General features: G+C 42.4%; 1 protein-coding gene across 1 annotated transcript; it reads left to right on the forward strand.

Annotated features, from left to right (window-relative positions):
* Window positions 1-1581: 1581 nt before the first annotated feature.
* On the forward strand, window positions 1582-59941 carry adgrf3b (adhesion G protein-coupled receptor F3b). Its single transcript, XM_061924441.2, has 14 exons — window positions 1582-1724; window positions 5375-5503; window positions 8271-8332; window positions 8404-8462; window positions 11684-11808; window positions 12876-13106; window positions 13217-13447; window positions 24959-25099; window positions 25195-25385; window positions 37022-37207; window positions 50850-52133; window positions 53650-53691; window positions 53889-53918; window positions 59845-59941. The coding sequence occupies exons 1-14, from the start codon at window positions 1631-1633 to the stop codon at window positions 59887-59889; spliced, it is 2850 nt and encodes a 949-aa protein (XP_061780425.2). The 5' UTR covers window positions 1582-1630; the 3' UTR covers window positions 59890-59941.
* The last annotated feature ends 12148 nt before the right edge of the window (window positions 59942-72089 follow it).

A 72089-nucleotide genomic window follows, 5' to 3' on the forward strand; every position in this document is an offset into this window, starting at 1 on the left:
TTATTACAGTATTGTCTAGGCTAGACACTAAATTGACTGCAGGTACCACATTTGACCACAATTTGGAGGAACAATATTATTCTGTCGCCACTAAAAGTCGCTGTCATAACTGCCATGTCAAAGTCGTGTACAAACAAGTGAAGTGAAGTGAATTATATTTATATAGCGCTTTTCTCTAGTGACTCAAAGCGCTTTACATAGTGAAACCCAATATCTAAGTTACATTTAAACCAGTGTGGGTGGCACTGGGAGCAGGTGGGTAAAGTGTCTTGCCCAAGGACACAACGGCAGCGACTAGGATGGCGGAAGCGGGAATCGAACCTGCAACCCTCAAATTGCTTGCACGGCCGCTCTACCAATCGAGCTATGCCACCCCAAACAGAGAGAAAGGGCAATCCCCTTTCAAGCAACATCATCAATGATTGGTCAAACGGCCCTCATGTGACGCCATGTTAGATGCCTGTCTGAAGCCGACACTGCACTTCCTCATTATACATTGAAAAGTACAAGCATATATAGTGCAGTGATTACAAACAATACATTGATTATGTAAAATATTTTAAAAAGTAAAAGTAAGGCCAAATATAGGCTAGCGCATCATTTCTGTGTACCGTATTTTTCGGAGAGTAAGTCGCACCGGAGTATAAGTCGCACTTGCCGAAAATGCATAATAAAGAAGGAAAAAAACATATATAAGTCGCACTGGAGTATAAGTCGCATTTTTTGGGGAAATGTATTTGATAAAAGCCAACACCAAGAATAGACATTTGAAAGGCAATTTAAAATAAATAAAGAATAGTGAACAACAGGCTGAATAAGTGTACGTTATATGAGGCATAAATAACCAACTGAGAACGTTCCTGGTATGTTAACGTAACATATTATGGTAAGAGTCATTCAAATAACTATAACATATAGAACATGCTATACGTTTACCAAACAATCTGTCACTCCTAATCGCTAAATCCCATGAAATCTTATACGTCTAGTCTCTTACGTGAATGAGCTAAATAACATTATATGATATTTTACAGTAATGTGTTAATAATTTCACACATAAGTCGCTCCTGAGTATAAGTCGCACCCCCGGCCAAACTATGAAAAAAAACTGCGACTTATAGTCCGGAAAATACGGTAATTGTTCGTCCAAAGTTGATGAGGATTTTGGCAAAAAATAGTTTAATATGTTAATTTCTGCTGGTTGTGTATTTTCTGACGTACATTTGGCTGTTGGGGGCGTGTTAGAGAGCGCAGTGCGTGAAATATGATCGCAAAACTGCCCCAAAATTATACTTTGACGAGATAAAAAGTATGTCTCATTGTAAGTTTATGAGCTGGACTATGTTTAAGAATATATGTAGTCTCGTTAATAGTTTATTTTGTCAGGAAAACTAACGTCAGAACAACTGCATGCATCCGGGCAGAGCCCCACACGTCCTTGGTAGCTAACATGGCGCCTGTTTAGTTGTCCAGACTCTCTCTATACACTCTGCCCAGAGAGAGAGAGAGAGAGAGAGAGAGAGAGAGAGAGAGAGAGTTACTTACTACTATGTGGTGTTTTTTTTTAGAGAAAGTCTACATTGCTGACATTTTGTTGGAAAGTGATGAGAAGTTGCAAACTTTGACCATCATGTCCGTCTTCAATACCACAAGTGACCTGCAAGTAACAAACGTCAATGGAACTTGCCACAAAGTGACGCTTGTGGAAAGTCAACATGTCGCAGGTGCATCACACACACACACACACACACACACACACACACACACACACACACACACACACACACACACACACACACACACACACACACACACTTACAATCATAATTACCATAATACGTACAAACGCACCCATAACTGACTGATTAGATGTGATGGGCAGTAGCAACGCAACAAGTCGTGTTGCTACAATACTAATACTACACACGTTTAGATGATGATGAGGATGATGATGACAATGATTGTGATAGTGATGATAGTGATTTTGATACCTCTGAGTAGATGCAGATCAGTGATAGGTTCTTGGAATTAATTTGTACATCAGTGATTATGATGATGATGATGATGATAGTGATTGTGATGATGATGATTGTGATGATGATGACAGTGATTGTGATGATGATGATGATTGTGATGATGATGATAGTGATTGTGATGATGATGATAGTGATTGTGATGATGATAATAGTGATTGTGATAATAGTGATTGTGATAATGATGATGATGATAGTGATTGTGAGGATGTTAATGATGATAGTGATGATGATGATAGTGATTGTGATGATGATGATGATAGTGATTATGATGATGATGTAAGTGATTGTGATGATGATGGTGATTGTGATGATGTAATGATTATGATTGTGATGATCATGATGATGATGATTGTAATGATGATCATGATTAAGGCTGCAGCTAACGATTATTTTTCTATCGATTAATCTATAGATTATTTTTTTCGATTAATCGGTTAATCTATAGATTATTTTTTCGATTAATCTATAGATTATTTTTCCTTTTACCGATTATTTTTTTAATTTAAAATGAAGATGAAAAAATAAATGTAGGCCAGTTTTTTCAAAAGGCATGGCTTTTATTTACAAAAAAAAAAGTATGGCCACTCAGTCAACATTGACAACAACATGACAAAATATTCTGTAACAATGTAAACATTTAACAAAATTAAAAGTAGCTTATTTGCTTTTAATGTGCAAATATAAAAGTAAACATCCAGTGCAAATCTTAATATTCTGCAATAGTATAAGCATTTCAAAAGTAAAAGTATTGCTTATTTTGCTTTAAAATGTGCAAAAATAAAGATAAACATCCAATTCAAAAAAGTGCAAAACGGAAATATTCTGTAACAACAGTGTAAACATTTCAACAAAAGTAAAAGTATTGCTTATTTGCTAAAATGTGCAAAAATAAAGATAAACATCCAATACAAAAAAGTGCAAAACGAAATATTCTGTAACAACAGTGTAAACATTTCAACAAAAGTAAAACTTTTGCTTATTTTGCTTAATAACACAACAATGATAGTATGATTAAAGTGAAAGTTAATTGTTCGTTTGTACATAGTATACGTAATTGTTAATGTTGTAAAAGGTATTTGCACAACTAATTAACGTTAGCGTTAAAGAGGAGCGCGTCATTGTAAACACTGAACAGGCACGCCAAACGCTCCTCTCAGAGCGAAACAGTGTTTTAGTTTATGAATTTACAACGCAGATACAAATGACACATTCATGTTTTTGTGTAATGATGACAACGTATACTCACGCGGACGATTGACTAGTTGATGGTGATGGCAAGAACGCTGCCGTTGTGCTGCTATGATAGGCCATTTCCGCTCGACACAGTGTGCATACAACAACATTATTAGCAGAGGTGGGTAGAGTAGCCAGAAATTGTACTCAAGTAAGAGTACTGTTACTTTAGAGATTTATTACTCAAGTAAAAGTAAGGAGTAGTCACCCAAATATTTACTTGAGTAAAAGTAAAAAGTATGTTGTGAAAAAACTACTCAAGTACTGAGTAACATACACACACATATCATATATATATATATATATGTATGTGTGTGTGTGTGTGTGTGTGTGTGTGTGTGTATATATATACACACATGTATATATATATATATATATATGTGTGTATATATATACACACACACACACACACACACACACACACATATATATATATATATATATATATATATATATATATATATACATACATTGATATATACAGTATATAATTTATATTTATTTATTTTGCCGTTTTTGTTTACATGTTAAAGGTGTTTTAATGAATATACATGCATGTTTAACATATAGATTCCTTTCTTTCATGAAGACAGGAATATAAGTTGGTGTATTACCTGATTCTGATGACTTGCATTGATTGTAATCAGGAAGTAGTGCTGGTAACGTCCACGTTTTCAAATGGAGGAGAAAAAAAGTTCCTCCTTTCTGTCTAATACCACATGAAAGTGGTTGTTATTTGGCATCGTATTTGTCCACCTTCCATATTCGTTTTTATACCCTTTACAAGAAATATATTGGCGGCAAACTCCGTAGCTTGCTAGCTTGTTTGCGCTGGCTTTCGGAGACTCTTATTTTCAAAGCGCAGGCGCGATGGAGCGGGACTTTTATTGTGAAGACAGGAACTGTGCAGTCAGTCTTTACGGTTGAAATAAAAAAACGGTCTTTTTTCCTTCACACTTTTGATTGATTGATTGGAACTTTTATTAGTAGATTGCACAGTACAGTGCATATTCCGTACAATTGACCACTAAATGGTAACACCCGAAGTTAGCTCGGAGCCAGTCAGGTCATGTGACCCCTGGCTCTGTTTGATTGGTCCAACGTCACCAGTGACTGCATCTGATTGGTGGAACGAAGTGAAACATCACCAGTAAGGCAGGCACTATGAAGGTCTGTCTGACAGACCAAAACAAACAAAGCGTGCATTAACAGATCGATAAAAATTAGTAGCGAGTAACGAGCTGAATGTAGATAAAAGTAGCGGAGTAAAAGTAGCGGAGTAAAAGTAGCGTTTCTTCTTAGGCTGTTTATTGAAATACTCCCACACTTTTGACGACTTTTGGCGTGCTTTTTTCCCCTCGCTCGCACCGCTCGCATCGTCTGCTTTGCGCTCCGCCATGACGGTAGTGTGACGTAAATATGCGACGCGTCGACGAACAAAAACGTCCTCGACGTATTTACGTAACCGATGACGTCGACTATGTCGACGCGTCGTTTCAGCCCTAATCATGATAGGGATTGTGATGATGATGATAGTGATTCTGAGGATGGTGATGATTGTGATGATGATGATGATAGTGATTGTGATTGTGATGATAGTGATTGTGATTGTGATGATGACAATGAGTGTGATGATGATGATGATCATAGTGATTTTGATGATGAGGATGGTAATAGTGATTGTGATGATAATGATGGTTGTGATAATGATGATGATGATAGGGATTGGGATGATGAGGATGGTGATTGGGATGATAATGATGATCGTGATAATGATGATGATGATAGGGATTGGGATGATGATTTGAGTTACATTTAATGGAGAGTAACTAGTAGCTGAATTACATATAATGGAGAGCAACTAGGAGCTCAGTTACATATAATAGAGAGTGACTAGTAGCTGAGTTACATATAATGGAGAGTAATTAGTAGCCTATTTACATTTAATGGAGAGCAACTAGTAGTTGAGTTACATATAATGGAGAGTAACTAGTAACTTAGTTCAATTGAGAGTAACCAGTAGTTTAGTTACTTTTGTACATTGTCACAATGAAAAGAAAGTTGTTGTTGTGTCAAATGGTAACCAAAGTGTATTGTGTTTCTAGTTTGTGGAATTGTTGGCAACACTTCTTGTTGTGTTGGTTGTCATGGCAACCAGAGGATGGATGACAACAACATCACATGCAACAGCGGCTGTGCAACTCTGTGCACACAACGATTGTTGCCTATTGAAGGTGATGTTTATGAATATTTAAAAAAAATCATCTGTTTGCTTGTCACGCCCACAAAGTACAGTAATATCATTTACCAGTATACAAAGTGTTAGAAGTATATAGTACAGGCGTATATAGTGCAGGTGTATATATTACAGGTGTACATATTACAGATGTATAAAGTACAGGTGTATATATTACAGGTGTATATATTACAGGTGTATATAGTACAGGTGTATATAGTACAGGTGTATATATTGCAGGTGTATGTATTGAAGGTAGAAAAGCACTATACAAGTATAACCTATTTAGTACAGGTGTATATAGTACAGCTACTCCAGACGCTCCCATCAAGACTGGTTTTATCAAAACAACGTCAATATCCAACTACTAATCAATTAGAAGAGAGCTGCCCACCTGTCATGGGAGAACCGCCCTAATTGCACTTGCTTGCGACACTTCCAGGAAGCAAAGCAGAACTGCCAGCGAAGGCTCCAAGAAATGCGTAAATTCTGGTTGCAAGACAAAGCAAATGAGATCCAGACCTATGAAGACAGCAGATACCTTCACCGCTTCTATGCGGCAACAAAGGAAATCTTTGGCCCTCGTCATGGAGGTATCAACACCCTCCAGTCTGTCGACGGGGCAACGACCCTTACAGAAGATCAAGTCATCCCCGACTGGTGGAAAGAACACTTGCATGCGCTCCTTAATTGCCCATCTACAGTGGCTGATGACCTGCTTTGTAAGGTTCCCCAACTGCCTGTCAGGGACTGGCTGTCACTCCCTCCCTCCTATATCGAGTTTCAGAAGGCGTTAAGCTGCATAAAGACAAGAAAGACCCCTGGACCAGTCAACATCCCCTTAGAAGTCATCTCTCATGGCCTTGAAGACCAGGCTATTCATGACAATTGTGCGCATGTGAGAGACAAAGGCTGTACCTGCAGACTTGAAGGATCACTACCATCTTTAAGAAGGGTGATCGCTCCCTTTGCGGAAACTACCGCGGCATCTCCCTCCTCAGCATCGCTAGAAAGATGTTGCACGGACAGAGGTCCTTCCGGAATCACAGTCCGGCTATTGGCCATCTCGTCAATCACTGACATGATTTTCTGCACTCGCCTGCTTCAGGAGAAGTCTCGAGAGCAACGACGACCACTCTTTTTAATTTTTTGGGACCTAGAAAAGGCTTTTGATAGCGTACCAAGACCAGCAATGTGGGCCACCTTGAGACATTTTGTCTGCTCTGATCATTTCACAGATCTTGTACAGGCTCTCCACGACGGGATGACTGGCCGCGTCGTGGTCAAGAACACCATCTCTGACTCCTTTCCCATCACCGCTGGACTGAAGCAGGGCTGTGTTCTAGCCCACGCCCTATTTTCACTCTACCTTGGGGCTATAATCCATGAGCCTCCTGACATGGCCTGTGGCATCCAACTTCGCTACCGAATGGATAGAGGATTCTAACACTGGGCGTCTTGCGCGCGCGCTGACTCACAACCTTGGTAACTGTGGGAGCTGCAGTATGCGGACGACAACGCAATAGTTGTGGACACAGTTTCCAACCTCCAGAATACTATTGATCTCTTTGATAGCGCCTACTCTTGCTTTGGTCTCACCCGGGGCCATCCTCCTCCACACACCAGCCATGTACGATTTAGTGGAAAAGTCCTCGAGACTGTGAAAGCTATCCCATAACGTAGAAGTTACCTTGCCAGTGATTGCATTTTGCAGAAAGATATCGACAACAAAATTTGTTCTGCACATTCAGCTTTTCGGGGGCACTCCAAAGGTGTCTTCCTAAACTATAACCTTAGTTTCCATACCAAAATCGTGGTGTTCCGAGTGGTCGTTCTTTCTACCCTTCTGTACGGCTGTGGGTTTTGTATAGGCGGAATGTGAAAAAAACGCTTCTAACAGCAGAAATTTTGTGCAATCCTGAATATCAAATGGCAAGTCTTTGTCACAAATGAGTGTTTCCTTCTCTGAGCCAACCTCCCTAGCATAGAAGTAAAGATGGCATGACACCGCCTCTGCTGGACAGGACATGTCAGAGGACTGCCCACAACCCGAATCCCTCGTCAGATCCTGTTCTCGCAACTTGTATCCGGCACAAGACCCCAGGGAGCCCCCAAACGAAGATTCCGCGACTAACTAAAGGCCACTCTCCTCCGCTGCAAAATTGACCCTGCCACCTGGGAGACCCTTGCGAAGACCGCCCTGAGTGGAAGCATACTATCATTCAAGGAACAGACCGCATGGAAAGTGAAGAACGTTGTGTGCAGAGGCCAAGAGAGAACAACGCAAAGAACGGCTTCTTCTTCCCTGCTCTCCACCCACACTTCCCAGTAATAAGTGTGCCCGTCTCTACCGCTCTGCCTTGGACTTGAGCAGCCACGTCAGACGTCATCACCCCACAGACAGCAATAATTGAGACTCAAATGATCTGTTGAATGATTCCTATCGCTCGGACACGAGCAATTGCCTAGTAGTATATAGTACAGATGTATATAGTACAGGTGTATGTACTACAGGTGTATATATTGTGTATGTAGTATAGCTGTATGTAGTACAGGGGTGTACATAGTACAGGTGTGTATATAGTACAGGTGTATGTAGTACAGGTGTATACTGGATAGTACAGGTGTATATATTACCGTATGTTTACAGTCACCCAGGTGAATACAGGTCCAAATAGTACATTTGTTGAATATTTGTATATTTCACCACTAATGTATTTATTATTTAAGTGGCCTTTCCTGTCAAAACTCTTGCATTACCAAAGTTCACCTGAACATCAAGGCAGAACTCACTGCAACTACTTGGGATTCAAACAAAACTGGACAGGTACCTTTTACTACTCTTATTTTTTTTTGTATTTCAATTCTGCACAATTCTCAATCTTATTATTTTTCAAGGTTCAAACTGCCTTTGGACGCCTCAACGGATTTCAGCACTTCAAAATCACTCCTTTGAGGTAGTAATATTACTATAGAGCATTTATTAATACTATATGTATGTATATATATATATATATATATATATATATATATATATATATATATATATATATATATATATATATGTATATATATATATGTATATGTATGTATGTATGTACAAACCCCGTTTCCATATGAGGAAGGAAATTGTGTTGGATGTAAATATAAACGCAATACAATGATTTGCTAATCATTTTCAACCCATATTCAGTTGAATATGCTACAAAGACAACATATTTGATGTTCAAACTGATAAACATTTTTTGTTGTTGCAAATAATTCTTAACTTTAGAATTTGATGCCAGCAACACGTGACAAAGAAGTTGGGAAAGGTGGCAATAAATACTGATAAAGTTGAGGAATGCTCATCAAACACTTATTTGGAACATCCCACAGGTGAACAGGCAAATTGAGAACAGGTGGGTGCCATGATTGGGTATAAAAGTAGATTCCATGAAATGCTCAGTCATTCACAAACAAGGATGGGGCGAGGGTCACCCCTTTGTCAACAAATGCGTCAGCAAATTGTTGAACAGTTTAAGAAAAACCTTTCTCAACCAGCTTTTGCAAGGAATTTAGGGATGTCACCATTTACGGTCTGTAATATCATCAAAGGGTTCAGAGAATCTGGAGAAATCACTGCACGTAAGCAGCTAAGCCCGTGACCTTCGATCTCTCAGGCTGTACTGCATCAACAAGCGACATCAGTGTGTAAAGGATATCACCACATGGGCTCAGGAACACTTCAGAAACCCACTGTCAGTAACTACAGTTGGTCGCTACATCTGTAAGTGCAAGTTAAAACTCTCCTATGCAAGGCGAAAACCGTTTATCAACAACACCCAGAAACGCCGTCGGCTTCGCTGGGCCTGAGCTCATCTAAGATGGACTGATACAAAGTGGAAAAGTGTTCTGTGGTCTGACGAGTCCACATTTCAAATTGTTTTTGGAAACTGTGGACGTCGTGTCCTCCGCACCAAAGAGGAAAAGAACCATCCGGATTGTTATAGGCGCAAAGTTGAAAAGGCAGCATCTGTGATGGTATGGGGGTGTATTAGTGCCCAAAACATGGGTAACTTGGGGCGGTATAGCTCGGTTGGTAGAGTGGCCGTGCCAGCAACTTGAGGGTTCCAGGTTCGATTCCTGCTTCTGCCATCCTAGTCACTGCCGTTGTGTCCTTGGGCAAGACACTTTACCCACCTGCTCGCATGCCACCCACACTGGTTTAAATGTAACTTAGATATTGGGTTTCACTATGTAAAGCGCTTTGAGTCACTAGAGAAAAGCGCTATATAAATATAATTCACTTCACTTAATTCACTTCACAACTTACACATCTGTGAAGGCGCCATTAATGCTGAAAGGTACATACAGGTTTTGGAGCAACATATGTTGCCATCCAAGCAACGTTACCATGGACGCCCCTGCTTATTTCAGCAAGACAATGCCAAGCCACGTGTTACATCAACGTGGCTTCATAGTAAAAGAGTGCTGGCCTGCCTGTAGTCCAGACCTGTCTCCCATTGAAAATGTGTGGTGCATTCTGAAGCCTAAAATACCACAACGGAGACCCCCGGATTGTTGAACAACTTAAGCTGTACATCAAGCAAGAATGAGAAGCTTAAAAAATGTGTCTCAGTTCCCAAACATTTACTGGGTGTTGTTAAAAGGAAAGGTTATGTAACACAGTGGTGAACATGCCCTTTCCCAACTACTTTGGCACGTGTTGCATCCATGAAATTCTAAGTTAATTATTATTTGCAAAAAAAATAAAGTTTATGAGTTTGAACATCAAATATCTTGTCTTTGTAGTGCATTCAATTGAATATGGGTTGAAAAGGATTTGCAAATCATTGTATTCCGTTTATATTTACATCTAACACAATTTCCCAACTCATATGGAAACGGGGTTTGTACTTTTTATTAATCAAATCCATGAATTATTATTATTGTACTGACAATTGCAAAGTCTACTTTTTGTATTAGCTTTTGAAAATAAAATGCCTCCTTTGAAAATGTACTTTAAAAAAAATGTACAGTTAGTATTTTTGTTATCTTTCATGTTCTCTTCTCCTTTTTGTGAAGTATGCTTTACTTTCGAGACAAAAAGAATTAAACCTTTAAATATTCCAGCATGAAGAAGCTCCATCGTAAAAAGTTTAATGGCGTCTTCCAGCTGGGTAGTAACATATCATCCGGGTTAGCATGGCTAACTTCCTGGTAGATTAACTAACTTCCTGTTACGTGGCCAACTTCCTGTTATGAGGCTAACTTCCTATTATGTGGCTAACTTTCTGTTGGCTAGGCTAATTTAGTGGTAGCCTAGCCAACTTATGCTTTGTTCGCACACGTGGTCTCGTGATTTGCCTTACGGCATTTTTGTTTTCTGTTTTGGGACATTTCCGTGTTTGGAGCGTTTGGACTTTGCTGCATGTGTGCAAATGTTTAATCATAATCACAATTACAATACCAATAACAATCACAATCATAATACTCACAATCAACGTCACAATCATAATCACAAACATAATCAAAATCATAATCACAATCATAATCATAATCACAATCACAATCGTAATCACAATTGTAATCGTAATCATAATTATAATCACAATCGTAATCATAATCACAATCACATAATCACAATCATAATCTTGGTCAAAAATATTCATTATGTCTTCTTATTCATATACGCTTTCATATTTTCTTGTAATCAGACAACATTTTCGGTATATTAGATGGAATCTTTACCTGACATGTTTCGACTGTCATCTGCAGTCTTCTTCAGAAGGGTCACCTGACCACTGTGACGTGTTGCCTATCAGCTGTTCTTATAGGCGTGGCCAACCAGGCAGACCTGTCAAATCTACCTGGTTGCAATCATAACCACAAAATCATAATCGTAATCATAATCATAATTATAATCACAATCATAATCGTAATTCCACAATCATAAATCACAATCATAATCACAATGACAAAATCACAATCATAATCGTAATAATCATAATCACAATCATAATCGTAATCATAATCACAATCATAATCACAATTAGGCCAGGGAATCTGACTATTTGGCATGTTGAATGTGGATTTTTGAACCTTTTAAGTGTCCGCTAAAGATGCAGAAAAAGCTGAAGTTGTTGGTTGATTTGTGTTGATTTGTTTTGATTTGTGTTCCTTGTCCTCTGTGAAGGCGATCCAACAGAAGTGCTGACTTCCAGGTCGTCCTTGGCTGCAAATGTCAAACTGCCGAACTCCAACAACTTGTGTCCACTTTGGAAACCAGTCTGGCAGCAGATATTCAGGTCCACACTGCAGGCAAGTACCACAGCTTTCCTTTGTAGTACTCCAAGAATCAAGTATTTCATTTCCTTTTACTTTGTAGGCTTTACATGCAGTAAATCAAGATTAAAGTATTTAATGTCCATTTACTTTGTAGGCCTTAAACAAGTAGTACTCCGGGATTCAAGTATTTCATGTCCTTTTACTTTGTAGGCTTTAAACATGTAGTACTCCGGATTAAAGTATTTGATGTTGTTTTAATTTGTAGGCTTTAAACATGTAGTACTCCGGGATTAAAACATTTCATATTGTATTACTTTGTAAGATTTAAATGTAAAACACATTTTTTATGTAGTACTTCTAGATTAAGATATTTGATATTGTTTTACTATGTAAGATTCAAATGTAAAACATCTCCCATGTAGTATTTCTAGATTAAAGTATTTTTTATTGTTTTACTTTGTAGGCTTAAACATAAAACACATCACAGAAGAATAAGTAAAGGATCACTTCCTGTCCTGGTGCTGTGGTTTTGTCAGTATTTCCTGTTTGGTGTATATATATATATATATATATATATATATATATATATATATATATATATATATATATATATATATATGTAGAGAGAGAGAGAGATATATATATATACATATAGAGATATATATATATAAATATATATAGATAGAGATATATATACATCTATCTATCTATCTATCTATCTATGTTTGTGTGTGTGTATGTATGTGTATATATATACACATATGTATGTATGTATGTATATGTGTATACACAAAGCCATTTTAGGCCATCTCCATGCAACCAGAAAGAGTTTCTTAACATGTAGCCTGTTTTTAAAAAAAAGTTTAATTATAATTATTATACAAATTGATACACTGTGAGAATCGATTTTGAATTCCCAGGAATCGAAATCGGATCGAAAATTTAGATTCACGCCTCTATAGGGGTCTGATATCGCGATTTTTATTCATCCTGATTAAAAATCTATTCATAATTTTCACAAATTGTTTACATTTTATATATATATATATATATATATATATTGACAGCCCTAAGGTGTGTGAGTCATCATTTCCACACAGGTATGGTCACCTTAGAATCGGTAGAAGCGTTGGTGCCGTACATGTCCGCCCCGATGCTCAAGTGCACATTTGAGGAGATGTCAAGTGGCGCTAACTGGAAAATGTTTGGATCAAACGGCTCCGTTGAGCTCCGTGACAGCAGTGTTGTGAAAGTGGATTCCAGCTGTGCCACAAAAGAAAAGAAGTCTTGCATTGTACTGCGACTTCAGAACATAACAAACATTTGGACAGGTGACTTTTTGTCGGACATTTCTGCAATATGATATTCTTTTCAAGGACAACACCTTGATATCTTTGGTTTGGTAAACAAATATTCCTGTGAATGTGTTGTGTTGTTGCAGGCACGTATGAATGTGGATTTACTGTGGGGTCCATCAGGCACACAGCAAGGACACGCCTTGGAGTGGCACCTTTGCCTGAACACATCTCTATGAAGGCCACGCCGTCCACCGTGGACTGCTCCAACAGACCGAGCTCTGACATTGTTCCCGTGAGCGTCACAGCGACAGTCCAATACCACAACTCCTACCAAGTCTGCTGGAGATACAAGAAGACAAGTCGCTGCAACACATGTAAGTTCCACGACTAGGACAAAAACCACACTGCTCCTTCCAGTACACCTGAATAGACCTTACAGGGAAGGCTGAGGAGTGTGATCCCACGATAAACACACCCTCTGGTTCCCCTTCTTAATGAGAGGAACCACCACCCCGGCCTGCCAATCCAGCGGCCCCGCCCCCAATGTCCACGCAATGCTGCGGAGTCTTGTCAACCACGACAGCCCCACAGCATCCAGAGCCTTAAGGCCCTACCACCGAGGAACTCCTTAACTACCTCGGTAACCTCAGCCCCAGAAATAGGAGAGCCCACCACAGAGTCCCCGGTACTGCGTCCTCATTGGAAGACGTGTAGGTGGGATTGAAAAGGTATTGGAAGTATTCCTTCTACATCCCCAGTCGACATCAGCAGCACACCATCTCCACCTTACACGGTGTTGGCAGTGCACGTCATTCTTTATGGCTTCTCTGAACTCCTCCCATGTCCGAGTTCTTGCCTCTGCAACCGCCAAAGCCACACACCGCTTAGCCTGACGGTGCCTGTCCGCTGCTTCCGGAGTCCCATGAGCCAACAGGACTCCTTCATAAGCTTGACAGCATCCCTTACCACTGGTGTCCACCAGCGGACTTTGGGATTACCGCCACGGCAGGCACCGACCACCTTGCGGCTAAAGCTCCGATTGGCTGCTTCGACAATAGAGGCACAGAACATGGTACACTCGGACTCAATGTCCAGTGCCTCCCTCGTGACATGATCAAAGTTTGGGCCTGCCAGGTCTGTCTGGCATTCTCCCCCACCATCGGAGCTGACTCACCACCAGCTGGTGATCGGTTGAAAGCTCCACCCCTCTCTTTACCGGAGTGTCCAAAACATGAGACCGCAAATCCGATGACACAACCACAAAGTCGATCATCGAACTGCAGCCTAGGGAGTCTTGGTGCCAAGTGCACATATGGACACCATTATGTTTGAACATGGTGTTTGTTATGGATAATATGTGACAAGCACAAAAGCCCAGTAACAAAACAACACTCAGGTTCAGATCCGGGCGGACATTTTTCCCAATCACGCCTCATCAGGTTTTACTGTCATTGCCAATGTGAGCGTTGAAGTCACCCAGCACTCTAAAGTATTCTCTCTTGGGACTCCAAAAACGGCGCGTCCTCCAAACTGCTGATGGGTGCATAAGCACAAACAACAGTCAGAACCCGTCCCACTAGGTCCAGCCGGAACTTCTCTACCTCGTGCACTAGCCCCCCCCCCCCCACTCCCGCACTTCTCAGCGAGGTGACGTTCCACATCCCAAGAGCTAGCTTCTGTAGCCTTCGACTGCTGCTCAGCTCACAGTGCACCCGACTTCTATGGCCTCTCCTATGAGTGGTGAGCCCACTAGTGTGTGTGTGACAATCATTGGTACTTTAACTTTAACTTTAATTAGAAGGGGGACCCACGTTGCCTTTTTGGACCCTGCCTTCGACTGCTTCCCAGCTCACTGAGCACCCGACTGCTATGGACTCTCCTATGAGTGGTGAACCCATTGGAAGTGGGACCCACGTTGCCTTTTTAGGCTCTGCCCGACTGGGCCCTTTGGGGATAGACCTGGCCACAAAGGGCTCGCCATCGAGCCCCACCTCCAGTCCTGGCTCAAGAGGGGGGCCCTGGTGACCAGCGTTCGGGCTCAGTCCTTGAAGATGTCTATTCATTGAAGTAATTGAGCTGCTAGGTAAGTAAATAAATCAATAAGTAAGTCAGTGAATTAGTAAAGAAGTAAGTAAATAAGTAAGTAAATCAATAAGTAAGTAAGTGAGTGAGTAATTGAGTAAAAACCAGCAAGTAAGTAAGTAAGTGAATAAATAAATAAGTAAATCAACATGTAAATAAGTAAATTAGTAAATAAATAAATGCATAAATAAATAAAGTTGTTTTTAAATTTGACAGTAAATGAAACATGGTGTTACAAGGGTAGAATAGTGCCACGTTTCCTTTATTGTAAAATAAAAACAGTGCTAAGAATAAAACACTTTCTGCCCGTGTGGGGTGTGGTCTCTCGCTGGCTTAGGACTGGTTCTCTCCTGCTTCTCTCATGCCTTGTCCTCAGCCGGGCGCGTTTTTGGGCTGCTGCGAGCCTGCCCGGCTGCACGTTGGGCCCGGTTCTGAGGGTCCTTTCGCTGGCCGGCCTGCCTGCGTCGGGCCCGTGGTCCCTTGTTCTCTGGTTACCGCACTTGCTGTTGTGGGTTGGGCTTTCTGAGTGGCTGGGGTCGTACTTTGGCTCCTGCGCAGACTGGGTGACAAATATATAGTGCACAAATAAGCACATACATGCATACGCACATACACACGTATGTTCATACATATATACATACATACACATGTATGTTCATACGTACATACATAAATACATACATCCATACACCCATACATACATACATACATACACACATACATACATACATACATACATTTTTTTTTATTTATCAACTTTTTCTTTGCTGCGCCTGAAAAAGCTGCAGCACATCACAGTAGCTCCTTTAACTTCCTTCATTTTACTTTATTTTTGGTATTATTCTCAATTTTTCTTGCTTTTTTTTTATCCTTTATCTTTTCCATAAACCACTAATTATGGTTCTTGGGCGCTTTTGTGTGTTTTCGTTACTTTTATTTTTATTTTCAGGCCGTTTTGTGTTTGGCTTTGATCAGTTGAGCAGCTGGCCCTTTGTTTACACAGACGAGGAGCTGTTTACGCTCTACTTGCCAGCGCTATGTAGATCGCGGCCGGACATTTCCGTGGAACTACGGCCGGCACAAAGATGAAGGAGCGTAGAAGGAAATTTAAGCCTGCAATTTCCTCTGTCCTCGTGGGGAATGTGTGAATAAAATGGATGAATTGTTCGGGCTCGTCCAAACTCAAAAGGAGTACACCGTTTGCAGTATCATGTGCTTTACGGAGACTTGGCTACACACGGACTTCCCGGACCACAGCGCGTCTCTACCCGGCTTCACAACCTCACGGGCGGATAGAGACACACTCCTGAGCGGTAAGAAGAAAGGTGAACGAGAGGTGGTGTAATCCTGGCCATATTACAAATCAGCAGCGTCGTTCAAAAAAGCTTTTATCAATTACGCCAAATAGCGAAAGTGAAACCGCTTCTATCAAGACATGATCTTGAGAAATTAATCCACGCTTTTATCTCGACTCGTCTTGACTACTGCAATGCCCTGTATGTTGGCATTAGCCAGGCCTCCCTCGCCCGCCTGCAGCTCGTGCAGAACTCTGCTGCTCGTCTGCTAACACAGACCCGCAGACGTGAGCACATCACCCCTATTTTAGCGTCCCTTCACTGGCTCCCTGTGCGTTACCGAATACATTTTAAACTCCTTTTATTTGTTTTTAAATGTCTAAACAACCTCGCGCCAACCTATCTCTCCGACCTCCTTCAGCCTTACTGCCCCACCCGATCCTTAAGATCAGCCGATCAGCTGCTGTTGACGGTCCCTGACACAAGGCTGAAGCTTAGAGGTGACAGAGCTTTCGCCGTTGCTGCTCCCAAGCTCTGGAACGACCTACCCCTGAGTGTTAGACAAGCCTCCTCTCTTCCTGTTTTTAAATCTCTCTTAAAAACATACTTTTATTCCATGGCTTTTAACACTGAGTGATATCCATCCTGCAATGGCGCCCCATAATACACTTGCTGTGATCCTGTTTTTATGTTTTTATGTTTTTATTAATTCTATTTTAATTATTTATTTTTTTATCGTGTTCTGTTTGTGTTGTGTTGTGTTTGCTCGGTACTCGTTTTATCTTTTAACCTGTTCATTGTACAGCACTTTGGCTACCCCTGTGGTAAATTTTAAATGTGCTCTATAAATAAAGTTGATTTGATTTGATTTGATTTGATATTACTGTAAAGGAGTGTGTTTGCATGCCGGACATCGAACCTCTGGCTATTGGAATTTGACCATATTATTTGCCAAGGGAGTTTACTTCTGTAATCTTCATCGGAGTATACATCCTTCCTTCTGCAGACGAGGCTGCTGCTTGTGACATTCCGATGCCCTCGTTCTCATTTCGGGTGACTTTAATCATGCTTCTTTGGACTCAATTTTACCCACTTTCCACCGATATATGCACTGTGCAACAAGAGACAATAAAACTCTAGACTTACTGTTCAAAAGATGCATACAGTGCCTCTGCCCTGCCCTCCCTGGGACGGTCTGATAACAATCTGGCACTTTTAAAGGGGAACATTATCACCAGACCTATGTAAGCGTCAATATATACCTTGATGTTGCAGAAAAAAGACCATATTTTTTTAACCGATTTCTGAACTCTAAATGGGTGAATTTTGGCGAATTAAACGCCTTTCTAATATTCGCTCTCAGAGCGATGACGTCACAACGTGACGTCGCATCGGGAAGCAATCCGCCATTTTCTCAAACACCGAGTCAAATCAGCTCTGTTATTTTCCGTTTTTTCGACTGTTTTCCGTACCTTGGAGACATCATGCCTCGTCGGTGTGTTGTCGGAGGGTGTAACAACACGAACAGGGACGGATTCAAGTTGCACCAGTGGCCCAAAGATGCGAAAGTGGCAAGAAATTGGACGTTTGTGCCGCACACTTTACCGACGAAAGCTATGCTACGACAGAGATGGCAAGAATGTGTGGATATCCTGCGACACTCAAAGCAGATGCATTTCCAACGATAAAGTCAAACAAATCTGCCGCCAGACCCCCATTGAATCTGCCGGAGTGTGTGAGCAATTCAGGGACAAAGGACCTCGGTAGCACGGCAAGCAATGGCGACAGTTTGTTCCCGCAGACGAGCGAGCTAAACCCCCCTGGATGTCTTGGCTCACACCGTCCCGAAGATGATCAAGAGAAGAATATCGACCCTAGCTTCCCTGGCCTGCTGACATGAGGGTATGTCTACAGAATATATTAATTGATGAAAATTGGGCTGTCTGCACTCTCAAAGTGCATGTTGTTGCCAAATGTATTTCATATGCTGTAAACCTAATTCATAGTTGTTAGTTTCTTTTAATGCCAAACAAACACATACCAATCGTTGGATAGAAGGCGATCGCCAAATTTGTCCTCGCTTTCTCCCGTGTCGCTGGCTGTCGTGTCGTTTTCGTCGGTTTCGCTTGCATACGGTTCAAACCGATATGGCTCAATAGCTTCAGTTTCTTCTTCAATTTCGTTTTCGCTACCTGCCTCCACACTACAACCATCCGTTTCAATACATTCGTAATCTGTTGAATCGCTTAAGCCGCTGAAATCCGAGTCTGAATCCGAGCTAATGTCGCTATAGCTTGCTGTTCTTTCCGCCATGTTTGTTTGTGTTGGCTTCACTATATGACGTCACAGGAAAATGGACGGGTGGTTAAAATCAGGCACTTTGAAGCTTTTTTTAGGGATATTGCGTGATGGGTAAAATTTGGAAAAAAACTTCGAAAAATATAACAAGCCACTGGGAACTGATTTTTAATGGTTTTAACAATTCTGAAATTGTGATAATGTTCCCCTTTAAAACCTCAATATGTTCCTGCTGTGAGGAGGCAGCCTGTCTCAAAAAAATCCGTGCGGAGGCGGAACCAGGAAGCATGTCTTGCCCTGCAGGACTGTTTTGAGACCACAGACTGGAACGTGCTATGTAAACCTCACGGGACAGACATTGACAGCATCACAGACTGCATCACAGACTACATCAATTTATGTGAGGACTCCATCATCCCTACAAAAACTGTCCACTTTTACCCAAATAACGAGCCCTGGATCACCAGCCAGCTAAAGGTGCTGCTAAATAAAAAGAAGCTATCCTTCATAGCTGGTGATCGGGATGAGTTGAGGAGGATACAGTTGCAGCTTAAAATACAGCTGCGAGAAGGAAAAGATGCCTAAAGAAGAAAGCTAGAGGCCAAACTCCAGCAGAATAACATTTGGGATGCATGGAAGGGCATGAAAACCATCACAGGCTTCAATAACAAAGCCAAACTGCTGGATAGGGTTGTAGATAGAGCCAACGAGCTGAATTTCTTTTTCAATAGATTTAGCAATGCACCCCTTACTGACCCTTCCCCCACTACTCCTGTCCTCACACCTCCCCTGACCATCAATCCACAAACTCCGTCACTGTTGCCTGACACTGCTGTTTTTCATCGCCCCCACTTCCACCCCCACTGAGAAAGCCAGCCCGGTGTGTCTTACACCTGGCCATTTGAGACGACAGCTGGAGAGAGTCAACCCAGCCAAGTCAGCAGGCCCTGACCGAGTCAACCCCTGGGTCCTGAAGACTTATGCTGATCAGCTGACTGAGATCATGCACTTCATCTTCAACCAGCACAACCTGCTATCCGGGGGCCAGAACCTAGTCACCTGTTCGATACACCTGCCTTCAATCCCACGTCACAAGCTGTGTGTCTCGTCTTCCCGCATTCCCTCCGCTTCCCTGGCTGCCCCTGAAGTTAAAAAGGATACCAGCGCTATGAAAAACATCCTGCATAGTGCCGGTGCCCAAGAAGCTCATCTCACCGGGCTTGAATGACTTCAGACCGGCTGCCCTGACGTCTCATGTCATGAAGGTCCTTGAGGCACTTGTGCTGGCTCAGCTGAGACCCCTGGTGGCTCCTTCCCTGAACCCTCTTCAGTTTGTGTATCAGCCCCATGTAGGAGTGGGTGATGCTATTATCTACCTGCTGCATTGTGCTCACTCTCACCTGAATGGCGGGATGGGCACTGTGAGGATCATGTTCTTTGATTTCTCCAGTGCCTTTAACACTATTGAACCAATTATAATGAGTGACAAGTTGCTCAGGATGGGTGTCAGTTCATCCATTGTCTCCTGGATCAATGATTACTTATCTGATAGGCCCCAGTTTGTGCGACTGGGGAGCTCCCTGTTGGATACTGTGGTCAGTGGTGTAGGTGCTCCACAGGGGACTGTCCTGTCTCCTTTCCTGTTCACCCTGTACGCCTCAGACTTCCAGTATAGTTCCAGGTCCTGCCACCTGCAGAAAAACTCGGATGACTCTGCTGTGGTCGGGTATACGAGGGACAGGAATTGGAGCACAGGACACTGATCGCTGACTTTGTGGAGTGGTCTCAGGAGAACCATCTGCTCCTTAATGTGGACAAGACCAATGAGCTGGTCATTGACTTTAAGAATAAAATGACACATGTGGAGCCCATCAAGATCCAGGGCCGGGAGGTGGCAGTAGTGGGGCAGTACAAGTATCTGGTAATCCACTTGAACAGCACACTGGACTGGAAGGACAACAGCAAAGCTGTATACAAGAAGGGCATGAGCAGAATATTTTTCCTGAGGAAGCTTAGGTCCTTTAATGTGTGCAGCGAGCTGTTGGAGATCTTTTTTCAGTCTATTGTGGCCACTGCCCTGTACTTTGCAGTGGTTTGTTGGGGGAGCAGCACCAGCAAAAGGGACTTAATCCGGATTGGCAAACTGATCCGGAAAGCCGGCCAAACTATTGGCACGCAGTTGGAGGTGTTTGTGTCAGTGAGGGACAGGAGGACACTGGACAAACTGCTGGCCATCATGGGCAATCCTGCCCACCCACTCCACCTGACAATTGAGGGACAGCGGAGCTCATACTCCATCAGTGGCCTAGTGGTTAGAGTGTCCGCTCTGAGATCGGTAGGTTGTGAGTTCAAACCCCGGCCGAGTCATACCAAAGACTATAAAAATGGGACCCATTTCCCTCCCTGCTTGGCACTCAGCATCAAGGGTTGGAATTGGGGGTTAAATCACCAAAATGATTCCCGGGCGCGGCCACCGCTGCTGCTCACTGCTCCCCTCACCTCCCAGGGGGTGATTAAGGGTGATGGGTCAAATGCAGAGAGTAATTTTGCCACACCTAGTGTGTGTGTGACAATCATTGGCACTTTAACTTTAACTTTAACAGGCTCCTTCAGCTTTGTTCCCACAGTGTTCGATTCAAGAACTCCTTCATTCCGCACTCCATCCAGCTGTATAATAAAGCGACATAGAGCAATAAATTATATTTGTCTATTACCTGACCGCTTCTTTGTTAGCTACTTCTCTTTGTTTGTAATGTATATTTTCTGCTGGATCTACTCTCTATTTTATGCTGCCCTTTTTTTTTTTGCTTCATCTGTTACATATACTGTAATATTGTGCATTAGAGATGCGCGGATAGGCAATTATTTCATCCGCAACCGCGTCAGAAAGTCGTCAACCATCCGCCATCCACCCGATGTAACGTTTGAGCAGAACTGCACCCGCCCACCATCCGCCCGTTGTTATATATCTAATATTAATAAAAAAATTTAAAAAAAGGGTGAAAACTACGCGAATTGCACCTTGTGCAGACAAGATTTTTCGATCGGACACGGAGGAATTAGCGATGTAAAAGACCACGTTGGGACAAAAAAACACAAGTCTAATGCTGTTGCTAGCGATACAAGTGGAAAACTTTCAACGTTTTTCGTCGCCCAAACAGATTCTTTGGATGTGATAAATGCCGAAGTTTTATTTACGGAAGCAATAATTGAGCATGGACTTCCAATCGCACTGGCTGATCACATGGGACAGTTAATAATGTAATGCAACCTTTAAAAATCATTACGCGGTGATCGCGATCCCAAAAATAAACTTTTCTTGCATGATAATGTCCAGAAAAATTCGCTTTATATTACTATAGAGTCCTTTTAACGAATGAGTTTGATGGTTTATCACAAACCTTAAATGAAAGAAGTCCTTTGTTCTCCTGCACCATGCATGCGCAATCCTGTCGGCTGTATTTCACAGCACGACATACTGTAAAAAGTGTTTATACTATTTATACTTTCAATTAACAAATTGAAGTCTTGTGAAAGGTTGACAGGATAACTGGCATTAACTGTCAAAATAATTTCAAACTATTGAAGTTAGCTTACAGAATAAACATGTCAATCAACCCATATGATTTTTGCTGTAATATTTTTGTTTTGAAAAGTCACTGTGACTGATAGAAAAGTGATGGTTTTAGCAACATTTTAACCTGTCTGAATGCTAATAGTCATTTTGCGTCGGGGGGCGAAGCCCTGAACCCTCCACCAGGACTTTGTCCTGGACCTACCGGGGCCTGCGGCCCTTGGACCCTGGCTACTAGGTTTTTCTGATTTAAAAGTTGGCAGGTATGGTGAGGTTATAAAGCTTTTGCCTGTTAAAGAAAGGAGACTGATCCAATGCACAGACATTCGCGTGCCACGCTGTCACGACCCAGACGCACACCAGTGCGCAATCATATGGGAGCCGCGCTGAGCGCACCTCCAAGCGCGTCTCGCTGCCGGCGACGGCCAGATATGGGCCCACGCTCCAGCGCCATCCATTTTCAGGGCTAGTTGATTCGGCAGGTGGGTTGTTACACACTCCTTAGCGGGTTCCAACTTCCATGGCCACCGTCCTGCTCTCTATATCAACCAGGGTGAGCCCCACCCCTTTCATGAGCGCACTACGCGCGGAGTGACCCCTGTTACGCGCCCCCGGCAACAGGGGTGGCAAGCAGGTAAGCTGCGCGGGCGGAGCGCGCGGAGTGACCCATGTTACGAGCCCCCGGCCACGGGGGTGGCGGGCAGGTAAGCTGCTTACCTGCTGCGCGTGACGCCGGCCGCGGCGAAAGCGGACGAGGCGGGGTGTCGGTGCGGTGGGCGCGGTAGTGACCCTGGACGTGCGTCGGGCCCTTCTCGCGGATCGCCTCAGCTACGGCTCCCGGTGGGGCCCTCTCGGGGGAAGGGGCCTCGGTCCCGGACCCCGGCGAGGCGTCCCTTCTCCGCTCCGTAAAAGTGTCCATCTCTTTTCTTTTTTTTTCTTCTGTTGTGGCATATGCAGCAGGTGCCTGCTCGTTTTTCGTATGTGGGTAACAACATTTAACTATGTATATATATTTCCGAATTGGTTTAACTGCCACCCGCAAAAAAAAAAAAAAAAAATTAATCCGCCCGACCCGACCCGCGAGCGGATAAAATCTTAGTTTTTTTAATTTCATCCGCCCGATCCGCGGATAATCCGCGGACTCCGCGGTTGTGTCCGCAAACCGCGCATCTCTATTGTGCATGGTCAGGGCCGGCCCGTGGCATAGGCCGTATAGGCAAATGCTAAGGGCGCCGTCCATCAGGGGGCGCCACGCAAGTGCCACAAATGTTGGAGAGAAAAAAGAGAAAAAAAGGTGGTACTATTTCTAAATACAAAAAATAATCCCACGTTAATTAAAATGCAAAGTAAAGCCTATTTAATAGAAATATTATTTGTTACAACATCAATTACAGTACTCCCACCTTACATTCCTCTGGGACATTTGTATTAGATATTTTAAGCAGGTGTTTTTTGTTTACGTTGTTATTGCCTTCTGGTTAGCTAATGTTTGCCCTGCAGGTAATAGTCACTTTTCCACCCCTTTATATATTAGGTATAGTTGTAAGTAAAAAAAAAAGGTCAAAGACAAAGCTATTCGGTTTCTTGTGAGTATATACACTTCACTGCCGATGTGGGGGGGGGGGGCCGCCACCTAAAATCTTGCCTAGGGCGCCAGATTGGTTAGGGCCGGGCCTGTGCATGGTAACTGGAATTTGTTATATATTAAATAAAAATATGATATAATATAATATATCAGTATATATTATATACTGTATATATAATATGTAAATATTACATATATGTTGTATTTTATATTGCTACTATGGTACATTTTTAATCTACTTAATACCTCTTGTGTGCATCATACTTTCCATCCTTACCCTTCCCATCCTTTGTAACGGAGCTGCTGTGTGGAACAATTTCCCTTGTGGATCAATAAAGTTTGTCTAAATACATACATACATCCATACATCCATCCATACATACATACATACATACATACACACATACATACATACAAGCATGCATACATTCGCACATACATACATACATATATACATACATGCATACAAGCACGCATACATACGCACATACATACATACATACATACTGTACATAGATACATACAGTACAGGCCAAACATTTGGACACACCTTCTCATTCACAACACAACTGATGATCCCAACCCCATCGATAAAGCAAGACATTCCACTAATCAACCCTGATAAGGCACACCTGTGAAGTGAAAGCCAATTCAGGTGACTACCTCTTGAAGCTCATCGAGAGAATGCCAAGAGTGTGCAAAGCAGTAATCAGAGAAAAGGGTGGCTATTTTGAAGAAACTAGAATATAAAACATGTTTTCAGTTATTTCACCTTTTTTTGTTAAGTTCATAACTCCACATGTGTTCATAGTTTTGATGCCTTCAGTGACAATCTATTTGGCCGGCTTTCTAACGAGTCATGAAAATAAAGAAAACGCATTGAATGAGAAGGTGTGTCCAAACTTTTGGCCTGTACTGTACATACATAAATACATACATACATACATAAATACATACATACAAGCACACATAGTTACATTTGCACATACACAGGTAAACATACACCATCAATAACTGTAACATAATAATGCTGACATGTTTTTCTCTACAGCTTCTGGGGATTCTCTGCAAGATGGGTACAAAATGGCAATCAGCTGCCAGAAAAGCAGAGAAGTACATTTTGTGACGGTCACTTTTAAAAACATCAAAAAGCAAGAAAAAAGGGCCAGATTGGACATTCCAGTCATTTATGGTAATGATGTCATGTTAATACAAAGTTATTTTCCACAAAACCATCTCTTACCTTTTTTATTTGACTTATTACTTTTACTTCTCATTTTTAAAAAGAGGGTGAACTTTTTTGCAAAGAAGATGAGGATTTGTGGCCAAAGACGCCAGACGGAGACACGGTGATCAAACACACCTGTCCAGATGGAAGACTGGGATACCAGTCGCGTACTTGTCAAGATAGCACCTGGCAACCTGTCTTTTCCTCCTGTGTCAGCAAACATCTGCTCGCCACTTTGGAAGCAGCACAGGTACACTCTTGCTGTATACTTGTATATACTTGTACCATATTTTCCGGACCATAGGGCGCACCGGATTATAAGGCGCACTGCCGATGAGCGGATCTCGTCAGGTCTATTTTCAAACAAAAGGCACAGGGCACATTAAAGAGGTCATATTATTTATTTATTTTCTAAATTGAAAAGACTTCCTTGTGGTCTACATAACATTTAATGGTGGTTCTTTGGTCAACTTGTTGCATAGATGATGTTTTACACATCATCTTCAAGCCGCTTTCTGACAGTCGCTTCAGGATGCGCCGTTTTGTGGGCGGTCTTATTTACGTGGCTCACCTTCGGCAGCGTCTTCTCTCCGTCATCTTTGTTGTAGCGGTGTAGCGTGCAAGGACGGGAGTGGAAGAAATGTCAAAAGATGGAGCTAACTGTTTTAATGACATTCAGACTTTACTTCAATCAACAACGGAGCAGCATCTCCTCATCCGTGGCTCACTAGTGCAACAACAAGGCCGGAAATGTGTCCCTTGAAAAACCGTCCGACCGGAACTCTCTAAAACTAAAGTTCCTTGGGCGAATAATGTAAACTCACTACTCTAGTATGTTTTAGCACTTTCATGGAGAGTTTACTGACAGATATAAGTAAGAACTTTACACTACTTTATATTAGAAATGGCAACAGTGGAGGATGAATGTCCCATAACAAGAAGGTAGAGAAAAAGAAGAAGCTTATAGACTACGGTGTCTTCGCAGACTACAAAGGCATGACTTTTGCAGATCCCAAATACAGATCAGCAGGTACCAGAAGGTAAGAAAAGTTGCTTTTGGCTAATATTGCGAAACAAAGCGCCAGATAATATGTCTTACCTTATACACTTAAATGTTCTTTGCGCACTAATATTTCATATATGCATTCACGCCTGTCCTGGTTGTCTGTTGAACAAAAGATGCATTGTAGTCTCCTTATGTTCTTTAGAACTATCATTTTAGATCAATCACCAGATTACTTTTACAAACAGTTTTTAAAATCAACTAACACACATATTCATGACTCTAGGAATGCCAGCAATGGCCATTTGGCACTTCCTGCTCCCAGGACTAATCTCCTCAAACATACAGTCATGTATACATGTACATCATTCTGGAATGGGTTGCCATCTCACATTCATCTCTCACAAAGTAAATTGTCATTCAAGACAGCTTTGAAGATACACCTATTGCAGCTGCTCACATGATGTGAATTTTTAATACTGGATTTTTAGCTTTTTTATCTTATGTTGTATTTTTCCATTGTATAATGTTTGGTAATGTATGTATTCTTTGTATTTTAATTTTGTATGCTCCTATATGGACCCCAGGAAGACTAGCAGTCGCCTTGGTGTCAGCTAATGGGGATCCATTCAATAAACAATAAACGCACACCATAATAATACTCGTATGTCGAAGCACAGTGCAATATTTTATTAGAGCGTATCAAAACACGTATTGGTATGTCAGACTTAGCTTTGTCGTGGTTTAACTCTTATCTTACTGACAGGATGCAATGCGTCTCCCATAATAATGTGACCTCGGACTATGTTAAGGTAACGTGCGGAGTTCCTCAGGGTTCGGTTCTTGGCCCTGTACTCTTTAGTATTTACATGCTGCCGCTAGGCGACATCATACGCAAATACGGTGTGAGCTTTCATTGTTATGCTGATGACACCCAACTCTACATGCCCCTAAAGCTGACCAACACGCCGGATTGTAGTCAGCTGGAGGCGTGTCTTAATGAAATTAAACAATGGATGTCCGCTAACTTCTTGCAACTCAACGCCAAGAAAACGGAAATGCTGATTATCGGTCCTGCTAAACACCGACATTTATTTAATAATACCACCTTAACATTTGACAACCAAACAATTACACAAGGCGAATCAGTAAAGAATCTGGGTATTATCTTCGACCCAACTCTCTCGTTTGAATCACACATTAAGAGTGTTACTAAAACGGCCTTCTTTCATCTCCGTAATATCGCTAAAATTCGTTCTATTTTATCCACTAGCGACGCTGAGATCATTATTCATGCGTTCGTTACGTCTCGTCTCGACTACTGTAACGTATTATTTTCGGGTCTCCCTATGTCTAGCATTAAAAAATTACAGTTGGTACAAAATGCGGCTGCTAGACTTTTGACAAGAACAAGAAAGTTTGATCATATTACGCCTATACTGGCTCACCTGCACTGGCTTCCTGTGCACTTAAGAAGTGACTTTAAGGTTTTACTACTTACGTATAAAATACTACACGGTCTAGCTCCGTCCTATCTTGTCGATTGCATTGTACCATATGTCCCGGCAAGAAATCTGCGTTCAAAGAACTCCGGCTTATTAGTGATTCCCAGAGCCCAAAAAAAGTCTGCGGGCTATAGAGCGTTTTCTATTCGGGCTCCAGTACTATGGAATGCCCTCCCGGTAACAATTAGAGATGCTACCTCAGTAGAAGCATTTAAGTCCCATCTTAAAACTCATTTGTATACTCTAGCCTTTAAATAGCCCCCCTGTTGGACCAGTTGATCTGCCGTTTCTTTTCTTTTCTCCTCTGCTCCCCTTTTCCTTGAGGGGGGGGGGGGGGGGCACAGGTCCGGTGGCCATGGATGAAGTGCTGGCTGTCCAGAGTCGGGACCCGGGGTGGACCGCTCGCCTGTGCATCGGCTGGGAACATCTCTACGCTGCTGACCCGTCTCCGCTCGGGATGGTGTCCTGCTGGCCCCACTATGGACTGGACTCTTACTATTATGTTGGATCCACTATGGACTGGACTCTCACAATATTATGTCAGACCCACTCGACATCCATTGCTTTCGGTCTCCCCTAGAGGGGGGGGGTTACCCACATATGCGGTCCTCTCCAAGGTTTCTCATAGTCATTCACATCGACGTCCCACTGGGGTGAGTTTTTCCTTGCCCGTATGTGGGCTTTGTACCGAGGATGTCGTTGTGGCTTGTGCAGCCCTTTGAGACACTTGTGATTTAGGGCTATATAAATAAAGATTGATTGATTGATTGATTGAATCCATCAAGCGGTGTGGCTTCATAGCTTACCAAAGTCGTACTAAAACATTTTGATAGATTTTTGAGCGCTGTTTGTAATGTTTTATTTTTTCAATGGAAAATATACAATTTTGGTGTTGTTTACTTGAGTCGTATTGCAGTCTACACGTATCTCTCATGTGTGACTGCCATCATATTGCAGTCTACACGTATCTCTTATGTGTGACTGCCATCTACTGGTCACACTTATCATTTCACCATGTACCAAATAAAATAGCTTTGAGGTCGGTAAGCACAACCAAAATTATTCCGTACATTAGGTGCACCGGGTTATAAGGCGCTCTGTCAAGTTTTGAGAAAACTAAAGGATTTTAAGTGCGCCTCATAATCCGTACAATACAGTAATACTTCTATATACTTGCTATATACTTGTACATACTTGTATATACTTGCTAATACTTCTATATACTTGTCTACCTGCTATATAATTATATATATTTGCTAATACTTGCTATAACTTGCTGATACTTCTATATACTTCTATGTACTTGTAGTTATTGCTATATACTTGTACATACTTGCTAATACTTTTATATGCTTGCAAATACTTGTATATACTTGTAATACTTGCTATATACGTCTATATACTTGCTAATACTTGGATATACTTGTATATACTTGCTATGTACTTCTATATAATTGCTATATACTTGTATATACTTGCTATATACTTGCTAAATACAAAACCCAAAACCAGTGAAGTTGGCAAGTTGTGTAAATGGTAAATAAGAACAGAAGACAATGATTTGCAAATCCTTTTCAACTTATATTCAATTGAATAGACTGCAAATACAAGATATTTAATGTTCAAACTGAGAAACTTAATTTTTTTTTGCAAATAATCATTAATCTAGAATTTAATGGCAGCAACACATTGCAAAAAAGTTGGCACAGGGACATTTTTACCACTGTGTTACATGGCCTTTCCTTTTAACAACACTCAGTAAATGTTTGGGAACTGAGGATACCAATTTTTGTATCTTTTCAGGTGGAATTCTTTCCCATTCTTGCTTGATGTACAGCTTAAGTTGTTCAACAGTCCGGGATCTACGTTGTCGTATTTTACGCTTCATAATGGGCCACACATTTTCAATGTGAGACAGGTCTGGACTACAGGCAGGCCAGTCTAGTACCCACACTCTTTTACTACGAAACCACACTGTTGTAACACGTGCAGAATGTGGCTTGGAATTGTCTTGCTAAAATAAGCAGGGGCGTCCAGAAAAAACGTTGCTTGGATGGCAACATATGTTGCTCCAAAACCAGTATGTACCTTTCAGCATTAATGGTGCCTTCACAGATGTGTAAGTTACCCATGCTTTGGGCACTAATACACCCCCATACCATCACAGATGCTGGCTTTTAAACTTTGCGCCTAGAACAGTCCGGCTGTGTTATGATCCGCTGCCCGGATCATATTCTGTTTATGTTTTCGAGGCACTTGTGTTTTCTGTTAGTTTTGGACTCATTTAGTCCTGTTTATGCACCTAAGTTTGTTACCATGGCTACTTATTATTTTCACCTGCCGCTTGTATTCCGGACGCGCACCTGTTTGTCATCACTGACATTATTAAAGCCTGCCTTTGCCAGTGAGTCGGTCTGGCTTCTTTATTTGCGTCACGCGACTGCTACGTAAGTTTTTGCTTGTCTCCTAGCCCCTGCTAAGTGTCATAGTCTGTGCTAAGTTGTAGCCTTAGTTTCCGGTGCGCTCGGCACCTTATCCAGTCGGTTTGTTTTCTGTTTTGTACCTGTTTTGTGTTATTTTACTATTAAATCATGTCGTCACCTGCAAGCCCTGTCCGGATTTGTCCTTTCCACCCTGGGGGAACAAAACCTCGCATCATCATGCGCCCCGATCGTAACAGAAAGAAGTCAGTGGTAATTCCATTCATGTTCATGCCAAACAATTTTCTGACTGGGCTGTGAGCCAGAGGGAGACCCCGCGCTGTTGACATTACGCTGCTTACTTGTGATGACGTCATCCCGCCCACTAGTGATGACGTCAGAGACCAAGATTTTTTTTTTAGATTCTGTTTACTCCCTCTGTCAGCCGCCCACTAAGGACTTTGTTTCTAGAATTAATCCTTATGAGAAGATTTTTTCAAGATTTAGATTTTTTCAGTCCCAGTCTCCTGTTGTTCAAACTCCGCCTCCAGTGACTTTGGCTCCGCCCCCCAGTGACTATTGCTCCCACAAGTTGGGGGTGGATAGACTTTTTGGACAATAGAGAGGAGAGGAGTCTACCCCCCTCCTGATCTCCCTCCACCCACCTAAAGACGATTCCAGACCACAGGGAGCGCGTCTGGTATCCGCTTCTTGAGGAGGGGCTAGTACTGGGGTAACACAGCTGCGCCCAGCCAAGCCACAACCTCCAGCCAGGCCACCTCCGCCAAAGTCACGGCGAGCACCTGCCCCCAGGCTGGTTTCTGCACCAGCACCTGCCCCTAGGCTGGTTTCCGCACCAGCACCTGGCCCTAGGCTGGTTTCGGCACCAGCACCTGCCCCTAAGCTGGTTTCGGCACCAGCACCTGCCCCCAGGCTGGTTTCGGCACCAGCACCTGCCCCCAGGCTGGTTTCCGCACCGGCACCTACCCCCAGGCTGGTTTCCGCACCAGCACCTGCCCCCAGGCTGGTTTCCGCACCAGCACCTGCCCCCAGGCTGGTTTCCGCACCAGCACCTACCCCCAGGCTGGTTTCCGCACCAGCTCCCAGGCAAGCTCCGGTACCTTCTCCCAGGCAAGCTCCGGTACCTGCTCCCAGGCAAGCTCTGGTACCTGCTCCCAGGCAAGCTCCAGTACCTGCTCCCACAGCGATGACTCCTCCTGCTTCCACGGAGGCGACGACGACTCCTGCTTCCGCGGCGGCGACGACTCCTCCTGCTTCCACGGCGGCGACGTCGCCTCCTCCTGCTTCCACGGCGGCGACGTCGACGACTCTTACTGCTTCCACGGCGGCGACGTCGACTCCTCCTGCTTCCACGGCGGTGATGTCGACTCCTCCTGCTTCCACGACGGCGACGTCGACTCCTCCTGCTTCCACGGCGGTGACGTCGACTCCTCCAGCTTCCACGGCGGCGACGTCGACTCCTCCTGCTTCCACGCCTGCTTCCACGGCGGCGACATCGACTCCTCCTGCTTCCACGGCGACGTCGACTCCTCCTGCTTCCACGGCGACGTCGACTCCCCCTGCTTCCACGGCAACGTCGATTCCTGCTTCCACGGCGACGTCGCCGTAGAAGCAAGAGTCGACGTCGCCGTGGAAGCACGACTCCTGCTTCCACGGCGGCGGCGACGTCTCCTGGTGCTGCCTCGCCTACCTCGATGACGACACCTGCCGCTTCCACGCCGACGTCTGCTCCTTCCTCGTCTCCGGCGGGCCTTCCCACGGCGCCACCACCCTCCTCGTCGCCAGCGTCGTCGCCTCCACGACCTCCGGCTGGCCAGCTGTGCAAACAGCCATCAGACGCCGGCATGCAGCTCTCTCAGGGGTTAATTCTTGTACGCCCACGAATTGGGCGTAAGACGAAAAAACTGCTGAAGTTCTGGCATCACTCCCGCCCACCTCCTCGTCGGCCACGAATGTGGCCTTTCCGTGGTCGCCTGCCTCGCCTGCGGCGGCGTTCCATTCGCCGCCGCCACCTGACTCGTCCCCATTGGATTCGGGGACACATGGCCTGGCGACCCACCACCAAGTCCTCCCTCCACCCTCCCTTGACTCTTGAACAGTCTTGTAGCTGTCGGGTTTTAGTTTTTCCAGGGGACATCTGGAATCTGTCCTTTAAGGGGGGATACTGTTATGATCTGCTGCCCGGATCATATTCTGTTTATGTTTTCGAGGCAGCACTCGTTGTGACTTGTGCAGCCCTTTGAGACACTTGTGATTTAGGGCTATATAAATAAAGATTGATTGATTGATTGATTGACTTGTGTTTTCTGTTAGTTTTGGACTCATTTAGTCCTGTTTATGCACCTGAGTTTGTTACCATGGCTACTTATTATTTTCACCTGCCGCTTGCATTCCGGACGCGCAACTGTTTGTCATCACTGACATTATTTAAACCTGTCTTTGCCAGTGAGTCGGTCTGCCTTCTTTATTTGCGTCACGCGACTGCTACATACGTTTTTGCTTGTCTCCTAGCCCCTGCTAAGTGTCATAGTCTGTAGCCTTAGCTTCCGGTGCGCTCATCACCTTATCCAGTCAGTTTTTTTTCTGTTTTGTACCTGTTTTGTGTTATTTTACTATTAAATCATGTCGTTACCTGCAAGTCCTGTTCGGATTCGTCCTTTGCACCATGGGGGAATAAAACCCCGCATCATCATGCGCCCCGATCGTAACAGGCTGGTTCTTTTCCTCTTTGGTCCGGAGGACACGTCGCCCACAGTTTCCAAAAACAATTTGAAATGTGGATTTGTCAGACCACAGAACACTTTTCCACTTTGCATCAGTCCATCTTAGGTGAACTCGGGCCCAGCGAAACGTTTCTGGGTGTTGTTGATAAATGGCTTTGGCTTTGCATAGTAGAGTTTTAACTTAAAAAACTAATATTTGCAAAAAATGACAAAGTTCAAACATTAAGTATCTTGTCTTTGCAGTGTACTCGGTTGAATATAAGTTGAAAAAGATTTGCAAATCATTGTATTCTGTTTTTATTTACGATTTACACAAGGTGCCAACTTCACTGGTTTTGTGTTTTGTACTTGCTAATACTTGCTAAGTTGCTATATACTTGTAAATACTTCCATAAACTAGCTAATACTTGTATATACTTGCTAATACTTGCTATTACTTGTATATACTTGTTAATACTTGCTATATACTTGATAATACTTGCTGATACTTGTATATACTTGTGTATACTTGTATATACTTGCTATATACTTTTATATACTTGCTATAGTGTGGTGGGTAGAGCAGCCGTGCCAGAAACCTGGGGGTTGCAGGTTCTCTCCTCGCCTCTTGCCATTCAAATCACTGCCGTTGTGTCCTTGGGCAGGACACTTCACCCTTGCCGCTCACACTGGTGAATGAATGATGATGGGTGGGGGTCGGAGGGGCCGTAGGCGCGAATTGGCAGCCACGCTTCCGTCAGTCTACCCCAGGGCAGCTGTGTGGCTAGAAATGTAGCTTACCACCACCAGGTGTGAATGAATGATGGGTTCTCACTTCTTTGTGAAGCGCTTTGAGTGTCTAGAAAAGCGCTATATAAATGTAATCCATTATTATTATATACTTGCTAATACTTGCTATAAACTTGCTAATACTTGAATATACTTGCTAATAATTGTATATACTTGTGATATACTTGGTATATACTTGGTATATACTTGCTAATTCTTACTATATACTTGTATATACTTGCTATATACTTGTATATACGTGGTAGATACTTGCTAATACTTGCTATAAATTTGGTAGATACTTGTTAATACTTATATATACTTGTTTATACGTGTAATACTTGCTATATACTTGTATATCTGTGTAATACTTCCTATATACTTAAATATACTTGCTATGTACTTGCACATATGTGTAGTACACCAAGTTCTTCCAATACAGTAATTCCATAAGTCTCTTGATGTGTCCACCATGTTCTTCTAATACTGGCTATTACTTGTATATACTTGCTGTATACTTGCTATATACTTGAATATACTTGAATATACTTGCTATATACTTGCTAATACTTGCTAATACTTGTATATAATTATATAAACTTGCTATATACTTGTATATACTTGCTATATACTTGCTATATATTTGGTATATACTTGTTAATACTTGCTATATACTTATATATACTTGTTTATAGGTGTAATATTTGATATATACTTGCATATAATTGGTTAATACTTGCTATATACTTGCTAATACTTGCTATATGTTTGATATATACTTGTTAATACTTGCTAATATTTGCTATATACTTATATATACTTGTTTATAGGTGTAATATTTGCTATATGGCTCCATCCCACAAGCTTGTTGAGCTTGCCCTCCACCAACATCATGTTCCCAGCAAAGTTTCAGACCTGATTCTGGATTACTACAGTAACTTCAGGCTAAGATTCACCGCTGGATCAGGTACATCAGATTGGTATAGGCTTGAGAAAGGCATTATAACCGGCTGCACCATCTCAGTCATCCTTTTCGTCCTTGCCATGAACATGATAATCAAGTCAGCGGATGTAAAGTGCAGGGGCCCCTTGACAACATCAGGAGTATGCCAGCCACCAATCAGAGCCTTCATGGATGACCTGACTGTCACCACTACGTCTGTACCAGGCAGCAGGTGGATTCTCCAAGGCATAGAGAAGCCCATTACCTGGGCTCGGATGAGTTTTAAGCAAGCCAAATCAAGGTCTCTAGTGCTCAAGAGAGTGAAAGTAGTGGACAGGTTCCGCTTCTCACTGGCTGGAGCCACCATCCCATCCATCACAGAAAAGCCAGTCAAGAGCCTCGGGAAGTACTTTGACTGTAGCCTCAAAGACTCTGCCTCCATCCAGAGAACTAGCAAAGAACTTGAGGACTGGCAAAACTGGTCTGCCAGGGAGGTTCAAGGCCTGGATTTACCTGGATGCAATCCTGCCTCGGATCCTGTGGCCTCTGCTGCTGTACACAGTACCTATAACAACAGTCGAGGGCATGAAGAGAAAGATCAGCAGCTACCTGCGAAGCTAAGCAGCTCTGCTCTGTATGGCACCAGCAACATACCGCAGCTCCCAATCAGTGGCCTCACTGAAGAGTTCATGGTGTCCAGAACACGGGAAGCATTACAATACAGAGAATCCAGAGATCCAAATGTGGCATCCGCTGGTATCCAGGTGCAAACAGGCAGGAAATGGAACACAAGCAAAGCCATAGATGTGGCTGAGTCACGGCTGAGGCTTAAGGCACTGGTGAGGTCCATAGCAACAGTGCGTGCAAGCATTGGCTATTTTCCGTCAACCAGAGTTAACAAGGCCCAGGGCAAGGAGCGTCGTCATCTGATCCAGGAGGAAGTGCAGGCAGGCGTGGAGGATGTACGAGCTAGCAGGATGGTGGGAATGGGGCAGCAAGGAGCTTGGACTAAATGGGAGAATGTTCTGCAACAGAAAATCACCCGGTCGAACATCTGGAAAGCAGACTTCCATCAAACCAAGTTCTTAGTCAAGGCTGTGTGTATTGTCCTCCCAAGACCAGCAAACCTCCATGTCTGGGGTAAAACGGAGACACCATCCATCCCCCACTGCTCAGGACGGGGCTCCCTGGAACACGTACTCAGCAGCTGCCCAAAAGCTCTTGGAGACGGGCGCTATCGGTGGTGTCACAACCAGGTGCTTAGGGCAGTCGCTGACAGCATTGCCACCGCCATCAACAACAGTAAAGACCAGCACAAGCCAAAGACCATTGCATTTCACAGAGCTGGAGAGAAGCCGAACATACCACCATGGGCAAAGTCCGGCCTCCTCACCTCCGCAAACGACTGGCAACTAGAAACCTCCGATGATCCCAGGAAACAACATCACTGATGATGTGTCCCAGTGCAGCCGCAGGATGTATCTTTCATCAACTTGCTCTAAACGTGTATATACTTGTATATATTTGTATTACTTACTATAAACTTGCGATATATATACTTGTATATATGTGTAATACTTGCTATATACTTGTATATACATGTGTAATATTTTCTATATACTTAAATATACTTGATATATACTTGCACGTATGTGTAATACACCATATTCTTCCAATACTGTAATTCCATAATTCTTGTGACGTGTCAACCATGTTCTTCCAATACTGTAATTCCATCATTCTTTTGACGTGTTCACCATGTTCTTCTGTTACTGTAATTCCATAAGTTTCTTGACATGTCCACCATGTTCTTCCAATACTTCCATCCATTAACAAAGGTGAAGCTACTACTTCGCAGAAACTATGGCCTGGACAAGGACAAAACTTACTTGGCATGACGAGACGTAAACAGTATGACATAATCAACGAAGCCAGGCCGACTGACTGGCCAAGGTAAATTAAATAATGCCTCTGATTAGTGCTCGGGAAGCAGGTGAGCACTAATCAGAGACAGGTAAACACAATAAGTCGCCATGGTTACAAAAGCAAACAAGGAAGCCTAAACGAGAACTAAAGAAGTCCAAAACTAACAGAACATAACTAAACAAAACATGATCCGGACCACGGATCATGACAAATACTTGCTATATACTTGTTATATAGTTTTATATACTTGCACATATGTGTAATACACTATGTTCTTCCAATACTGTAAATCCATAAATCTCTTGATATGTTCACCATTTTCTTCTTTTACTGTAATTCCATAATTCTCTTGACGTGTCCACCAAAGTAATTTGCAAGCAATGGTTCATTTGGGTGTGTCCACAACCGCTTATGTCGACGTGACTCGGCAAATCCAGAGCATGTGGACTGAAACAAGTACCAGCGTGTTGCAGGCGCTACTTTCTTCCATCGTCACAGTCATGTGTTTTTGCATTTTTATTGGTTAGATGAAGATGATCTTTTATGAACTCCGATTGTTTGTTTTCTACCTTTCTAGCGCTTCATCACGGGACAAGTGTCTTCTCAAGAAGCAGCAGTGGACATATTTGAAAGACTCAGGAACAGTTCTATGTCTGATGGGGATTCAAGTGGCAAGATGGCTGACCTCATGGCTTCCATTCACATTCTTGACGTGATGGCCGACGCCTCAGAAAGCATCGTCTTACAAGACAACGTCCTACTTGTGAGTCAATATTCATTTACCAACAACAACAATAATAATATTAATATTAATAATAATAATAATAACAATAATAATGACAATAATAACATTAACAATTATATTAATAATAACATTAATACAATAATAAAATACCACTATTAAAAAGAATAATATTAACATTACTAATAATAATAATAATAATAATAATTACAATAATGATGATGATGATGATAATAATAATAACAGTAATAATACTAACAACAAAAATGACAATAATAATAATAATATAGCTGTGCCGCCCTGTATATGTAGGAATATCTTGGCTTTACCCTAACACCTTTCCTAGATCAAACACTGAAAAACGTCTTCTTGTCCACAGAGTTATTGACCGTAAAAAGGGTCAAACTGAAAACATACAAGCAGAAAGGATGCTTACATTAAAGACATGCACACACAGCCAATTACACACACAAGCATACTACAATAACAAATGCATTATGCTGTGTAACAAACTTTAAATGGATAAAGAAACACCACAAAATATGTATTTGAAGCACTCTACAGCAAACTATCTTACTCTGCTAACATTCACTTCACAGTATAAAATTACGAAAATTAGCATGACTGACTTTTGGCCATAAAATGTTCCAAATTACATCACAGCCAACAAATAATACACCACAATCAAATATTACCATGCTACTCAACGATGCATACCAATGATACTTGTTTGGCATGAGAATTGAGCAGATGAAAATGTTTGCAATCATCACCGAACTAGGTTAAACTACACCTGAAAAGAGCTGCTTGTTGTACGCTGCTAACATGGGCATTACTGTAAACTAGGCAATGCTGCCTCCTGCTGTCCAAAGGAGAAAGTGTTAAATTCCAAAGTGAACTTAAAACACTGGTCTTACATATATTCTTAATAAATTCAACAAACAAGACAGAACACTACCCGCCTGGCGGATTGAGCCGCCACTACCAAACTGTTCAAAAGGATACTATGGCTTTTCTGGTGCCATAAGCAGGATTGTCTCCGTGACTGGCTGCAGGAACACTTTGGTCCCATACTTTTAGGAGACTTTTATCTCCACTTTGCAAACTCTGCCATCTTTGCTTGGGAAGACTTGTGTAATTAGTCCTAAGGGCCAATGATTTCTCTTCAGTTGGTCATCTTTGAGGAGCACTACACTTCCAGGTTAGGGTGGGGTGAATGCCCCTTCCTTTGTGGCTGAAGTGTGGATAGGTACTGCTTCTTCCACCTGTCCCAAAAGGTTTGGGCCAAATGCTGGACTTGACACCACTGTTGCTTTTGGAGATCTTTGACCCAGTCGCCTACGGGGGCAGTTGACGGACTGACCTTTTGTGTGAGGAGTGTTGCTGGTGAGAGTATCTGTGGGTCATCTGGGTCTGGTATTGACATACTTGCCAACCCTCCCGGATTTTCCGGTAGACTCCCGAAATTCAGCGCCTCTCCCGAAAACCTCCCGGGACAAATTTTCTCCCGAAAATCTCCCGAAATTCAGGCCGAGCTGGAGGCCACGCCCCCTCCAGCTCCATGCGGGCCTGACCTGTTTTCACGTCCGCTTTCCCACAATATAAACAGCGTCCCTGCCCAATCACGTTATAACTGTAGAATGATCGAGGGCGAGTTCTTGGTTTCTTATGTGGGTTTATTGTTAGGCAGTTTCATTAACGTCCTCCCAGCGCGGTAACAACACACAACAACAGCAGTCATGTTTTCGTCTCCTGTAAAGCAGTTGGTCTGCCGTAAACAGCAATGTTGTGACACTCTTAAACAGGGCAATATTCCCATCTATGTCACGGCCCATACGCACACCAGTGCGCAATCATCTGGAAGCCGCGCTGAGCTCACCTCCAAGCGCGCTCGCGCGCGCGTCACTCAAGCTGCTGCAGGCAGCTGTGTTCCATCTTCAATCAACACCGGCACTGATGAGAGGGACGACTACTTAAACAACCGCCACCAAAGATCCTTTGCCAGAACGTAGCAATCTGTACATCGTACCCTCCCTGTGTGCGTCCCCGAGTCACGCTGTGTGTCGTGTGCTTCTGGACCTTCCCTGTCTTCCTCGTACTTCCTGGTTCTCGACTCCTCGCTCGCCCCCGGACCACGACGACTCGCTCCTGCCTCCCGACCACGCTTCCGCCCCTGGACAAGCCCTGCCTGCCTTGCCCTTGTCTGACAGCACCGCTCCTCTCAACACGCACCACCAACACTTAAAACATAAAACCATCAAGTTAAATTCTACACATAGTCTGACACCCATTTCCTGTTTGGTTACATACACATCTAATATATACTGTACATATATTGATATATATAATATAATATAATATATAATATAATATCATATATCATATAATATATTATACAATATAATATATTATATAAATTATATATATATAATATATATATATATATATATATATAGATTTTCCTTTTGAATAAATACGCCCCAGGCTAAACACTCTCCCAGCCTCAGTGCCGTCTCCTTCTACCCGGTATCATCACAATCTACCGTACATGCATATGTAACAATAACATCTACGGCTTTTAGAGAGTGCAGTGCACAACTGCGCACACAACAAGGAGACGAAGCAGAATGCATCATCAGAGAGGGTGTTCAGCATGGTTAGAAAAATAGTGACAGAGAATAGAACAAGGATGGACAATTCAACCCTTAACTCAACAATGAGTAGATGAGTGTTATGTGTGTGTGTATGTGTAAATAAATGAACACTGAAATTCAAGTATTTATTTTATTTATATATATATATATATATATATATATATATATATATATATATATATATATATATATATATATATATGAAATACAGAGGTGGGTAGTAACGCGCTACATTTACTCCGTTACATCTACTTGAGTAACTTTTGGGATAAATTGTACTTCTAAGAGTAGTTTTAATGCAACATACTTTTACTTTTACTTGAGTATATTTATAGAGAAGAAACGCTACTTTTACTCTGCTACTTTTATCTACATACAGCTCGCTACTCGCTACTATTTTTTATCGATCTGTTAATGCACGCTTTGTTTGTTTTGGTCTGTCAGACAGACCTTCATAGTGCCTGCGTTTCAACAAATACAGTCACTGGTGACGTTCACTCCGTTCCACCAATCAGATGCAGTCACTGGTGATGTTGGACCAATCAAACAGAGCCAGGCGGTCACATGACCTGACTTAAACAAGTTGAAAAAATTATTGGGGTGTTACCATTTAGTGGTCAATTGTACGGAATATATACTGTACTGTGCAATCTACTAATAAAAGTTTCAATCAATCAATCAAAAGTGTGAAGGAAAAAAGACCCTTTTATTTCAACCGTACATCCCGTCAAAAGCCTAAAGACTGACTGCACAGTTCCTGTCTTCACAATAAAAGTGCCGCTCCATCGCGCCTGCGCTTTCAAAACAAGAGTCTCCGAAAGCCAGCGCAAACAAGCTAGCAAGCTACGGAGTTTGCCGCCAATGTATTTCTTGTAAAGTGTATAAAAACGAATATGGAAGCTGGACAAATAAGATGCCAAAAATCAACCACTTTCATGTGGTATTAGACATAAAGGAGGAACTTTTTTCTCCTCCATTTGAAAACGTGGACGCTATCAGCACTACTGTCTGATTCCAATCAATGCAAGTCATCAGAATCAGGTAATACACCAACTTATATTCTTGTCTTCATGAAAGAAAGGAATCTATATGTGTTAAACATGCATGTATATTCATTAAAACACCTTTAACATGTAAACAAAAACAGCAAAATAAATAAAAATAAATTATATACTGTATATATACATACATATATATATATATATATATATATATATATATATATATATATATATATATATATATATATATATATATATATATATATATATATATATATATATATATATATATATAAATAATAAATGATAAATGGGTTGTACTTGTATAGCGCTTTTCTACCTTCAAGGTACTCAAAGCGCTTTGACACTACTTCCACATTTTATCCATTCACACACACATTCACACACTGATGGAGGGAGCTGCCATGCAAGGCGCTAACCAGCACCCATCAGGAGCAAGGGTGAAGTGTCTTGCTCAGGACACAACGGACATGACGAGGTTGGTACTAGGTGGGGATTGAACCAGGGACCCTCGGGTCGCGCACGGCCATTCTTCCACTGCGCCACGCCGTCCGTATATATATATATATATATATATATATATATATATATATATATATATATATATATATATATATATATATATATATATATATATATATATATATATGATATGTGTGTGTATGTTACTCATCAGTTACTCAGTACTTGAGTAGTTTTTTCACAACATACTTTTTACTTTTACTCAAGTAAATATTTGGGTGACTACTCCTTACTTTTACTTGAGTAATAAATCTCTAAAGTAACAGTACTCTTACTTGAGTACAATTCCTGGCTACTCTACCCACCTGTGATGAAATACTTGACCTGGTGAATTCTAGCTGTAAATATACTCCTCCCCTCTTAACCACGCCCCCGCCCCCAACCACGCCCCCCACCCCACCCCCGACCACGCCCTCTCCCCCTCCCCACCCCCCACCTCCCGAAATCGGAGGTCTCAAGGTTGGCAAGTATGGGTATTGATGATGGCGGCCACCTCTGCCATCAGTGTGGAGAGTCCCTCGTGGATCAGCTTTGAAGTTCCAAGTTGCAAGAGCATGGCGTCAAGGATCCTTCTTGCCACACCAACCATCCTCTCCAATGGCCCACACATGTGAGATGCGTGAGTCACATCTATCTGCAATCTTGATAGGACAAAAACTTTTGTACGGATGTTATCAATGTTGGATGGAATCTTTAGCTCTTTGCATGCACTTATGAAGTTGGTGCCTCTATCGGACCGAATTAATTTCACTGGCCCCTGATAGCAAGGAAACACCTTAAGGCATTGATGAAACATGACGTGTCTAATGATTCAATGACCTCTATGTGCACGGCTCTGACACTCATACAGGTGAACAGCATGGCCTACCGTTTGTCTTGTGCAAGGCCAACTCCTGTACAACGTGCAGACATTGTCCAAGGTCCAAAGACGTCCAGCCCAACGCTGGTAAATGGAGGCTCAGTGGACAGGCGATCAGCTGGAAGATCAGCCATCTTTTGAGTCAGAGGCAAAGCGCGAAGTTTACGGCATTTAACAAATCCATAGATCACACTGCTTGCTCATCTTTTAGCACCATCAATCCAAAATCCAGCAGCTCTTAAAGCACCTTCAGTGGTGTTGTATTTTCTGATGGTAGTGCTTGACCAGAAGTGTGGAAATATGGTGCTTGCCAGGGATTATGAGAGGAAATTTCTCCTCCAAAGGGAGTTCAGCTTCTTTGATGCAACCCCCGATTCTTAGCAGACCATCGGCATCAATGAGAGGATCTAAGGCTTTGAGATTACTTTCTTTGAAAAGCCTTTCACCATTTTTGATAGAAGGATACTCTTGAGCATATATATCTTTTTGAACTGCACGAATGATGGTTTTCTTAGCATGCGCAAGTTCCTCAGCAGCATTTGCTGAGTGGCAATGATGCCAGCCTTTGCAGCCACTAGCTTTTACCGTAGGATTCTTTTGAAAGAGGCGAACAATGTGAGTAAGACGAGCAATAGCATGGATCATGAGCTCCAACTAGAGAACTCGAAGAAGTGTTGAGACCCCGGGTGTTTGATTACTGCAGTAGTGTTCAATGTTGAGACATGCGGGCGGACCTCTGTATCCAAGAGGGGTCTAACAACTCAAAAGGGCCCTTTTCAATCTGGTCATTCTGAGCATTCTTCAGGAATGCTGGCCCACAAAGCCAGGTGGTACTGGACAGGTGTGCTGAGACAGACCTTGTGGCTATGTCTGCAGGGTTTGCTTCAGTGGTGATATGTCTCCATTGCTCAGGGTGAGAAAAGCTTCTTATCGGTTGAACTCTGTTGCTTACATACACGTAAAAATGTCTAGTGTCGTTGCTGATGTAACCAAGAACGACCTTGCTGTCGCTGTAGAAAGCATACTTGCCAACCCTCCCGGATTTTCCGGGAGACTCCCGAAATTCAGCGCCTCTCCCGAAAACCTCCCGGGACTAATTTTCTCCCGAAAATCTCCCGAAATTCAGGCGGAGCTGGAGGCCACGCCCCCTCCAGCTCCATGTGGACCTGAGTGACGTGTCGACAGCCAGTTTTCACGTCCACTTTCCCACAATATAAACAGCATGCCTGCCCAATCACTTTATAACATCTACGGCTTTTAGAGAGTGAGTGCAGTGCACAACTGCGCACACAACAAGGAGACGAAGCAGAAGAACGAGGAAGATACAGCCGTGGCGACGCCGACGACGAGTAAGATGAAGAAATACGCTTGTAAGTTCCAAGCCGCAGCTGCGATTGGACCTGGATAGTCTACGGGAAGAAGTAGTGGACTTCCAAGTGCTTGGCACAACGTTCCCTCTAAGGTGCGTGCCTGCACAATTGCGCACTGCTCAAGCGTCATCTGCGCACAGCAAATATATGCCGCGCACCAAATCAAATCCCATCTGAATTCTAAACAAAATAAACACTTATTGTGTGTAATTTTGCAATGCAACTCTGAGTGACAGTGACAACAAGCGGCCCTAACGATGTTCGTCAACACCGTTCAATTATTGTAACGTCTATCGAGATGCTTCGAGGACAGGAATTATATCGATCACTTTATTGAGCAAAACTGTTTATATTCGGCTACAACCACACCAAAAACATGAGTAAAAAACTTCTATCTGGAAAAACTAGTCATTTTCTGCCGTACAAACCAGGCCAAAAGCAACTTGTCATCTGTCACCAACACGCATACCACTAAGCCACTGGTGCGTTTATGGCCACACAAAAAGTCGGACAACTCAAACACCACACAAAGTTACACTATGACTCCTCAGTCATGCGTGTGCTTATTCTACTGTCATTTATTATTAATGTTAATTTATTTATATTAATCATGGAATGCTGTTACTAGAGAAAGTTACAGGAATGCACACTTCATCCTATGCTTACATTTCATTGTGCAACATGAGGATGTTTAAGGGGAAGTAAATGTGATCTCTGAAAGGGGTACAAATAATTTCCAAAGCAGGACCCCACCCAGACATATTGTACAATACTACTCCAGAGTTTATGAACAACAAGATTTCTGTTATTTTCATTACAAGTGGGCCAAATCACTAATATTACAAAATAATCTCATGAAAATGACTCCTCTAATTTGAGTGTTTTAATAAAAGATTGGTTTGAGACAGGTGTGCTGCTGGTATTGCCACGTGTGATGTTGCTCACATGTGCTCCACTGAATGCTATGGGAGTTTTTGTGTTTGCTCAGACACATGAACAATTAGAGGGAACATTGCTTGTCAGTGAAGATCTTCCTCAAGAAGCAAGGATTGACCGGTTTTGGGCCATGCTCGGGAGAGATGGAAGATACCAGACTAGTGCATTTGATGAAAGCACTTTTGTACGTGCCACACAGCAATGCATCATCTGAGAGGGTGTTCAGCATGGTTAGAAAAATAGTGACAGAGAATAGAACACGGATGGACAATTCAACCCTTAACTCACTCCTTTCCTGCAAATTAAATTTCACAGATGCTGCCCACACCTATGCTCCTTCAAAGGCTGTGCTACTGGCTGCAAAGAATTGCACTTTCAAGTACAACAACAATGAGTAGATGAGTGTTATGTGTGTGTATATGTGTAAATAAATGAACACTGAAATTTAAGTATTTATTTTATTTATACATATATATATATATATATATATATATATATATATGCCCTGCGATGAGGTGGCGACTTGTCCAGGGTGTACCCCGCCTTCCGCCTGATTGTAGCTGAGCTAGGCTCCAGCGTCCCCCGCGACCCCGAAGGGAATAAGCGGTAGAAGATAGATGGATGGATTTATACATATATATATATATATATATATATATATATATATATATATATATATATATATATAAAAAATATAAAAAAATAAATATATACAGTATATGTAGCTAGAATTCACTGAAAGTCAAGTATTTCTTATATACATATATATATATATATATGAAATACTTGACTTGGTGAATTCTAGCTGTAAATATACTTCTCACCTCTTAACCACGCCCCCAACCACGCCCCCCCAACCACGCCCCCACCTCCCGAAATCGGAGGTCTCAAGGTTGGCAAGTATGGTACAAAGTCATGTCAACCATGTCTGAGGTGATGAGCTCGGCCAGCTCCACACCTAATACTGCGAAACAAAGCTCAAATCTAGGGACAGTACGTTTTGACAAAGGTGTGAGCTTGGCCTTTCCCATGAGAAAGCCCACATGGTTGTTTCCATTTTTCTTTGTTAGTTTTAAGTATGAAACTGCTGCAATTGCCTTCATGGAAGCGTCACAAAAGATGACAATCTCTTTTCTTGACACCGCTGTAGGAGAGGCTTGTGTGTAAACTCTTGGGGTCTGGAGACTGCTGAGATCTTTCAATAAGCATCGCCACGTCTTGAGGAATAGATGCATCCCAATCTCTGTTGTTCTGCATAAGCTCACACAGGATCAGTTTGCCCTGTATGGTGACAGGGGCAAGAAATCTTAGGGGATCATAGATGCTGTTGACAGTTGACAAGACACCCCTGCAGGTGAATGTGTCTGACATTAGATCCCAGTTAAGTCCCAGACTACGCTGTATGGGCAGGGTATCTGAAGAGAAGTCCAGGTCCTTTAAATTGATGGCAGGGTTCTGAGATGGGAATGCATTCATAACTTCTCCTTTAGTTGAGGCAATTTTGTGAAGCCTCAAGTTTGAGTCTGACAGAACCTCTTGTGTCCTCTTGAGCAGCTTCACTGCAGCTTCAACGGAGGGAAGTGACGTTAGCCTGTCATATACATAAAAGTCGCGGTTGACAAACTGCTTTACAACGGGCTCAGCATTTTTCACTGACTGTCTTAAACAGTAGATGGCCACTGTGGGAGAGGGACAATTTCCAAAGACATGGACCCTCATTCTGATGTCTTCAGATGAGTTGTTGTTTCTGAACCATAAAAACCTGAGATAATGGCGGTCCTCTTCTCTGACTAAGAAACAGTGGTACATCTGCTGAATGTCTGCTGTTATGGCGACAGCTTCTTTGCGAAACCTTAGGAGCCCCACTATAAGGGTGTTGTTGAGGTCAGGTCCAGTTAACAGGACATCGTTTAGTGACACGCCATTGTATTGGGCGCTAGAGTCAAACACCACACGGCTGTTCCCGGGTTTTTTTGGATGGTAGACACCAAAGGCCGGTAAATACCATCTTTCTTCATTATTCATGCGTTCAAAGAACTCCGGCTTATTAGTGATTCCCAGAGCCCAAAAAAAGTCTGCGGGCTATAGAGCGTTTTCTATTCGGGCTCCAGTACTATGGAATGCCCTCCCGGTAACAATTAGAGATGCTACCTCAGTAGAAGCATTTAAGTCCCATCTTAAAACTCATTTGTATACTCTAGCCTTTAAATAGCCCCCCTGTTAGACCAGTTGATCTGCCGTTTCTTTTCTTTTCTCCTCTGCTCCCCTTTTCCTTGAGGGGGGGGGGGGGGGGGGGCACAGGTCCGGTGGCCATGGATGAAGTGCTGGCTGTCCAGAGTCGGGACCCGGGGTGGACCGCTCGCCTGTGCATCGGCAGGGAACATCTCTGCGCTGCTGACCCGTCTCCGCTCGGGATGGTGTCCTGCTGGCCCCACTATGGACTGGACTCTTACTATTATGTTGGATCCACTATGGACTGGACTCTCACAATATTATGTCAGACCCACTCGACATCCATTGCTTTCGGTCTCCCCTAGAGGGGGGGGGTTACCCACATATGCGGTCCTCTCCAAGGTTTCTCATAGTCATTCACATCGACGTCCCACTGGGGTGAGTTTTTCCTTGCCCGTATGTGGGCTTTGTACCGAGGATGTCGTTGTGGCTTGTGCAGCCCTTTGAGACACTTGTGATTTAGGGCTATATAAATAAAGATTGATTGATTGATTGATTAGATGTGAGTGGGGAAGCTATTTCAGCAAGTTCATTTTGAAAGATATTTTCCATGAAGCTAAAAAAGTGCTCTTTCATCACTGGTTTTCTTTCAAAGTTGCGCCTCAGAGAGGAAAAATGATTCAAGGCTTGAACTTTGTTGTCAGGAAGCTTGGGCCTTGGAGTCTTAAATGGCAGCAGAGCTACCCAGATGTTGGTTATGTCCTTTTTCAAACCTTTTCTGTGATTCACAGGATTGAGCACTCTACAGCAAACTAGTTTACTATGCTAACATTTACTTCACAGTCTGAAATTATGAAAATGAGCATAACTGACTTTTGGCCATAAAACGTCCCAAATTACTTCACAGCCAACAAATAACACACCACAATCAAATATTACCATGCTACTCAACAATACATACCGATGATACTTTGATTGGCATGAGAATTGAGCAGATGAAAACGTTTGCAATCATCACCGAAGTAGCTTAAACTAGAAAGGAGCTGCTTGTTGTGCACTGCTAACAAGGGCATTACTGTAAACTAGGCAATGCTGCCTCCTGCTGTCCAGAGGAGAAAGTGCACCTCACTCTTGAATTTCAAACTGAACTTAAACACTGGTCTTACATATATTCTTAATACATTCAACAAACATGACAGAACAGTAACAATAATAATGATGATGATAACAATAACAATAATAATATTAATATTTTATTTTGTCAGCATTATACATCTTTTTGTTCATTTCCTGTTCATTTCCTGTTAATATCTATCTAGACTTCTGTTTAAATGTAATAATCACATATTCTTCTCTTCTTTGATACTTTACATTAGTTTTGGCTGATACTACACATTTGGGTATGGATCCAATACCTCGTCCTCCAGTGATAATGATTCTTGTATGAAACATACTTTATTTGTCGCCATGGAAGCCAGAATTAGTCATTGAGAAGTAGCTAAAACACTGTGCCCGCCACAGTGTTTTAGCTACTTCTAAATAGCCGCTACCTCGCTAGCGAGCGAGGACTCTGCAGCATATTGCTTCACCTTTATTGTTAGTTTTTTAGTCAAAATATGTTCATTCTCCCTCCTCCGTCTCCACACTGTTTCTGCTTGTAAGTGCTCTGTGTGCTCAGTAATAACAGCAGTATTTAATAACGGTGTTAGTAATGCCGTTACTTTTACTAGTAACGAGTAATCCATTTCTTAATGAAATTAAACAATGGATGTCCGCTAACTTCTTGCAACTCAACGCCAAGAAAACGGAAATGCTGATTATCGGTCCTGCTAAACACCGACATTTATTTAATAATACCACCTTAACATTTGACAACCAAACAATTACACAAGGCGAATCAGTAAAGAATCTGGGTATTATCTTCGACCCAACTCTCTCGTTTGAATCACACATTAAGAGTGTTACTAAAACGGCCTTCTTTCATATCCGTAATATCGCTAAAATTCGTTCTATTTTATCCACTAGCGACGCTGAGATCATTATTCATGCGTTCGTTACGTCTCGTCTCGACTACTGTAACGTATTATTTTCGGGTCTCCCTATGTCTAGCATTAAAAAATTACAGTTGGTACAAAATGCGGCTGCTAGACTTTTGACAAGAACAAGAAAGTTTGATCATATTACGCCTATACTGGCTCACCTGCACTGGCTTCCTGTGCACTTAAGATGTGACTTTAAGGTTTTACTACTTACGTATAAAATACTACACGGTCTAGCTCCGTCCTATCTTGTCGATTGTATTGTACCATATGTCCCGGCAAGAAATCTGCGTTCAAAGAACTCCGGCTTATTAGTGATTCCCAGAGCCCAAAAAAAGTCTGCGGGCTATAGAGCGTTTTCTATTCGGGCTCCAGTACTATGGAATGCCCTCCCGGTAACAATTAGAGATGCTACCTCAGTAGAAGCATTTAAGTCCCATCTTAAAACTCATTTGTATACTCTAGCCTTTAAATAGCCCCCCTGTTAGACCAGTTGATCTGCCGTTTCTTTTCTTTTCTCCTCTGCTCCCCTTTTCCTTGAGGGGAGGGGGGGCACAGGTCCGGTGGCCATGGATGAAGTGCTGGCTGTCCAGAGTCGGGACCCGGGGTGGACCGCTCGCCTGTGCATCGGCTGGGAACATCTCTGCGCTGCTGACCCGTCTCCGCTCGGGATGGTGTCCTGCTGGCCCCACTATGGACTGGACTCTTACTATTATGTTGGATCCACTATGGACTGGACTCTCACAATATTATGTCAGACCCACTCGACATCCATTGCTTTCGGTCTCCCCTAGAGGGGGGGGTTACCCACATATGCGGTCCTCTCCAAGGTTTCTCATAGTCATTCACATCGACGTCCCACTGGGGTGAGTTTTTCCTTGCCCGTATGTGGGCTTTGTACCGAGGATGTCGTTGTGGCTTGTGCAGCCCTTTGAGACACTTGTGATTTAGGGCTATATAAATAAAGATTGATTGATTGATTGATTGATTTCATTACTTTTAGGTCCGTTACAACGCCGTTAGCGATAGCTTGATGTAACATGGCTACTTTGGGTGTGGTTTTATGTCGACAACAAGGCAGCGTCATAGGTGCAGCAAGTTCAATGCAGGAAATATATTTTTACTGGTCAGAGCAACAAGCGATATGGCACTCAAATGAACTTGACGTCAAACAGGAAGAGGCACCATCACACCGTGACACAGCAGACAACAACATACGCACACGTACACGATGGGAATAATGAACAACAAATCAATGATTGAAGTGACAAACTTGCCATCCAAACAATACCCCGTTTGTTTGACAAGAAGATATGACAGCCATGGAAGCACATTAATCGCTTTACCAAGCAGAGGTAACACAATCCAGTGAAAAGATACAAAAGAGCTCGCGTCCAAGCAAAGTGCGCTGCTAATGGCTAAAGCTAACAAACACAACTCCATTGAAACCCTCGATGACGTCACACGTCACTTGGCAACAGGCCCCGCCTGTTAAAACCACAGAAACACGCACACTGTGCTCAATACTGCAAATTGCAAATGCCAGATATTTGAAGTTTTTTTATAACAAACATAGTAATTACCTTCCCTAGTAATCAATGACATTTTTTTAAGAGTAATTCCGTTAGTAATTAAATTACTTTTTGGGTAAAGTTACGAGGAACTATAATGAATTACTTTTTTAAAAGTAACTCTCAGAACACTGGTGTTGACTCACATGCACCTCGACTCATATTACCAGTACTGGTATTTTTCAAAAGCAGTGTAGTAGTACAATAGTAGTACTGCTGTACTTTGTTAATACTAGTATTTTGTACAGGCTTATAGTTATGTACAAGACACACGATGAGTGTGTCACATGTTTGCTATATTTCAGGGAACATGTCGCTGAAAAGTACAAATCATGACGTTGCTCAAAGGCAGTTCTCGAAAGAATGTTCATGTTTCCAAAGAATTACTCGAATTATATGACTCATTCAAACAAGGTTTGAGAGGTTTGTGAAAATGATAATTTGGACTTACAAATATTGAAGATCCACAACTGATTTTGTCCTAAACTTCTAACGAGAAGACATGTTTGTCATTTCAGGACTTCATAAATGCAGCGAGTAATTTGTTGGAGCAAACCTGGGATGGAGTCAACGACTCAATTATTCATGACATGTCATCACGTTATCTTCGCTCCGTGGAAGGTTTGGTGAAGAACATCAGAATCAACGGGAAAAAGGAGCTGAGCACGCACAATTTGGAGCTGAAGTTGTGTCCAGGTGGCAACTGTCGCCTGACTTTGTTTGACTGCACGCTACACCTGACGACGCTCAGCTGGGCAAAAACAGTCGCTGTGAAAAACCTGACGGACAAATTACGAAACAACTTCCCCAACACAACGCCGTCTCCAGTTTTGATATTGGCCACCCTGGAGAACGCGGAGGAGTCTCCTGTGACAATTCGCTTGGACTTCTCCAAGAAGCAGCAGAGATCTCCAGAGCTTTTATGTGTTTTCTGGAACACGGTGGAGAGGAGGTGGTCGGAGGAAGGCTGTGTGGTCAGAAGGGACTTTGATGGCCACAGAAGTTGCCTCTGCGACCACCTAACCCCATTCTCTTCCCTCATGGCTGTCAGTGACACGTCCACTGAGTCTCTTGACGTCCTGACAACAGTCGGACTGAGTGTGTCTGTTTGTGCCTTGCTGGTCTTTCTGCTCAGTGAGTTTGCAGTTTGGTCAGCAGTGGTCACAACGAACCTTTCGCACGTTCGTCACACAGTCATGGTGAATATCGCGCTTTTCCTCTTGCTCGCCCACTCCACGTTCTTGGCGTCCTCTTCCCTTGAGCTCCCGGATGAGTGGTGCCGCATCATGGCCGTCTGCAAACATCTGTTTTTCTTGGCCACATTCGCTTGGATGCTGTGCTTGAGCATGGTGCTCGTCCACCAGCTGCTCTTTGTCTTCAGACCGCCAAGGAAAATACTTTTCCACGTTCTCTTCGGCATCGTCGGCTACGTCTGCCCAGTCATCATCGTGGGATGCAGCTATTGCTACTGCAAGTACACCGACGAGCCGTACTTCGACCACCGCTGCTGGCTGGTTTCTACGGCTCCGTTCCAGGGCTCCTTGTATGCCTTCCTGTTCCCAGTCGGCGCCATCACGCTGACAAATCTTTTCTGCGTGGTGGTCGTCATTGTCACTCTGCTGAAGTCTCAGGTCCCCGAAGGCAGCAAGGAAACTGCCAAAAGTATCCTCAGAGTCTTGGTCTTGTTGACGCCACTCTTCGGACTAACTTGGCTTCCCGGATTCTTTTTGCACACGATGGACGCCGACGATCGTCTGTTCCTTCTGACTGCCTACACTTTCACCATCCTCAACTCATTTCAGGTCATTTGAACGCACGCTACTCGAGTCATGTACCAAGTCTTTTTTTTCTCCACCAAAAGCGGTTCCTCTTGTCTCCCCTAACACCCTTTCTCTCTTAGATTGTTAGATTTGTGCAGTGGAGCCTCAATTTAGGAACTTAATTGGTTCTTGAACATGGATCGTAATTTGAAAAGTTGGTGTACTGAAGCAGAGTTCTCCGTAAGAAACAATGTACACATTGGTTCTAGCCTCAACAAAAGTCACTATTTTTAGTAAAAAACACCTTAAAGACACTTTAATGTGTATGTATATATATATACTATATATATATATATATATATATATATATATATATATATATATATATATATATATATATATATATATATATATATATATATATTACAGCAAGCTTGAATGTCGACGTGCACTCACACAAATGTTTCGCTGGTGCACTCCAAAACGTTAACAACCAAGCTAAAAAAGGAAAATAATTTCACTTTATTTTTTGAACACCTTACAGTCATCGCTCGCGTTAGCACAAACTAGCAGTGCTGGGGGATCCTTCATCAATGAGTGTCCCAGTAGTGCCTTCTTTTTTGCTGTACACTGCAAAAAAAAAAAAGCTGACAACATTTAAGATAAAAAGAAAAAAATTATATAAACAAGTGAAATAATGTGTCATGCAGCCAGTTAATTGTATTTGATAAAACATCTGGGATTATGATTTGTATTTCTAGAAATTAGCAGGACTTTCAGGATAGACTTGAGTATTTTATTCTGAAGACAAGCTATATTCAACTTGCAATTCTTAAATGAAGCATCCTCGGGATGTGGCATAAAGATTTTCCATTTTGTTTGAATAAATTATTTTGAATAAATATCTTCTCAATTTTAACATTTAAACTACAATAGACAAAATCGAATGATTTGTGTTGTAATCAAGATTATGATGGAAAGTCAAAGACGAAAGATAAAGACAAATTGTCGATTTGGAATTCCAGATGTCAAACAGAATAATGTAGATGATGTTTAAAGTGTCATCAAAAGTTTATATTTTTCTTGCTTTTATTATTATTATAATAATTATTATTATTGTTATTATTATTATTATTATTATTATTATTTATTGTTGTTATTAAATATTGTTATAACTATTATTATTATGTATTCCAGATATCTTAGAGAATATTTAGAGGATGTTTAAAGTGTCATCAAATAGTTATCTTTTTCTTGCTATTATCGATATTATCATTCATTATTATTATTATTATTATTAATTCCAGATGTTTAAGAAAATAATTTAGATGATGATGTTTAAAGTGTCATCAAATAATTATATATTTTTTGCTATTATTATTATTATTTTTTTTTTTAATTATTATTTGTATTATTATTACTATTATCATTATTTATTCCAGATTTCCAAGAGAATATTTAGATGATGTGTCATCAAATAATTGTATTTTTCTTGCTATTATTAGTATTATTATTTATTATTACATTTAATTATAATAGTTATCTTTTTCTATTTTAGGGACTTTCCATTTTGCTGACTGGCTGTTTTGCAGATCAGAAGGTTTGTTATGTTATTCCATCAAGACACAAATATGTCAAATATGATATTAGTATTATGATGTTTATTTGTCACATGTAAAATATGATATTAGTATTATGATGTTTATTTGTCACATGTAAAATATGATATTAGTATTATGATGTTTATTTGTCACATGTCAAATATGATATTAATATGATGATGTTTATTTGTCACAGGTTCGAGAGGAACTGTGGAAGGTCTTCAAGGTATATTTATAAAAGTGATTTATTAATATTTGTGTTTGTCAAGGTTATGAATGTAATGTATTAATAATTATGTTAGTCAAGGTTATAAATGTAATTTATTAGTAATTACTCTAGACTCTAGAAAGAGGTTCCGCAGCCTCCGAAGCAGAACCTCCAGGTTCTGTAACAGCTTCTTCCCTCAGGCCGTAAGACTCTTGAACGCATCATTATTAAATTATCCCCTCAACTCCCACCAAAATGGATTAACTCGCTGGAATAAAAAAAGACAATATAACATACATCCATAAACGTGGACTCATGTGAAAAAGTGCAATATATTTATCTGTACAGTAATCTATTTATTTATATGTATTTATATATATTTATTTATTATATATATATATATATATATATATAATTTATATATATTTATTTATTTATATATGCACCTTGGGCAGCACGGTGGAAGAGGGGTTTGTGCATCTGCCTCACAATACGAAGGTCCTGAGTAGTCTGGGGTTCAATCCCGGGCTCGGGATCTTTCTGTGTGGAGTTTGCATGTTCTCCCCGTGACTGCGTGGGTTCCCTCCCGGTACTCCGGCTTCCTCCCACCTCCAAAGACATGCACCTGGGGATAGGTTGATTGGCAACACTAAATTGACCCTAGTGTGTGAATGTGAGTGTGAATGTTGTCTGTCCATCTGTGCTGGCCCTGCGATGAGGTGGCGACTTGTCCAGGGTGTACCCCGCCTTCCGCCCGATCGTAGCTGAGATAGGCTCCAGCGCCCCCTGCGACCCCGAAGGGAATAAGCGGTAGAAAATGGATGGATGGATGGATGGATGTATATGCACCTTATTGCTTTTTTATCCTGCACGACCATGAGCTTATGTGACGAAATTTCGTTCTTATCTGTACTGTAAAGTTCAAATTTGAATGGCAATAAAAAGGAAGTCTAAGTCTAAGTCTAATTATGTTAGTCAAGGTTATGAATGTAATTTATTAATAATTACGTCAGTCGAGGTTGTAAATGTAATTTATTAATAATTATGTTAGTCAATGTTATGAATGTAATTTATTAATAGTTATGTTAGTCAAGGTTATAAATGTAATTTATTAATAATTATGCTAGTCAAGGTGATAAATGTAACTTATTAATAATGATGTTAGTTAAGGTTATACATGTAATGTATTCATAATTATGTTAGTCAAGGTTATAAATGTAATTTATTAATAATTTTTTGTCAAGTTTATAAATATAATTTATGAATAATTATTTTAGTCAAGGTTATAAATGTAATTTATTAATAATTGTTAGTCAAGGTTGTAGATGTAATTTATTAATAATTATGTTAGTCAAGGTTCTAAATGTAATTTGTTAATAATTAAGTTAGTCAAGGTTATAAATGTAATTTATTAATAATTATGTTAGTCAAGGTTATAAATGTAATGCATTAATAACTATGTTAGTTAAGGTATATTTATAAAAGTGATGTATTAATAATTCTTCTATTGAACTGATTTATATGATCACCTTTTAGAAGGACGAGAAAAGAGCAGCAAAAATTCAACAACAAACTTGAAGGGAAAATCTGATGGATTTGTTTTATTGTTGTAATGTTTTTTTTCTGTTCAGTTTTCTAATATCTGATGTAATTCTTTTTGAATCCGCATCAAACGGATCCTATTAAAATCAACTATTTGTTGTTTTATGAAATGCAATAATAATAATCTGTTTGGACCGAACATATTAAAGTTGAAATGGTCATTTGCTTTTGGTTGTGATTTTTTTTAATGTATTTTGATGGGTGATTCTTCCTGTCTGGACCTCTGTGGGCGGGGCGTCCCCTCTATTTCTGCCCGCTTGGGGTGTGGTCTCTCGCTGGTTTGGGGGCTGACTGAAAACAGGATCAGTGGTTATGGTGCTGGACTGCTAATTCTTTGTGCTCTGCACGCGTGGGTTCAAATCCCTTCCTCGTTGCAACATTTTGCATTTCTTATCCTAGATATTCAGCAAAGTGATACACTCTTGATTCTTTCTCTTTTCAATGTTTTTATTGTACAAAATACAAATATTAACAGTCAAAGATGGGGTTTATTCCAAATTGAGGTGACATCACATGTTGACGTTTGCATATTTCATAGAATAATAATAATAATACATTTTATTTGATATAGCGCTTTTCAGGGTACTCAAAGACGCTTAAAAGGATAAAAATTAAAATATAAAACAGTTCAAAGTAATAATACATAATTGTTATGGTTTGCAGGGGAAGGTGACGGCAACAGACACTAGAGGGCTTGTAGCTCTATAGATTTATTTTATATATTAACTATATATATATAATAATCAAACAATATAATATAAACTAAGGAAATGGAGTGTGAACAAGATCCAAAAGTGTATGTGGTTTAAGGCTATGTGTGTGATTAGCTGAGATGTGTGTTACCAAATGTTGTAGAGAGCCAAGTAACACGGAAGTCCGTAGGGCAGGAGCGAAGAGACAAGATCCGTTTCCAAGCAAAAGGGCAGTCCGGTAAGCAAGGTGACAAAAAGGTGACAAGACGCACAGCTCGCCAACACATGAACAAGGGCAGACACTGGAAGGACAAGGAAGACAATGAAACAGGGGGGAACACGGAGAGAGAGAGAGAGCATAAATGACCGATGATCGCTTACTCTACGCGAATGAACGACTATATTCCGGCGCCCGCATGCCAGGTTGTGCAGGCTTATGAAGGCAGCTCCTTCATTACAGGCAGGTGCGCTGATTGCCGGTGAACGATTGCAGCTGGCGGCTGCCGCAGGGCGGAGACGCGCACGGCGCGCTCCTGGATGTGCGCGACCGTGAGCGCGTCCTGAGGCACGACAAGCAGAGCGCAAGGATGAGGGCGCATTCCAAAGCACCCTGGCCGTGACAGTATTCCCCTCCTTATGGACAGCTCCCAGATGTCTTCTAGCTGGAACCACAAGAAACACGGGAACAAAAGTCAAGGGAGGACGGAGGGGTGAACTGGAGGTGGGTCGCCGGCCCAAGTGTCCGGGGACGAGTCTGGTGGCGGCGGCGAGTAAGCTGCCGCTGCGGACGACCAATGAACGGCCACCTTCTTGGCTGTCGGGAAAGCGGACGCGAGTTGCGCCATGGTGCGTCTCGCCGGAAATGAGGAGGTGACGTTGGAGGCGAAGAGGATGACATCGGAGGCGTGGAAGCAGCAGCGGACATCGTCTGAGGCGTGGAAGCAGCAAAGGACATCGTCTGAGGCGTGGAAGCAGCAGCGGACGTCGTTTGAGGCGTAGAAGCAGCAGCGGACGTCGTTTGAGGCGTGGAAGCAGCAGCGGACGTCGTCTGAGGCGTGGAAGCAGCAGGGGACGTCGTCTGAGGCGTGGAAGCAGCAGCGGACGTCGTCTGAGGCGTGGAATCAGCAGACGTCATCAAAGACGGAGACAAGGAGGGCAGCTGAGGAGCTGTCCGAGGTGCTGACGCCAGTGCTGCTGGCCGAGGTGCAGAGGTCGGCGGAGCAGGCCGAGGTGCTGAAGCCAGTGCTGCTGGCCGAGGTGCAGAGGTTGGCGCTGCTGGCCGAGGGGCAAAGGTCGGCGCTGCTGGCCGAGGGGCAGAGGTCAGGGCCAGCCTGGGAGCTGGTGGAGACGCGGGGGCCAGCCTGGGATCTGGTGGAGACACGGGGGCCAGCCTGGAAGCTGGTGGAGACGAGGGGGTCAGCCTGGGAGCAGGTGGAGACGAGGGGGTCAGCCTGGGAGCTGGTGGAGACGAGGGGGTCAGCCTGGGAGCTGGTGGAGACGCGTGGGTCAGCCTAGGAGCTGGTGCTGGGAAAAGCAGAAGACAGGTGGTACTTGTCTGGCAGGGGGTAGCCTGTCTGGGTGCAGCTGTGCTACCACATCAGCACAGCCACCAGTACTAAAATGGAAGATAGATTTTCTTTGTCTGGCAGGGGGTTTATTGAGGATTTTGGAAGATAAGCCGTAAAGGATGCTGTTGCAGTAATCGAGTCTGGAGGTGATGAAGGCATGGATCAGGGTTTCAGCGGCAGAGGAGGAGAGGGATGGACGGAGACGGGCAATATTTTTGAGGTGAAAGAAAGCAGTTCTTGTAATGTGGTTGACGGGGTGTTCAAAAGAGACACCAAGGCTGCGGATGTGAGTGGATGGGGACAGAGTGGAGTTGTCGACAGAGAGGTGGAAGTTGTTAGCAGTTTTAGTGAGGGATTTGGGGCCGATGATCAGCATGTCAGATTTGTCCCAATTGAGTTGGAGGAAGTTGGAGTGCATCCATGATTGATTTCAGTGAGGCAGTCGGTCAGGGTGGAGAGAGTTACGGAAGAGATGGATTTTGTGGAGATGTATTGCTGGACGTCATCTGCGCAGCAGTGGATTTGGAGGTGATGGCGGCGGATGATGTTACCGAGGGGGAGCATGTACAGGATGAAGAGAAGTGGACCAAGCACCGAACCCTGGGGGACACCTTGTGACAGAGGGGCAGTGGAGGAGGTGCAGTTGTTTATACTGATGTATTGTTGTCTGTTAGTGAGATATGACCTTAACTAGGAGAGGGCGTAGCCGGTGATGTTGAGGGATGATTCCAGGCGGGAGAGGAGGATGGTGTGGCTGATGGTTTCAAAGGCTGCTGTGAGGTCAAGGAGGAGGAGAATACTGAGGTGGCCGGAGTCTGAGGAGAGGAGGAGGTCTCTGGTGACTTTGAGAAGGGCTGTTTCTGTACTGTGATGTGCGCGGAAGACAGATTGAAATGGTTCGAACAGATCATTGGAAGTGAGGTGAGTCTTGAGCTGAGTGGCGACGGCACGTTCCAGTATTTTGGACAGGAAGGGAAGGCTGGAGTTGGGCCGGAAGTTGGTCATGTGTCAGGGTTGAGTCCAGAATAGAATAGAATAGATCTTTATTGCCATTGTACGTTGTACAACGAAATTGCAAGCAGTAGGAAGAAGCAATGTTTATTACTTCTTCTTATTACAGCAATTACTGATTGTAGCTTTACATTTTTTCGACTTTGAAACATTTTCATATTTTTTTATTTTGACACAGGTTGAAAAAATTTAATATTGATTATTTTCAAACCAGCTAAAACATTCAATATAGAAACGTTTAAATAGGATGTAAAAGCAATTAAATAAATATGTTTTCTTGAGAAGCGGAAGAAGATGAATGGATGATGGATGTTTTCTTCCTGAAATGTCTTTGTTAAAAAAATGCGGCCGGTCCAAAACAAACTCCAAAAAAAAACAAGCTGTGGGCCACAAATGTTCCCCAGGCTGCACTTTGGACACCCACTATGCTGCACACTGTCAGGTTCAAACACTGATGACATCTATAATCAGACAAGAAGCAAGGAATCATGCAGAGACAGGGTCATGAGGAGAACGCATGGAGCTGCACACTTAGTCACAGTCTCGCCCTACGCTTTAAGGTTCAGCTCCTTTGTCCCTCTATTTATTCAGGAGTTCCACAGTCAACAACACTAAGGCCGCTTCTAAAAGGAGTGGTCACATATATTATGCAAAGCAGGTCCAGGACGCTCCATACGTGACGGAATGTGCTGGGGGCCTTGTGATTTTGCCTTGTCCCCGCTTCGTCTGCGTGTTGTCATCTTATCTTCGTTGAGGTCCTTGAAGTCTCTGCTTCATCTGCGTGCTGTCATCTTATCTTCGCTGAAGTCCTTGAAGTCCTTGGCTGTTAGCGGGCTAAAACAAAGATAACATCTGTGGCTGAGGCCACCCCTCAGACAAGAAGTTTTGTCCTTGCATAGATTAGAAAAATGTAACTTGAGCACAATAGCTAATAACTAAAGCAACAGACTTCAAGCATACTAAAGTTAGTGTGATAATATATACATAATTATTCTAACACACACTAATATCAATATCTCTCTTTTGATATCAGCACCACATCACAAGCTTATCATGCCCGTATCGTTACAGATTGGAGCGATATCATCTGAGCGGCAATCTCCTGTCGCTTCATGAAGAAAAACTTATTTTGTCATGATGCTCTTCTCTTCTGTGGTGTGAAGGACGGATAATACTTCTTCTCCTGTTTACGCCAGCAGGTGATATTTATGAATTATGACAGCAGACCTCATGATATCATCTACTACTGCATGCATTTCCTCCAAGGGCACAAACTCATCTTCTTTCAATAAAACCGCAGGCTGCAACAACGACAAGTGCTGACATTGTTTCATCAACTACTGAGAAATATTCACAATCGTATCCCATATTTGGCCAAAACTTACTGATATCAGAGGGAAAATAGAATTGATTCATTTCATTCAACAGTTCAAACATCGCATTAACATGTTCCATTGAATTGTTTGTGCACTCTAACTACCTATACTAACCAACTAACTAGCTAATTAACTATACTAGCTAACTAGCAACCTATACTAGCCAAATAACGAGTTCATTAATCATACTAGCTAACTAACCCCCCCCTTTAGGGGGGACCGGATGCAATGGAAGTCGAGTGGGTCTGACATAATATTGTGAAAGACCAGTCCATAGTAGATCTAACATAATAGTGAGAGTCCAGTCCATAGTGGGGCTAGCAGGAGACCATCTCGAGCGGAGAGGGGTCAGCAGCGCAGAGATGTCCCCAACCGATGCACAGGCAAGCAGTCAACCCCGGGTCTTAACTCTGGACAGCCAGCACTTCATCCATGGCCACCGGACCTGTGCACCCCCCCGTCCCCCCCACAGGGGAGAGGGGGGCAGAGGAGAAAAGAAAAGAAAAGAAACGGCAGATCAACTGGTCTAAAAAAGGGGGGCTATTTAAAGGCTAGAGTATGCAAATGAGTTTTAAGATGGTACTTAAATGCTTCTACTGAGGTAGCATCTCTAACTGTTACCGGGAGGGCATTCCATAGTACTGGAGCCCGAATAGAAAACGCTCTATAGCCCGCAGACTTTTTTGGGCTCTGGGAATAACTAATAAGCCGGAGTTTTTTGAACGCAGATTTCTTGCCGGGATACATGGTACAATACAATCGGCAAGATAGAATGGAGCTTGACCGTGTCGTATTTTTTCGTAAGTAGTAAAACCTTAAAGTCACATCTTAAGTGCACAGGAAGCCAGTGCAGGTGAGCCAGTATAGGCGTAATGTGATCAAACTTTCTTGTTCTTGTCAAAAGTCTAGCAGCCACATTTTGTACCAACTGTAATCTTTTAATGCTAGACATAGGGAGCCCCGAAAATAATACGTTACAGTAATCGAGACAAGACATAACGAACGCATGAATAATGATCTCAGCGTCGCTAGTGGACAAAATGGAACGAATTTTAGCAATATTACGGAGATGAAAGAAGGCCGTTTTAGTAACATTCTTGATGTGTGACTCAAACGAGAGAGTTGGGTTAAAGATAATACCCAGATTCTTTACCGAGTCGCTTTGTGTAATTGTTTGGTTGTCAAATATTAATGTGGTATTATTAAATAGATGTCGGTGTCTAGCAGGACCGATAATCAGCATTTCCGTTTTCTTGGCGTTGAGTTGCAAGAAGTTAGCGGACATCCATTGTTTAATTTCATTAAGACACACCTCCAGCTGACTACAATCCGGCATGTTGGTCAGCTTTAGGGGCATGTAGAGTTGGGTGTCATCAGCATAACAGTGAGAGCTAACACCGTATTTGCGTATGATGTCGCTTAGCGGCAGCATGTAGATGCTGAAGAGTGCAGGGCCAAGAACCGAACCCTGAGGAACTCCGCACGTTACCTTAACATAGTCCGATGTCACATTGTTATGGGAGACGCACTGCATCCTGTCAGTAAGATAAGAGTTAAACCACGACAAGGCTAAGTCTGACATACCAATACGTGTTTTGATACGCTCTAATAAAATATTATGATCAACGGTATCGAAAGCAGCGCAAAGAAGCAGCAACATAGATGACGCATCAGAATCCATCGTTAGCAATAAACCATTAGTAATTTTTGCGAGGGCTGTCTCCTTAGGGTGATTTGCCATGAAACCGGATTGAAAGGGTTCACAGAGATTGTTAGACACTAAGTGTTCATTTAGCTGCTGTGAAACAATCTTTTCGAGGATTTTCGAAATAAACGGAAGTTTACCATGAGGTCAGGATCGAGGTTAGGTCTTTTGAACAGAGGATGAATAACTGCATTTTTTTAATGCTAGGGGAACAGTGCCAAAGGAAAGTGATAAGTTTATAATATTTAGCACTGATGGACCTAATAATACAAAAAGCTCCTTGATAAGTTTCCCAGGAAGTGGGTCAAGTAAACATGTTTGTTTTATCCCATTTACACGCCTTAACAATTCCTCTAATGTTATTTCATCAAAAAAAGAGAGACTATTTTGGAGGGCAGTATTCGTCGTATAAACAGTTGTATCTGTGTTAACAGAACCCAGTTGTAGCTGGGATGCGTTGTCTTTAATCTCCTTTCTAATGAGTTCAATTTTCTTATTAAAGAAATTCATAAAGTCATCTGCCGAGTGGGTGGAGCTACTGGGAGGAGTCCCTTGTTGGGTTAGTGATGCTACTGTACTAAACAAAAAGTTAGGATAGTTTTTGTTGAGGCGGATGAGATTTGAGTAGTATTTAGCTTTAGCTAAGGTAAGCATGCGTTTATAAGTTATTAAACTATCATTCCATGCTTGATGGAAAACCTCAAGTTTAGTTGCGCGCCATTTGCGTTCCAGTTTTCTACATGATAATTTATGAGCTCTAGTTTCTTCTGTAAACCATGGGGTACGCCTTTTAGGGGCCCCTTTTAGCTTTAGCGGCGCTATACTATCAATAGTTTCGCGCAGTGAGGTTATCAATAGAGCCCACATAATTTGGGAATGGTGCCTTTACCGAAGGCAGTAGGACAGCAAGAGTCATCGTTGTGGCAGCATTAATGTTGCGGCTGCTATAGCAGTTATTATAATTATTATTAGCTTGTTGACAATGAGTCAGAACTTTGGAGGTGGTGATGCCCCTGACCAGCACTAGATCTATCGTATTACAGTTGTGATGCGTGGGTTCATTTATTATTTGTGTAAGACCATAGCTATCAATTATAGTCTGGAGCACCACGCACGGAGGGTCTGATGGGGTATTCATATGGATATTAAAGTCCCCCATTATGATTATATTGTCGAGGTGCGTCACTAGATCAGCAACGAACTCTGAGAATTCACTGATAAAGTCCGAATAGGGCCCTGGGGGGGTGGTAGATAACAGCCAAGTAGACAGGCAGCGGTGTGACAGACCTCATAGTAAGCACCTCAAACGATTTATATTTATTATTTAGGTTAGGGGTAAGGTTAAAGATGTCATTGTATATTAGTGCAACCCCCCCCCACCCCTTTTAAGGGGATGGGCAATATGCGCATTCGTATAGTTAGGAGGAGAGGCCTCATTCGGCGCAAAAAAAATCGTCTGGTTTGAGCAAGGTTTCGCTGAGACCAATGACGTTAAGATTGTTGTCTCTAATGACCTCATTAACTAATAACGTTTTGGAAGACAATGATCTTATGTTTAAAAAGCCCATATTATGGGTAGTGGGCTGTTTTGAGGAGTTTTTATTGAAATTACCCGTAGTAGCAATATTAATAATGTTGCATTTATTATGCATAGTGCACTTTAAATCTTTTCGACCATATCTAGGAATTGATATGATGGGAATTTTACAGTTAGTACAAACTACATATACTAGCCAACTACCTAGCTAGTTAACTATACTAATTACTAGATACCTATACTAGCAACTAACCAGCTAAATAACGATACTAGCTAACTAGCTGCATATACTAGCCACACATATAGTTAACTGGCGGGACTAGCTAACTAACTATCTACCTATACTAACAACTAACTAGCTAATTAACTATACTAGCAAACTAACTACCTATACTAGCAAATTAACTAGCTAATTAACTATGCTAGCCAACTAACTAGCAATATATGCCAGCCAGCTAAATAGCTGAATAACAATACTAGCTAGCTAACTAGCAAGTTATACTAGCCATCTAACTCGAAGAACTACAATATTAACTAACTAACTAGCTACATATACTAGCCAACTAACTAGCTAATTAACTATGCTAGCTAGCTGGCTACTGACGAAGATAGATATCTACATGTATCCATATTTAAGAGTTATTTCTTTCTATAGTCATGTAGGAAATAACTAGTGTTTTCTCTTTGTGCTCTTTCTATTTTTTCTCCATCTCATGACCGAGGGTACACTGTGGACTACCTTGAGCTCGGAATACAGGGAGTAGCAATACTCCTTTTTCTTACCTAATCCTGTCTCTTCTCAGAGTAGAACAATTGACTTGTGTATTACTTCTGGAGGGTGGGAGCGAGGGACATATTGAAGAACACAGCACTTCCGTAAGGTTTTCAGATCAACTTGACTACGCAATTGAATGTGTTGTCCTAGGGTGGTCTCTTCAAAGCTTTGAAAATAAATTGCAAAATACCTATTCTGTTCTGGTGATAATTTAAACTCAGCTTATGTGTCATCAAAAGAACTTGGGATTGACCAGTAATTTAAATTCCCTTGGAGGAACATCTGGTCCAAATGCAACACTACCTATATTTGCCAACTAAATTTCTAATTGAATACACTACTTACCTATACTAGTTAACTAAGTAGTCAACTAACTAACTACTTACTTATACTAGCCAACCAACCAGCTAACTAACTATAATAGCCAGGCCACTAGCTAACTAACAAGACTAAACAACTAACAAACTAAATAATTAACTGACTATACTTGCCAACTAACAATTTAACTATACTAACTACAAATCCCGTTTCCATATACGTTGGGAAATTGTGTTAGATGTAAATATAAACGAAATACAATGATTTGGAAATCCTTTTCAACTCATATTCAATTGAATGCACTACAAAGACAAGATATTTGATGTTCAAACTCATAAACTGTATTTTTTTTTTTTGCAAATAATAATTAACTTAGAATTTCATGGCTGCAACATGTGCCAAATTAGTTGGGAAAGGGCATGTTCACCACTGTGTTACATGGCCTTTACTTTTAACAACATGCAGTGTAGGAGCCAAATAGAGAGCCATACTTGAATCTATGTTTATTTTATTATTTTGAGTGATTGATGTGTGTATGTCAGTGTGCACCCTTTGCAGGTGGTGAAAAGTTCCCACGCAAGCCTATAAGGGGCAGGAGCGTGCTGGGCGCGTGATTGGCAGTCGGGCACCAGCATACCGTCTTTGACCTCACCTGTCTGTAGACCTCGGCTCATTCATTTTGTTTCCCGAGTATTCTGTTCCTTGATTTTTGTAAATAAAACAATCTTCAATTGCGCTGCTGGATCAGTTTGAATTAGTGGATGGATAGCGGGAAAAGGAAGAATTTGTGACAAGGAAGGCTGTGTATATGGTGTGAGTCAGACAAGATGCCCGCGCCACAAGTGGAACAAACATTTGAAACAAAGGGGTTATAGGAACAATCACTTTCAGTGTTTTATGCCACTTCAAGTTGTCAAAGACGTGCTGTGGAAGTACAGCCGACAGGATTGCGCACCAAACTGGAAGCAAGGCCAAAGTGCATGCATGGTACAGGAGAACAAAGGACTTCTTTCATTTAAGGTTTGTGATAAACCATCAAACTCATTCGTTAAAAGAACTCTATAGTAATATAAAGTGAGTTTTTCTGGACATTGTCATGCAAGAAAAGTTTATTTTTGGGACCGCGATCACCGCGTAATGATTTTTAAAGGTTGCATTACAAACATTTGGCGACGGGCTTGCGCGCGCGCGCCCGACGGCCGGTGAACGGACATTTAATTCCCAAAAAGGATAAAGACTGTTTTTGGAACCTTTTATATTCGCTTGGAAGTGTAAACGTTTTTTGATGCACCAAGTGAAGGATTTTTGTTGATTAAAAGAGGAAAATGTCAGCTAATAATTCAGCCGAAGGAGAGGAAATGACGACAATTGTGCAGGAGGCTTCTCGTGTGCGCGCCGCCAGAATAGGCAAAATGTCACACATAACAAGGCGAATGAACATTGTGCGCAATTTGATGGTGCAGATGCAGAGGCTTTAAAAGAAGTGAAAATAAATATGAGCAAGTTTAATGAATTTCTAATGGAGTTTAAATCTCTGCACAGATCATATTCTGAAGGTTTAGAGCCAGACGAGCGAAGGGATGATGACCAAACATGGTATCAGCCTAAAATTGCTCTTATAGATGCCTTTGAAGCTGAGGTGTCCCGATGGATATCAGATCTTGAAAACCCTTCAACCCACACCTGTGCTCCTCCACCTGAGGACATTGCTATATTTAAAGACAGTGATTTATTAACTGGTCATTTTAAGGACAATTTAGAAGCGGCGGACAGCCTCTATAGGCATGAACTAACTGGTCAACCAGGCATAGTGTCAAGCAGGGAGGCATCAGTCACGTCCTCCAGTTCAGGACGGTCATCCAATAATTCCTCTTCATCATTGCGGATTAGAGCGGAGGTGGAGAAGGCTGCTTTGACAGCCAGGGCAGCAAGGTTGCAGGAAAAGCATGGTATTGAAGAACAGGAGTTAATGTGCAGGAAAAAAAGAGAGGCTTTGGAGTTGAAAACAGAAATAGAGGCGGCTAATGCTAAAATTAACTACTTGAGGGAAGTAGGTTTAGTGGTGCATGGTGCAGATCAGAGAGCAGTGGTTACAGGGGTAGCATTTGATCCATCAGGGTGTGGTTCACCTGTGGGAGGCCCAGTGGTTAGGCCCAAGGAAGGAGTTCAGATGCAGTTCCCCACTACTCTGTTTGATACATCTATACCCCAAGTTCCACCTGCCAGCTTCCAACCTCAACAGGCCCCAATTCAGCATGCCAGCCTCCAACTCCAACCCCAACCTCAGCAGGCCCCAACTCAACTGCAGCAGGTCCCAGTTCTACCTCTGCAGGCCCCAGGTCAGCCTGCCGGTCTCTATCCCCAGCAGGCCCCCGTTCACCAAGCTGTGCCTGCCAGTTTCCAGTTCCAACCTCAACAAGCCATCCCCAGCTCAACACAGAACAATCAGCTGATCAAAATTCTGGAAGCCCAAAATGAACTGACAAAGATTCTTGTGAAACAGCAGCTTCTGTCTACTCTCCCACAAGGAAGTGTTCCCCTCTTTGATGGACAAATCTTGGAGTACAAGTCATTCATCCATTTCTTTGAACACATGGTCGAAAGTAAAACTGACAATGACAAGGACAGGTTGCAGTTTCTCATCCAGTACACAAAAGGCCATGCTCAAAAGCTAGTCAAAATTTGTGAATATATGTCACCAGATAGAGGCTACCAGAAAGCCAAAAGGTTGTTAAAAGAGAACTTTGGTCATGACTTTAAAATTGCCTGTGCTTACCTCGATAAGGTCCAGACCTGGCCTCAAATCAGGGCAGAGGATTCCAAATCTTTGCAGGAGTACGCCATGTTCCTCAGGAGCTGCTGTAATGCCATGGAGGAGACGGAGTACATGGACAAATTGGACACAGTGGCCAATATGAGAAACATTGTGTTTAAGTTGCCCTTCAAGCTGAAGGAGAAATGGCGCAACAAAGCATATGAGCAGCAGGAAGAGCACAACCGCAGGGTGAGGGTTTTAGACCTGGTTAGCTTTATAGAAAAGCAGGCTCGTGTGGCATCCAGTCTTTGGAGAGCTAAGGGTACAGGAGCAGTCAGCCAGCATAGGAAAGGCTAACGCTAGACCCTCTGTAAAGCCACAACACTCAAAGCCAGCTAGTAGTAGTTTTGCCACAAGTATTACTATACGCCCAATGGAGTCCAAGCCAGAGTCTGAGTCAGAGCCCATTTGTCCACTTTGTAAAAACAAACACCCACTAGAGTTGTGTAGACTGTTCATTAAGAAGAAGCACAGAGCCAAGCTTAGTTTCCTAAAGAGTCAGGGCATATGCTTTGCCTGTCTTTCAATAGGGCACATGAGTTCTGTTTGTCCAAGTCATCACACATGTAGGCTGTGTAAAAAATGTCACCCAAGTGTCTTGCATTATGACAGGAAAGACAAGGTATTGAAAGAGCCCTCTAGAAATTTAAGCAGTGCAGGAGCAGAGCTATGTGGCCATATAGGGGCCGGGGACCATGAGAGTGTTCTGTCCATTGTCCCAGTCAAAGTTAAGGCCGGGAAGGGCAGCCAGGTCCTCTCAGTTTATGCCCTCCTTGACCCTGGATCCTCCGCTAGCTTCTGTTCTGAACAGCTTATGTCCCAGTTGAACATAAAGGGAGTAAAGACCCATATCCTACTAAGGACCACGAATCAGGAAAAGTCTGTCCCAACTTACATGGTAGCTGGGCTAGAAGTGTCTGCAATGGACAACAATCATTTCCTACCTCTTCCTGTTGTCTTCACACAGAAAGAAATGCCAGTCACCACAAGCAGCATCCCCAAACAGGAAGACATAGCACCATGGCCATATTTAGGCAACGTTATACTCCCGAGCATCAGTTCAAAGGTGGAGCTGTTGATAGGCACAAATGCTCCAAAACTGTTAGAGCCATGGGAGGTTATAAATAGCCATGGTGGGGGTCCATATGCAATGAGAACGCTATTGGGATGGCTGGTTAACGGTCCATTTAGAGGTCGGAATAGTGAGGCAGTGAGTGCAACTGTGAACAGTATTTCAGTTGCAAATCTGGAGGAGCTTCTAATTTCCCAGTATAACCTGGAATTCAGTGAGGTAGTGTCAGAGGAAAAGACTGAGCTGTCAGTAGAAGACAAACCGTTTTTAGAGATAGCCAATGAGGCAGTGCTACAGGACGGACACTACAACCTGAAATTACCCTTCAGAAAGCCCACGGTCAACCTGCCCAACAATCGCCCAAGTGCCGAACAGCGCCTCCAAAGCCTGAAAAGAAAAATGGAAAGGAACCAGCAACTCAAACAGAAGTGTGTTGCATCTCTCAATAACATTCTGGAAAGCAACTATGCTGAGGAGGTGCCAGAGGAGGAGCTCAGCCAGACAAAAGTTTGGTACATACCACACCACAGAGTGTACCACCCCAAAAAGAAGAAACTCAGGATGGTCTTTGACTGTGCAGCCGCCTACAAAGGTGTGACCCTCAAAACAAAGCTGTCTCAATGGAGGTATGTGGGCAGTAAGGACAATCCAGCTGACGATTCCTCCAGAGGACTGAGTACTGGCAGATTCATGCAGCAAAGGAGATGGATATATGCCCCTGACTTCTTATGGAAAGCAGAGGAAAGCTGGCCTGCACAGGAAGCATTGGACTCCAAGTCAGTGTTACAGGATGACCCAGAAGTCAGAAAGAACACTACTGTCTTCACTACAGTGGTAAACACTGAACCCCCCACAAGCCAGCTGCTTTCCACCTTTTCAAATTGGAAAAAGCACCTTAGAGCAATGGCACGTTGACCCCAAGAGAGAATTGTCAACAGTCGTACCCTCTCCACAGTCTCCCAAGATCCACAGGACTTAGAGCCGCTGACCGCAAACCACATTCTCCTTCTAAAAACTCAACCCATCATTCCCCGTGGCACCTTCGAGAAAAAGGATCTCTACGCCAGACGCCGCTGGAAACAGGTCCAGTATATGGCTGACCTTTTCTGGCGCTTCTGCAGGAAAGACAGAAATGGACCCAAGTGAGGAACAACCTGCAGCCAGGAGATGTGGTCCTGGTGGTCGACCCCACAGCCCCACGGGGTTCCTGGCCATTGGGCAGAGTACTGGAGACTCGGCCAGATGGAAGAGGCCTGGTCCGGTCAGTCAAGCTCCAAACAAAGACTTCAGTCATCGAAAGGCCTATCACCAAGCTGTGCCGCATCCTGGAGGCTGAGAGCTGACTCGTCAGTCATGGAGACCAGACCACAAGACACGCACAAGGGGTGTAATGTATATACTTTATTTTCTCTCAAGGCTTTGCCTTTTGTTTGTTTATTATGGAATAGGCTCCTTTTTTCATTAAATTAATGTATGTGATTGAGTCTGTAAAGATCAATCAGGGGCCGGTGTGTAGGAGCCAAATAGAGAGCCATACTTAAATCTATGTTTATTTTATTATTTTGAGTGATTGATGTGTGTATGTCAGTGTGCACCCTTTGCAGGTGGTGAAAAGTTCCCATGCAAGCCTATAAGGGGCAGGAGGAGCGTGCTGGGCGCGTGATTGGCAGTCGGGCACCAGCATACCGTCTTTGACGTCACCTGTCTGTAGACCTCGGCTCATTCATTTTGTTTCCCGAGTATTCTGTTCCTTGATTTTTGTAAATAAAACAATCTTCAATTGCGCTGCTGGATCAGTTTGAATTAGTGGATGGATAGCGGGAAAAGGAAGAATTTGTGACAAGGAAGGCTGTGTATATGGTGTGAGTCAGACAAGATGCCCGCGCCACAAGTGGAACAAACATTTGAAACAAAGGGGTTATAGGAACAATCACTTTCAGTGTTTTATGCCACTTCACGCAGTAAACGTTTGGGAACTGAGGAGACACATTTTTTAAGCTTCTCAGGTGGAATTCTTTCCCATTCTTGCTTGATGTACAGCTTAAGTTGTTCAACAGTCCGGGGGTCTCCGTTGTGGTATTTTAGGCTTCATAATGTGCCACATTTTCAATGGGAGACAGGTCTGGACTACAGGCAGGCCAATCTAGTATCCGCACTCTTTTACTATGAAGCCACGTTGATGTAACACGTGGCTTGGCATTGTCTTGCTGAAATAAGCAGGGGCGTCCATGGTAACGTTGCTTGGATGGCAACATATGTTGCTCCAAAACCTGTATGTACCTTTCAGCATTAATGGCGCCTTCACAGATGTGTGAGTTACCCATGTCTTGGGCACTAATACACCCCCATACCATCACACATGCTGGCTTTTCAACTTTGCGCCTATAACAATCCGGATGGTTCTTTTCCTCTTTGGTCCGGAGGACACGACGTCCACAGTTTCCAAAAACAATTTGAAATGTGGACTCGTCAGACCACAGAACACTTTTCCACTTTGTATCAGTCCATCTTAGATGAGCTCAGGCCCAGCGAAGCCGACGGCGTTTCTGGGTGTTGTTGATAAACGGTTTTCGCCTTGTACAGGAAAGTTTTAACTTGCACTTACAGATGTAGCGACCAACTGTAGTTACTGACAGTGGGTTTCTGAAGTGTTCCTGAGCACATGTGGTGATATCCTTTACACACTGGTGTCGCTTGTTGATGCAGTACAGCGTGAGGAATCTAAGGTCACGGGCTTAGCTGCTTACGTGCAGTGATTTCTCCAGATTCTCTGAACCCTTTGATGATAATACGGACAGTAGATGATGAAATCCCTAAATTCCTTGCAATAGCTGGTTGAGAAAGGTTTTTCTTAAACTGTTCAACAATTTGCTCACGCATTTGTTGACAAAGTGGTGACCCTCGCCCCATCCTTGTTTGTAAATGACTGAGCATTTCATGAATCTACTTTTATACCCAATCATGGCACCCACCTGTTCCCAATTTGCCTGTTCACCTGTGGGATGTTCCAAATAAGTGTTTGATGAGCATTCCTCAACTTTATCAGTATTTATTGCCACCTTTCCCAACTTCTTTGTCACGTGTTGCTGGCATCAGATTTTAAAGTTAATGATTATTTGCACAAAAAAAAATGTTTTATCAGTTTGAACATCAAATATGTTGTCTTTGTAGCATATTCAACTGAATATGGGTTGAAAATGATTTGCAAATCATTGCATTCCGTTTATATTTACATCTAACACAATTTCCCAACTCATATGGAAACAGGGTTTGTAACAATATAAGTATTGTGTAGCCTTCTCCAACATGTTGTTGTTGTTTTTGTAGGGTTGGGATTAAAAACATCATGCGAGTCATGTATTATTCTACCAGAAATGCTGGAAGCGGTGAAAAAGAAAGATGGATGTTTTGTCAGTTCTATTAGACGATAGAAAGTGTTGGAGAAGAACATCAAACATTTAAATCACACAAAATGGAAGGACAGCACTTGACTGTGGCCGGAAATTCAGCAGCGAGCTGCCAGCGAGAGGGCGGGCAGAGTGATTAAACATAGGCAGAAAATTATCACTTTTATTTAAATAATGTCATTAAATATAGGCAGAAAATTATCATTTTAATTTAAATGTGATTAAGTATTTGTATTTTCATCAAATTAAACATATGAAAAATATACTAATGTGATCAAACACAAAAAGTATTTAAATGTGAATACATTTTA

This window comes from Nerophis lumbriciformis, linkage group LG29 (genome assembly GCF_033978685.3).
Source record: "Nerophis lumbriciformis linkage group LG29, RoL_Nlum_v2.1, whole genome shotgun sequence".
NCBI classification, from domain to species: domain Eukaryota; kingdom Metazoa; phylum Chordata; class Actinopteri; order Syngnathiformes; family Syngnathidae; genus Nerophis; species Nerophis lumbriciformis.

Coding starts and splice junctions, on each gene's coding strand:
- adgrf3b (XM_061924441.2), top strand. CDS start 1,631: ATGTCCGTCTTCAATACCACAAGTGACCTGCAAGTAACAAACGTCAAT. Junction 1,725..5,374: donor GGAAAGTCAACATGTCGCAG/GTGCATCACACA, acceptor TTGTGTTTCTAG/TTTGTGGAATTGTTGGCAAC. Junction 53,692..53,888: donor GCTGTTTTGCAGATCAGAAG/GTTTGTTATGTT, acceptor TATTTGTCACAG/GTTCGAGAGGAACTGTGGAA.